The following is a 72,089-nucleotide window of genomic DNA, read 5'->3' as shown; positions in this document are numbered from 1 at the left end:
GTGAAAATAACTTTACATTAATGTTTAAGACCTATAGACTTTAGACTAAGGACATATTTCGATACAACTTTGTTGACAAGTTGATTTATAAGAGTTTATATGCAATTTGGTAAGTTTTAGGGAATAAAAATAAATTGGTTCTAGGAATAGTCAATTAATTCAATATATGGATGCTTTTGGAATAAAGTTAATTATTGCTATCCCTTTTGTGTCTCAAATATCAATTGGTAACAATGATTGCATTTTCTTCCCACTTTAAACTAATTAGTGCAATGTTTGTTATACTTTGAAAAATCCAACTCAATTGATTATTTGAAGAATACAATCTTTGAAGCAGCCAATAATAATCAAGAAAGAGCTAAGCATTTTCTTCCCACTTTAAACAACTTAGTACAATTGCTTTATCTTTGGTGATAATAAAGTGTAGTCCTTACATAAACATTCAGGTGTTATCAGACTATTCTGTTGAACACTTAATTTATTGAAAGCTTAATATTGAAAAAGTTTTAAGGTTTGATCACTGCATTTTATTTTTTACATCTTAGGATATAGTTTGACTTAGATAATATATAGTCTAGGCTACATTTTTATGTAAAATGCATTCGTATTTCAAGAGTGACTTTAAAATATTAATGCATTATGATGTAAGTAGAAATATTTGTATTTTAAATAAGTACAAGCATAATCCTAAAATTCAAATATTTCAAGAGTGGCTTTTAAATATCGACACATTCCAAGAGTCACTTTTAAATACCAAGAATGTATTGGCATTCTTTTAAATAAGTAAAATGGGATGATTATTTGAACTTTAAATACCAAGAGTGACAATTGTCCTACTTTCTTATATAAATAAAATTATTTAAATTTTAAATAAGTACCAGTATAATCCTATACCCTGTCTCTTATGTAATTTAAAATTTCTAAGTAAAAGAATATGATTTAAAATTATTTGAATTTTATAAATATTATATTGATGATTCCAAAAGTATGAAATTTAGATAATTTTATCAATAATAATGATTTAAAAAATGATCCTAAATTCTTATTGTAATTGTTGTAGATAAGCAATTGCTTTTAATATTGAATAAATCTATTAGTATTCCTTTACTTGGAAATGAATCAAGATATGATTGTTATTTCATAACTCCTAATTTTTTTAATTGGTATTTCATGTACTGATTTTGTCAAATAAATTCGGTACTGTAGCTTACTATGTAATTGCAGTTAAATCTATTGACAGGCAAGTGTCAATTGCAATTTTGAAAAGAGTTAAGAAATACTTCAACAAGATATGGTAAATGGAAGGCTGCAACTGCTATCAATAATAGCTTGAATAAAAAATTTAGGTATTTATTACTCTATTTTTTTCTCATAAGTTTATTCTTCTACTTATTGGGAACCTGCTTAGCTCTTTCTTAATTATTGTTGGCATTAAATTGGATTCTATGTTGATTATTATTAAATATATTTGTTAATGTTATTATTGGGCTAGATTCTTTGTTGATCATTATTGAATTTTATTGATGAATATTTTTATTCCGATGTTGTGATTGTTACATCACTATTTGTAATGATGTTTAATTGTTAATTTAAGATTTTATTTTTTTTGTTGCTCTTAACCTTTTTTGGCTTTTTGCTGTTAACAAGGAAGTTTCATTTTTTATTCACAAATAGCTTGTATTGGAATGGGTTTATTAGATGAATAACTAGATGGACTGTCTCTAAATGATGTTTGTGGTTAGATATTTTAATATGTTCTAGGTAGAGGTGGAAGAAAAAAGATACAAAACTATTTTATTTTTGTGTTAAAACAGTCGAGGTAGAATTCATCAAGGAATTTATGAGTTTCGATTGTTGATAAGTAAAGAGTTATTAAAAGTGGAAGAAGATTAAGAGCTAATGTCATATTAACTTTGACCGCTCTTCTTTTTGCTTGGTTATAATCTCCCATAATTGTTTGTTGTCATCTTTTTGCTCGAAACTTAAGAGGGCTCATCTTTATTTGTCAATGAAAAATACACACAATAAGAATGCGCTAACATACAAATACTAATGTATAATAATAATCTAAAATAAAGAATAAAATTTATGTCTTTTCAAAGCAAACCAAGCTACAATTGTAGTATTTGTCTCAACTTGCTTCTTTGTTTTGGCATGCTCCTTAATGCAAGTAAATATCAGGATTTGACCAGAACCTAATCTTACAATATTGTACACAAAAGGTTAACCTGCTCTATGATCAATTTCCTTAAGTAGGTTTTAGGGTGTTGTGGAGCTTTTGCTTTAAGTCATAACCATTTATAACTATCAAACCTTTAAAAGATGCCTATCCCAGATTATACTTAAATAGCTATATCTATTTGTAAATGGAAAGAAAATTTCATATTTTATTAATTATATCTTCAATTTCTTTTTTTGCTTACATATCTAAGATTCGATTTTTATCTTTTACTTGATTGTGAACATTTCTAAATCAAGCCTATATGTGATTTAAATGTGTATTTTTTTTTTTGTTTACAACACTTGCCTATTTATTTTTATGATTTTAATTATACACATTATATCTTTTCCTTTTTTCTTTTTTTTTAGTTTTAGCTTTTGTAAACATTATTATCTGCAAATAACAAAAAATAAAATAAAATAAAATTACAGCAAAATGCAAACATATTGTTGGTGTTATGTTCAATATTGATAATTTCTAGTTGTATCCTTTTGTTATTAGCATTTCTTTGTTCAACTTTGTTTTTCTAATGGTATTCTTTACCTTGATTTGTCTCGTCAAATATACCATTCTCAGTATTTTGCTTTCTAGGTTTATTTATGCTAATGTTAGGATAACATTGTCTTTATCTTTTTTTAATGCTTCAACCAGAGTTGATGATTTTCTTTTCTCAAGCTCAATAATTAGTGGATGTGTTGCTTTTAGTCTAGACTAGTTTTTAGCACATGCATGACACGTGTAATTCTTATCTCTAAAAATTTATTTCAACAAATAATTTTTTTGATACTATGATGATGATGATGATGATGATGATGATGATGATGATGATGATGATGATAATAATAATAATAATAATAATAATAAATACTAAAAATTTAATTTTGATTTTGGTATAATATAAGTAATTTTTTTTATAACTTTTGATATAATTTTAATTTTGATAGCCTTTGATAAAATCTTGGTAACTTTCAATACAATTTTAATAACTTATGATATAATGTTGGTAACTATTGATATAATTTTGGTCATTTTTTTATAAAATTTTAGCAACCTTTTGATGTCATTTTAGTAATCTTTGGATAACTTATAATATATTTTTAATAGTTGTTGATAAAATTTGTATCATCATATTTAACAATGGATTCTTATAGAAAAATACAGGTTTAGTTGTAGTATAAGATAAATTTTTGTATACAATATCATTATTTTTTCATTCAAATTTAAAATTTTTTTCACTAAATTTTTTTATTAAATAGATTTATGGTAGGTTTATTTTGGTCTCTTAAGATAAAATTTCTAACTCCATTTCTGCTAGTAACCAAGATTTAATTTTTGACAATTTCAGTATAAAAAATTTATCAATGATTGACAATTAAGTTATCATTGATTTACTATTATTTTATCTGTGATTTACTACTAAGTTATCAATAATATATTGCTAAATTATCGATGATTTATTACTAAATTAACATTGATTTACTACTAATTTATGAATAATTTACTACTAAGTTATGACTAATTTATTACTAAATTATTGATGATTTACTACTAAATTATTGATGATTTGTTATAAAGTTATAACTGATTTACTATAAAGTTGTCAATGATGAACTAATTTGCTACTAAATTATCAATTATTTACAACTAAATTATGAGTGATTTACTATTAAGTTATCAATAATTTACATTTAAATTATCAATGATTTACTATTATATTATTATGCATTTATTATTATGTTATTATTGATTTACTGCTATGTTTTTTATTATTTGCTATAAAATTATAAAAAATTTATTACAAAATCAACCATAATTCATTATCAAGTGATTATTGATTTATCTTAAATTATCTATAATTTACTACTAAGTTTTCATTGATTAACTATTAATCTATAATTTACTTTTAAGTTTTCATTGATTAACTATTAACCTATTAATAGTTAACTATTACTTAGTATTTGATTATTTACTATAAAATCATCACAAATTTATTATAAAATTAACCATGATTTATTGTACAATTATCATTGATTTTATATTAAATTATCCATAATTTATAGTTAAGTTTTCAATAATTAACTATTAACCTATTAATGATTAACTATTACTAAGTTATATCGATTTACTTTTAAGTTTCTAATGATTAATTATTAAATTATCATTGATTTACTATTAAGTTATTTATGATTTACTACTAAATTTATCAATTATTAAATTGAAACTGACTTACTATTAAGTGTTCATTGATTTATTATTAAGTTATCATTTATTTATTATTAAGTTATCACTTATTTTTTAATAACCTATCATCGATTTACTAATATTTTATTACGCATTTACAACTATGAAAATGAAATTTAAAAATTTATTAATAATATACGTGATAATTTTCTTTTTATATAATAAAATTATTATTTTATTCAAATTTATAATTTTCACAAAATTTTAATTAAAAATGTTCATGGTAATTTTATCCTAATCCCTGGAATGAAAGTTTTGATTTTGCCTTTGCAAATACACAAAGTTTAATTCCTTATAACTTTAAGTATAATAAAAGCTATCAGTGAATGTCAATTAAGTTATCAATTATTTATTATTAATTATCAATGATATACTACTAATTTATAAATGATTTGCTATTAAGCTATTAATGATTTACCAATTACTGTTGATGATTTATCACTAAATTAATCATTGCTAATGATTTATCATTAAGTTATTGATGATTTATTATAAAGTTATAATTGATTTACTGCTAATTTATTAATGATTTACTAAAAAGCTATCAATAATTAATTAATTTATTACTAAATTATCACTGATTTATAATTAAGTTATTAGTAATTTACTATTACATTATCAGGGATTTACTATTAAGCTATCAATTTACTATTAAATTATTAATGATTTATTATTATATTTATATATATTATTATGTTATTATTGATTTACTACTTAATTTTTAATTACTTATCACAAAATTATTACTAATTTATCACTAAATTATTTATGATCCACTACTAAATTATTATTGTTTTATATTAAATTATATATGATTTATTATTAAGTTATAATTGATTAATTACTATGTTGTCGATGATTTATTACTAAATTATACTGATTTATTTTGAAATTTTCAATGAATAACTATTAAATTATTAATTATTTACTACTAATTTATAATTGATTTACTTTTAAATTATTTATTATTTACTACTATTAATTACTATTAAACTAAAACAGATTTACTATTAATTTATTGTTAATTTATTATTAAATTATCATTGATTTATTATTAAATTATTAATAATTAACTATTAAGTAGTCAATTATTTTTTGCTAAGTTATCCTTGATTTAGTATTATGCTGTTATTCATTTATAATTATATTATAATTAATTTACCATTTAAGTATTATGCATTTATTATTGTATTGTTACTGATTTATTAAAAAGTTATCAAGTATTGACTACTAAATTATTATTCATTTACTATTAAGTTATTACTAATTTATTTGTAAGTTATCTATGATTATTACTAAGTTATACTGATTATATTTAAGTTTGCAATGATTAATTACTAAATTATTAATTATTCACTACTATGTTATCATTGATTTATATATATCCAAAAAGAAAATAATTACAATGTGTGTTAAATGATATAATTTGTAAGGTAGAAAAAGAAATAAGAAAAAGTTCAAGGTAAATTGACTTAAAAAGTATGAGTAAATGCTTTTTAATTTACTATCACTAATTTAATATGTAATAGTAAGTTAAAATCATAACTTTTTATACTAATGCAACTATTAAAACTAAATTAAATAAATATATACAATATACATTACGTTAACATTTTTAGTGTATTATTTAATTTTTTACTTCATAATAAAATATTATATATTAAGATAAGTTTTATTAATGATTTGATTGAATTATTAGTATATATGTTTTATATCTATTAGCGAAATACAATTGCATATAAAAAATTAAAAATTTTGAAGTGTTTTTTCATCAATGGAAGCAACAAACTTTGCCTTATGTTTCTATATTTAAGTATATAATTTTGGGTAAAAATTTTGTTATACATGTGATAAAAGTAATGAGAACAAATTTACTAAATAAAATTTATAAAAATTAAATAGACCAAAATTTTAAAAAAATATTTAAATTCATAATAATTGCCTACGCATTCTCTATAAAAATTTTTTGCTACTAAACAAAAAGATGGTATATTTTTAATTATTACTTTTTTATTATTACCATTATTCAAAATGACGTTTTTGATATTTTAGTGCCAATCAACTTTTTCATTTGGAAAAAGTAAAAAATATTGTAAAGGGTCATAATAATTCAAATAATGTTTAACTTTATGCTATCTTCCTATATAAGTATGAACCATGATATCTCTTTAAAAAAAATTGAATTATTTCTCTCAACTCATATAACAGTAACTTAATTAACAAATAAACAATTATAAACTCGTTGATCTAGATTAACATTTATATAATATGAATTTCAAAATCCTTAAAAAGAAGGTTTGTCCTTTAATATCTACAAGACTTGGATATAAGGATTTTCTTTTACAACTATTATTAGTATTTCCATTATTTTTGCACTCAAAATTTCATTGCCTTATGTTCTCTTTTTTTTAAAAAAAAAAATTATTATCGGAGTTATAAAAGTATAGTTAAAATAATATGGATTAATCAATTCAAACTTGAAACAACTCAAAACTTAAATTGAGTATAAATAAATTTCTCATTTTAAATTTAAATTTTATTAAAAATAATATAATACACATAATTATAAAAATGAACTAACTTGACTCAGTTTCAATTAATTTGAAAAGTCAACAACTAAATTAGAATTATTTAAAACCTAACATGATTGAACATAACTAAAATCAGAATTAAAATAGTAACTTTATTAAAATCTAATATTTTTTATTCATTTTCCATAACAATTTAAAAGTTTCTTATTTAAGCTTTTTTTTCTCTTTCATCTTTAATTTTTTTAATTATCTTTGTGGTTTAATTATTTAATTAATTTTAAAAGTATTTCTAAAATAAAATTATAATTATAAGTAATTGAGTATACCTTTTTTATTTTGATTTAGGATGATTTCAATCCAACTATTTAAATTAAAAAATGCACTAATTATTGAGTCAAAGTTACTTAGTTGTATAAGTAAATAATTAAATACACTATGAATGATTATTGCTTTTAGTACAGCTTGCAAGTGCATAAATCAAATAATAACAATGAAAGTATTCCAGTATCATTTTTCAAGGGATTATAGATTATAATATTGGGTTGCTCTCAATTACCAAAAGGGAGATCTTAGATTCCTATATCTAAACAGATAAAACTTGGGTTTAATTACAAAAGTAAAGAAAAGAAAGACTGAAAATAATGTATGTTAATATCTCACTTAACCAACTGATACTTAGTAAGCTAGAGACAAGAGGCAAAAACTAGATCTAAAATAACAAGATAAAAATTTGAAAAATAAAGAAAACTTGAAAAGGCTAAATGCTTTGAGAGATCTTGAAACAAAGACTGCATAAAGTAAACTTGTAAATCATCAAAGAAAGTAGTAGTCAAAATTTGTAAAGAGTAAAAGAGATTGGAAATCAAACTTGTAAAATAAAAAGTATGCTTGTCAAAACAAAGAAAGGAAAAACAAGATTGAAATTTGAAATTATAAAAGGCAAGATATTGGAAAAATATTTCTTATATTGAAATAAAAGAATTTAAAAAACAAAAACTTTGTTATTAACAAATCTGTCACCTAAGCCAATAACAAAACTAAAGAAATAGAAAGAAATAGAAACTAACTAAAAAAAAAAAAGAAAAGTAAGGAATGAAATGATGGAATGAATGGCTTTCTTATTTATAGAGTGGGATTTAGCCAAAGGGGTAGGATATACAAGATGTGTTTTCAAATTCGAACTCTAGGTGATAAGGTTCATCTTTATCTTCTAAAAAGGTATGATTTAATGGGACTTCTCTTGTTTGAACGTGCTTGGCTAAATAGGGTCTTGAAGGTGCAATCCTAGCTTTTGATCAATGCTTGATTTAATCTTGATAAGTCTCTTCTCTTGAATTCGGTAAGATGGATTTCAAGACCAAAAATTTGAATTTCATCCAACTCTTGAAAAGATAAAGTCCTCCACCAAGCAAACTCTTTAAAGCTAAGTCAAAATGTCATGATCTTTTTGAATCTTTTCTTGGTTGAATATGTCTAGCCTTTATTTTAATAAAAATTGCATAAAGGCTTTCTTAAATAGAATTTTGGCCAACTAGGATAATGATCGGATAGTCCATGATCTTCCAAACTAAGCTTTCTCTTTGTATTGCCAAATAGATAGAGTTCCTTTTTAAATAAAACACCTTTGGCTGATCATGCTAGAGTCCATGATAGCTTGAAATTCTTCAAATTCACATGTGTGCTTGAATCCCTTTTAAAAGTGACCTAGCCAAATGTAAAGTTCTTATGCAAACACATTCATGACTAAGCAAAGGAAACACTCTAGGATTAGATCTCTTTTGGCCAAACATGTTGGAGTCCAAATTAGCTTGAAACTTGCATGCAATCCTCTTTAGGTTATAGGTGACCAAATGTAATGCATCATGGAAGAGTCCTTATGCAAGTAGAACTCTATCTTGGTTGCACGGATAAAGGAATGTAGATCAAGGTGGTTTGGCTATGAGTTACAAGATTGGGCTGAAAATGCTACTTACATGCTTGCATGTATGGCTTGTATAAAAATGAGCTTAAAATCCCTAAAATCATGAAAACAACATAAAAAGGACCAAAACTCATCCAAAATTTAAAATTTAGCATTATTTTTAGCATGTAAAAACATTATATAATTTGGTGCTATCATATCCCCACACTTAAATCTTTGCTTGTTTTTAAGCAAAACCTCAAATCAACAAAACTAAAGATCAATAAAATAGACACAAGGTCAAAAATTACATACAATTTCTATTATGCACTATTGCATAATACAAAGCTAACTATGATATAGAGTTACAAGAAATTCTTTCAAAAAATAAGCTCTCAATATTTTATACTCATTATACATTTACAGCCACTAAATCTTTAATTCATGCATATAACTCAAGTAAAATAAATTCAAAATACTTTATCACATTTCAATTCAAAGATAGAATAGACTTCGTATGTTCACTTTTCCTATCCTTTTCCATAAATGTTAAACTTACATATTTGATTCAAGATCTAAAGTTCTTTTAGGCTTGTAATATAAAGCTTAGGTTAAGGTAGGAAAAAGAAAATTATAGGCTTAAAAACCCTAAGCTTACTTTCTTTGAATTTCTTGGACTTAGAATAATTACGAGCTATTTTTGAAACTTTGACTTATGAGGCATCACTTTATTCTTTGTATTTATAGCATTTTTTTTTTGGAAAAAATATATTATAGCCATATTTTGCTTTTGTTAGGCTTTGCCTTCATTTTTGCCATTTTTTTTCATTCATTCCTTGGGTCTCCCTTTCTTTCAGATACATAGAAATGTCCATAATACAGAAATAAATACAATTGGATTAGGTAAAACCCAAAAAAAAAGGATAATAATCAAATAAAAGCCTTATTGGCTTATTATGTAGCTAAACAAAAAAAAAAGAAAAAAAGAAAACTATATTAGGCTTAAAATATAGGTACTAGGGATGTATCATAACAGGATGGCTTAAAAAAGACTCAAACGGTACAAAAAAATTACCTAGATCATCTCTTGAGTCAAATCTAGTCTAAGATTTCATCTTAAGAGTTGAGTAGGTGAATTCTAAAGCACTTATTCATATCTTTAAATCTCATGTAAATCACAACTTACAAACTTCTACAAAAATCATAGCATTTCATATAAAGAGAATAGAAACATATGCATAATAATCAAATCCAAAGAAAGACATGCTTAAGAATTCTTTTCAAGTTTCACTACATTCATAATAAAACCTGATATCATACTTTAGTGATTCTTGAAAAATATGTACAAATGTAACTAAGTGAGCATCATAATGAGATTTAGTATGTCAATTTGGTTTGAAAGCACAAATGGGATCATAATTTAAAAAAAAAAAACATTTAAGTTCAAAAAGCATCTTCCTCTCCCCCTTTCATATTTAAATCAAATATATATCAAACAACAAGTGAAAAAAAATACTTCCCAAATTTACTTCAAGGCTAAATGTCCATAAGGCATCATCATTGCTTCACTTCATCCTTATAAAAAGAAAAAACTCAAAAACACTAAAACATACTTGTCCTAGAAAATTAAGAAAACAAAAAACATAATTATTAAAGTAAAACTTGGATTGCCATCCCAGTAACGCCAATTTTGCTCAAGCTTGGCCATCCCTAAATTTATGGTTCATTTTGTCCTTTTAGGAATGAGCTTATTTTGTTGCCTCCATCTTTGCGGAATGACATAAACAAACTTAGTCTTGGAGGTGTACCAGCTCTTCTAGTAGGAATAACATACATAAAACTTGAATTTCTTATAGGGTTGATGTGATTGGAGCTAATGGTTGCCAAATGGTTTTGAATCATAAGGTTAAGAGGTCTATCTATTAGGTCAGACTCCTTAAGGTCTTCTTTTTTTTTCACCTTGATTGTATTTACATCATCTTTATCTCTAATTACATCATACCCTTTAGTTACAAAGTACAACTTTTTATTTTTGAATCAAAGGGTAAAGCTAGAGTTGTAAACTTCTATTAATGCTCTAGTAATCAATAGGAAAAGTATTCCTAACAATAATGGAATCTTATCATCATCCATGTTTAAAACAGCAAAATCCACAAGAAAAACATATTTACCAACTTTTATAAGTACATTTTTTTAATTTTTCTTATGGCAACATGGCAAATTGGTTAGAAAACTTAAAGTTGTACTTTGCAGGCTTAAGTTCTCTATATTCTAACCACAAAAAAATATTCATAGGCATTAGATTTATACTAGAACCAAGATTACAAAGAGCATCATAAAATTTTAAATGTTTAATTTTATAAGGAATAGTAAAACTCCCTAGATCCTTTTACTTTATAGGTATGAGTTGTTGAAGTTCAGGGCTACATTCTTTCAAAAATGTGACTTTCTTTAACTCTTTAAGCAGCTCCTTTAGAATAGGCTTTGGTTGCACTTTCTTTTAGACTTATTCCTCTTTTTTTTTTTTATGGATATTCTTATTGGACAACCCTTTATTGAATTGTTTCTTCTTGCTCAAGTTGAATGTTTTCTAATAATACTCTCTTTACTTACAGTAGCATTTATCCTTCTTTAATAAACTTTTTAATGTACCTTTCAGGATCTTTTTCATTTGTCATTTTAGCAAATTTTTCCTTATGGTCTTCTTCAATATTTTTAGGGGCCTCTAATACCATGAAATCAAAACCTTCTAGAATTTCTCTTCTAAGTCTCAAGAGTTTTTCATCTTTTAATATGTCTTCCTTGCCCAAAAAATCTATTTCAAGTTGCTTTACAAAACTTGAGAGATTTACCACTATAGGTTTACCTATAAAATCATCCTCCTCATCAAAATCCTTCATCCCATCATTTACCAAAGAATAGACAACATTACATCATTTCTTACCTTATCTTTTAAGGTTGGATTCAGTGTTGCAGGCAAGGTACCTATAGGGTAGTTGGCTATGGCTTGGGCTAATTGACCTATTTGAATTTTTAGGTTCTTGATAGATGTAGCTTGGCTTTGAATGTTGGCATTGTTGGCTTGCATCAGTTGGTTAATATATCTTCAAAACTAGGTTTTTTTTTTTAAGGATGTGCTATAAATTGATGGATTAAGGCAATTGTTGTTGTTTTGGTTATTGGTGGGTTAGTGGTTTGATTGGTTCCAAGAAAATTTTGGGTGGTTTTACTATCCAGGATTATAGGTATTGTTATAAGGATTGTTGTTTGGCTTAGATTACTGGATGTATTAGACATGTTCTATTTTAAATTGGTATTTTTCACTAAAATGGGGACTTTCACTTATATCACATGACACAAAAGGGTTTTGTATAGCATTCACATGGTTTAATTAGAGTTAGTTTCTTAAAGCTTCAATCTTTTTAGTGAAGGTGGCTAATTAAGAATTGATGGAGGTGATAGTATCTATTTCAAATAAACAAACAAATTTTTTACTTTTTTTTCTCTCCGTCCTTCATTGGTAGTTGTTAGTAACTATCTCTTCAATTAGCTCATTTGCTTCTTCAGGAGTCTTGCTCATTATTACCCCTCCAATAGCTAAGTCTAAGGTGATTCTTATAAGTGGTGTAAGACCATTGTAAAATATCTAAATTTGGAACCACTAGGGTAATCCATGGTGTGGGTATTTCTTTTACAGCTTTTTAAATCATCTCTATCCATCATATAATGTTTCACCATCTACTTGCAGACATGTGATGATTTCATTCCTTAGCTTTGAAATTTTAGCTGGTGGGAAAAATTTTGCTAGAAACTTTTGAATCAAATCATCCCATGTGGCGATTGAATCAGGTGGTAATGATGACAACCAACTTTTCACCTTGTCTCTGAGAAAAAAAAAATCTTAGTCTAATAGTTTCATTAGAAACACCATTATAGTAAAAAATATCGTATAATTCAAGAAAGTTAGAAAGGTGAATATTAAGATCATTGCTTGATAACCCTCCAAACTATACAGAAGTTTAGACCATTTGTATAATTGAAGGCTTGATATCAAAGTTGTTGGTTTGAATAGCCAGCCTTCTAATGGATGGTTGAAAACCATCTGCATTGGAAACTGCATAGTCCTTTAAAGTTATTTACCTTTTATTGTTTGGATTAACCATGGCTGTGGGTGCTAGTGGTGCTAATTATTATTTTCTTCTTCTTCTAAATGTTCTTTCAATTTCTTAATCAACTAAAGCTGAGTCAATATTTTTAGATCTATGCATGCAAATAAAAAAAATTAAAGAAAAGCAAAAGAAAAGTAAATGAATAAAAGAAAAGAGTTTAGATTATAAGAGCTTAAGAAATTTTTATTGATATTGAAAACACTACTATAATCCTTGGCAATAATGCCAAAAACTTAATTGATGCTCTTAGTATAGCTTGCAAATGCACAGATCAAGTAATAATAATGGAAGTATTCCAATATCGTCTCCTAAAGGATTATAGATTGTAATGTTGAGTTGTTTTCAATTATCAAAGGCAAGATTTTAGATTCCTATATCTAAACAAATAAAACTTGGATTTCATTGCAAAAGTAAAGAAAAGAAAGATTAAAAACAATGTAGGCTTAAATCTCACTTAACCAACTATCACTTGGTAAGCTAGAGATAAGAGCCAAAAACTAGATCCAAAAGAACAAGAATGAAAACTTGAAAAATAAAGAAAACTTGATAAGGTCGAATGTTTGGAGAGATCTTGAAACAAAGATTGCATAAAGTAAACTTGTAAATCATCAAAGAGAATAGTAGCTGAAACTTGTAAAGAGTAAAAGAGATTAGAAATCAAACTTGTAAAATAAAAAGTATGCTTGTTAAAATAAAGGAAAAACTAGATTGAAACTTGAAACAATAAAAGGCAAGAACTTGGAAAATATTTCTTGTATTGAAATAAAAGAATTTAAAGAATAAAAGCTTTGTTATTGGCAAATTTGTCACCTAGGCCAATAACTAAACTAAAGAAATAAAAAGAACTGGAAACTAAAAACTAAAATAGAGAAAAAAAATAAGCAATGGGATGATGGAATGGGGCGAATGCCCTCCTTATTTATAAAGTGAGATTTGGTTAAGTGGGTAGGATTTACAAGATATGCTTTTAAATTCAAACTCTAGGCAATAAGCTCATCTTTATCTTTTAAAGAAGCATAATCGAATGGGACTTCTCTTGCTTGAGTGTGCTTAGCTGAATATGGTCTTGAAAGTAAAATTTTGGCCTTTGATCAATGTTTGATTAAATCTTGATAGGTCTCCTCTCTTTGATTTAGCTAAGATGGATTTCAAGAGCAAAAATTTGAATTTCATCCAACTCTTGAGGATATAAATTCCTTCACCAAGCAAACTCTTTAAAGCTAAGTCAAAGTGTCATGATCCCATTGATTCTCTTATTGACCAAATGTATCTAGCCTTTATTTTATCTTCTAATGAGGCATAATCGAATGAGACTTCTCTTGCTTGAGTGTGCTTAGCTGAATAGGTCTTGAAGGTGAAATTTTGGCCTTTGATTAATGTTTGATTAAATCTTGATAGGTCTCCTCTCTTTGATTTAGCTAATATGGATTTCAAGAGCAAAAATTTGAATTTCATCTAACTTTTGAAAAGATAAATTCCTCCACCAAGCAAACTCTTTAAAGCTAAGTCAAAGTGTCATGATCCCATCGATTCTCTTATTGACCAAATGTATCTAGCCTCTATTTTAGTGAAAATTGCATGAAAGCTTCTTGAATGGAGTCTTAGCTGAATAGGATAATTATAAGAAAGTCTATGATCTTGCAAATTAAGCTTCCTCTTTGCATAGTCAAATGGATAAATTTTTTTTTTTAAATAAAACAGCTTTGGTCGATCATACTAGAGTTCATGATAGCTTGAAATTCTTCAAATGTCATGTGTGCTTGCATCCCTTTTAGAAGTAAGCTAGCCGAATGTAGAGTTATTATGCAAACACAATTCTTTCATGGCTAAAGCAAAGGAAGCACTTTAAGATTAGATCTTTTTTGGCCAAACATGTTGGAGCCCAAATGAGCTTGAAACTTCCATGCAATCCTCCTTAGGTTATAGGTGACTGAATGTAATGCATCATGGGAGAGTCTTTGTACAAATAGAACTCTATCTTGGCCATAGATAAAGAATATTGATCAGGGTGGTTTGGCTATAAGCTCAAAGATTGGGTCGAAAATGCTCTTTGCATGCTTGGTTTGCATGAAAATGAGCTTGAAAATCCCTAAAATCATGAAAAACAACATAAAAAGTAACGGATATCATCCAAATTTTAAAATTTAGCACTATTTTTAGCATATAAAAACACTATATAATTTGGTGCTTTCAATGAATAGAAGTAGATGATAAAACTCAACTAAATCTAATTGGTTGTTGATCCCAAGTCTATAATCCAACTCAACATTATGAAAAGTCAAAATTCAAAATGATTGTAGTACTAAATACACAATTAATAAAAATTTATCAAATAAATTTTGCTAATAAATGCTTTTAAATCACTTTTAAGTTTAGTTAAATTATAATTTTATAATAATATTTTTTATATTAAATGTAATAATGATAATTAATTTGATGAATTTCAATTCTTTGAAACAAATATTACATAATATGGCAACCTTAAAAATTTTGATACAATTGTAGATATTCTTCAACTGACATAAAGAAGAAAATGACAGAGCATATAATAATTTTAAAAATAAAGAAGTTTCATATTAATCCTAAAAAAAATTGAAAACCAATATATTTGTATTTTTTTTATTGAACATCTTATAGCACTAACATTTTTTGTCATATGAAAAAAATGGAGTTATGCATAACCAATCAATCTTTTATCTCATGTTTCTACTTAGGATAATTTTACATTAATGCTTCCATCAATTGAATATAATTGTATGTTCTATAATTTGAAAGCTTAATTTTTTTATTTAAAAATTTTTATTATACATAAATTTTATAGTATAAAAAAATTAAAATATATAATTTTAAAAAATAAAATAAAATCAATTCCTAACCTTGGTACTTGTCATGGTTTATTTAGAAAATTTTAATTCTAAAAATAACAAACTTGTTATGTAATACCTATACAATTTATAATGATTTCATTTTCATCATTAACAACATAAATTTTCATGAATAAATGTAATTTTTGCAAATTCAAAAGATAGTTTCAATGAATTTTATCATTCATTAAAAGAATTCACAAAAAACAATTAATTTTACTTCACTTGATATTTTTAACTTAAAATAATTCATGTTAAGTTGTTCAACCACCTAGATGACCAAAAAAAGTGAGTAATTTAATATAATTGAAAAAGATTAAATAATCTTGAAATATAAGTTGATCATATATAAGCATATTAAATTAAATCAATTATTGTTTTAATTAAGGTGAACAATTCTTATGACAATTTGATGGGATACAATCTTGAGCTACTAGTAGCTCCACCATCTCTTGAATTATTTAATTCTATAAGTGAAAAGTCTAATTAAAGTGTTCACTAAATCACATAGTACTAATTATTAGTGAAGAAGATACAATTGATTTGCATTTAATTTAATATTAGTTTTTGTTCATGAGAATAACAAATATAGAATTATAAAGGAAAAAATACAAAAGAAAAATTAATTATAAAGGTCATACTAAAGTGTAAGAATGATATATTAAAAAATTATTTCAGAAGGTTAAAAAGATTTAATTATGTTATCATTGATCAAATAATCAAATCATAAAACATATAAATAATAAAAAATCATTATCATACATATATAGTTAATAAAAATTAAATCATTTAAATTAAAATTTATAAAAAATTACTAATAGTATTTTAATCAATTACTTTTGATATTTTTAGAATTAAATTTTTATTAAGAATTTAATCAATCACTTTTAGCACTTTTTTAGTTTAATTATAAAAAAAAAAGTCTAATAATAAAAAAATTAATTTAAATTAAAATTTATAAAAACAAAATTACTAAAGATATTTTAATCAATCATTTTTAAAATTAAAATTTTTAAATTTTTAAAAATTTAATTTTTCATTAACTCTAATTTTAATTATAGTTGATTTAAATTAAATTTAAATAAATTGATAAAAATTGATAAATTTGTTAATTTAAAATTTTATAAAAATATTTAAGTCAATCACTATTAATTTTCTTGAAATTCATACTTTTATACATAAATGATATATATGTAAATGGTTTGCCTATCCAACAATTTAAAATTAATGTCATTGCCAACCTGGGGCTTACTTTATTAGTTATATGCTAACAACTATTACAATTTTCTGACATAATTCTGGTTTAATATAAAATCTAAACTCAAACATTTAGATGTAGTTTTTATTGGGCTTCTTTATCGCATTCAAATAAATTGTAACCTTTCAGTTACGGGATGCCAATTGAGTAAATGTCAAAATAGTAAACAAAACATTACAATTTCTTGAACAGCTTTAAAGCTGTTGTTATTTCTTTTCCTTGGTATGCTGCTGCATTTTTTGTTTGTAAGGACCATAAGATAACAATTACTGAATTAAACACCCTGCCTTCACATTTGTACCTTCACTTGAACAGGAACATCATGGCATTTTCTCAAAACTCAGATTAAAAAAAAAAAAAACTCTGGAATGCCCTCTTTTAGCCATTGCTGATCAATGGGATCAGTGGATAATTTTTCAGAGGTCCTTTATTGACAAAGAAAAGAAAAGGAAACTACATTTCGCACATCCCTTCACACTAAAGAGACCGCTGATAGCCTTTTAACTATATGAATGCAGAAAGATAACAAAAAAAAAAACATTATAGAGGCCTCATACAATGAACATTGTTTTATAACAATGCAACTAAAAGCAAAGGACCATAGTTCAAATGCTATCAGCATAGTATAGAGTATCCCGATTAAACAAAAAAAAAAAAAAAAAAATTCAAAGACAACCTTATTAAGACATTATTCGTGAAATGAAGTAAATCTTGAAAGTGAAAGGACCTTCATTTTCTTGCCCAGCAATATATATAGTTCATGTACGTGTTCATTTAGTTAGTAGATAGAAAATATACATGGTACACTTTTAAACCTTACCGATGTCGATCTAAATTGTACCTAAATACATAGTTCAAATGCTATCAATAAAAACCTTTTAATCCATCTACATGGGGCACGCCTAGTGAGTTGATGTTGCTAAAAAGTTTCAAGGCTCGTCGAACAATTTCCAAGATCCACTGAGCCTAGTTCCTTGTCAATTCACATGGTATGGATTCTACGTCGAGTGACGACCATCAGCCCTGTCTTTTGTTGTCTGCTCTTCTTGAATATCTTCATAATCCTCGTCATCACCCCTCCTGCCAGCTTGTTCCTTCCAATATGCAACCAATTTTTTCAGTCCAGCCACCTCTTTTGAGCAAATGTTTTTGCTTGGATCATTCACAATGGACCTAACTCTTGATGCATATCTAAAGTAGCAAGAAAAGGTTACAAACATTGTATTATAGACATAGAAACACAAATATTAACAACTACAGGTGATTTACCAAAGAATTGGAATAGCTGGCACAAATCCTTACATTATCTACTACCCATATACATGCAAATTAAAATTTGACCCTCCAAGCATAAGAAAAAGGTATATATGTATGTTGGCCAGAAATGTGTTTGCAAAATTCATTCTGAGCATCTAGGAAGAAAAGCATACATTTCCACAATACGTCGATAGTGTATTTTATCTCAAACAGCAATAACAACAATTCTATCCAAAACTACTGCATACTGTCTCTAAGTTTGACTCATGCAATTGTACGTTAGTTACTTTAATATCATAAAAACACTTGAAAACAGAAGACTTTAATATAGACAAGTTTTATAGAAAGCATACGTTAGAGAGTTGTATGTCTCATCCAAATTTGATTCGGCTGGAGACACGTTAACGAACATGAGTGTTTTGGCATTACCACCAAGTGAATCGCTCATTAACATTGTTAGCTTGTGATTCCTGTAAGGAATATGTTGGCTGCCAGAAGATAAAGCACTAATGACATCCCCAAGTGCTGAAAGTGACTTGTTGATACTCTGTGCTTCTTTAAGTTTGTCACCAACAGAACCAGACTTCTTCACCCTCTCAGAACCAGCAAGGTCCACAAAACTTAGCTGCACATTGAGATCATTAGATTGTCCTATATCTACAATCATGCAAGTGCAAGGTTTTCTTCTTTTCTGTCCTTTTTTTCTTTATTTTGAAAAAAAAAAAAAGAGTTGTTATAGATTTTAATTTCTAAAAACTTGAACAACTGCACAAGGTACTCAATATTTCATATGATTCAAATATGTACAAACTCATTATATACTTAAAAATGATTATACCTTTCCCCTTGCAACAGACTGTGTTTGAAGATTGGTACTCTCAATGACAATTGAAAGTATTAGATGAGATCTTGAACTTTCTTCATTCATCAGTGTCCCAGATATGTGTCTTCGTTCTGATCCTCTTTGAATAACGGTTTTTAACTCCTCAAAAGTTGAAATAGACATAACTGTAGCATTTTCTACAGCCACCATGCCCTGAAAATCACAAATTAAAAGTAAATGAAAAATACACAAACAAACATCATATTTACCACACAACTAAACTAAATTAAACTAGAGACAAAAAAACCATAGAATATTATATGCCAAAACAATTGCATAAGATATATAAATCCTTCAATAAGCAATACCACTAAAGTTACAGCCCACAATCTATCCACTTTAAGCAATCGTACCTTTGAATCTTTCTTTATATCAAGTTTTGGACGCTTAGCATTCTTTGGTAATAACAAGTCTACAAGCGTATCCTGGTATAGCTCCACCATATATGCCTGTCATATCATGATGAATGTTAATAGTTAGGAGATGGGATACAAAATTTTATTTTCAAAACTTGTTAGCAGGATCATTGTCTATTTAGGGCAAATGGAAAAGATCTTGCCTTGAAAAGAATTATGAGAGCAACCTGACAGTTTTTAACTATCTCAATTAAATATAATGTCATGATTCAGATATAGTCATTCAACATCATAAAAGCAAGTAAAAAGGCATATGAATTACATATTTAATGCCCAAAATATTTGGAAAAAAAGAAAATTGTTAGGAAAATACAATCCTCAAAATAAATTACCTTCAATGAAAATGAGAATTTGTTGCTATCTCGCCTCAAAATTTTGAAAAGTTCCGCAATAGCTCGAGGTGTCAATCCAGGATTGCTATCTGATCCATATATAGTAAATGTCTTTCCGGAGCCAGTTTGACCATAAGCAAATATGCAAACGTTGTACCCATCTACAGCTGATTGCACCAAGTACTGCATCATAAAATCCATAAAAGGGAAAAGGTTAAGGGCATACAGTAACTTGAAAAAAAAACTACAAAATTCAAATGTCATATACAAAGTAAATTTAAAATAAACCAGTCAGTAGCTTACCCTCGTATCCCCAAAAACATCTTCTTGGGTGGCATTCTCATCAAAGACACAATCATACATGTGTTGTTTTGCTTTATCATCCTTCCATGGATGTTCAACAGTGAATTCATCCAAGCCCATGAGAACTTTTCTTTCCTTTTGAACCATCTCTTTCTCATTTAAAGGTCTCACACGACAAAAAACTCTAATCTTGCCTTTCATGTCTGAAGTTTAAACAAAGGTTTAGTAATTTAAAAGATAAAAAAAAAAAAAAAAAAAGTCAAGCTATGTGAAATATTATGACATGTACAATATACTAAAACAGCTTCAACATGATATTTCCAAATTTCCAAAAATAAATTGAAAATTTTGTCTAGTTCATTCCAACCTTCTATAGTATTAAAATAGCGCTTTCTTAAAACTTGTTCTTCCTTGTAAAGCGCTTCTAACTCAGCAAGTTGAGCCCCTTGCATCTTCAAGATAGCAGCAGTTTGCTCATTCTTTCTATCAATATCCTGAAAGCACAACAAAACATAATACGTAAAAATGGATTCAGCTAATGAATTTTGTGCAATAAGGATACAAACATTAAATTTCATTCTAGGATTATTGCGAACTTATATCAAACTCCCATTCATAGAGGACATACTTTAAGATAAAAAAGAAAACTACCTCTTTCATTTCCCTCAATTCCTCTAATTCCTTTAAATTATTCTGCAGTGCAGATAAATCTGCATTCCTAATTGCAAGGGTTGACTCTGTAACAGCCAACTCTTTCGTAACATCTTCCACCTTCTTTTCAAGTTCAGACACTTGAAACTTTAAAGCTTTGCATTCTTGTTCAAAACTCTGCTTCAGAATTTTCACCTATATTTTCAGTACCACTCAATAGTCAATTCATCAATCACATTAACATGTAAAATCAACTTGCACAAATATAATTCCAATCTTGCAACACTACCTCTTCATCTTTCTTAGTTTCTAGTGCAGCAATCCTCTGTTCTAAAATGACCTTCTCATTCATTAATCTTTTTGTCTTTTCCTCAGCCATATGCAACTCCTCAGTATAAAGCTTCAACTCATCTTGGAGCTTCTGTAATGACTGTACAACAAACCATAGTGCAAAGGGTTCATCAATTACAAACCAAGTAAACAACTATATTATTATCATATATAAAATTGAGGGATGAGAAAGAGAGTTATTTACTACCATCGTACTTCTCTTTACAAAGTCCTACCTCATTTACTGTTCCAGCCATGTCCCCTTTGCCATTGTTCTCTAAAGCTAGATTACTTAACTTCACCAACCTAACTTCCATCGCCTTCTTCTCTAATAGAGCAGCCTACAATATTCAAATGTAAAAGCAGGAAAAGTACAAGGGAAATGTATATAAATACCAACTTTAAAAGATTAAATATACTTACCTGAAGTGCAGTATCCTTTTCTTCACATAATGATCTAATTCTATCACGGTCAAACATAACCTCCATTAAGTCTTCCTTTTCTTTCCTCAAGGCATTTTTAAGACACTCCAATTCTTCTTGAGTTTTTGACTCTTGCTTCTGCTTCTCATGCAATTCTCCCAACAACTAGATTCAAGTACATAACCCATTAATTTCAAATGAAGTTTCCAAGACAAAGACAGATGTAATAAGCACTTCGGGAAGTGAAAAGGGAAATCTGGATTAGACGTCAATCACTAAATCTCCTTTTAAGCTTACTTGATTGTTGTGTTTTTGAGATTCTTCAACAGCTTTTGATAAATCCTGCACGCGTTTCTCATACACTTCTAGACTAGGAGGCTTAAAATTGGTAGAGACATCTCCATTTACAGAGCCATTAGCAACAGACCGAGCTTTTGAGTAACGACGTAACATGACATCATTTATATGCGTTTGAAGAGCTACACAAATTTCTTCCCCCTGCATAAAATGGAATGATTCAATTGAAGAAAAAATACAAGATGGTAGAGAGATGTTAAAGTTCCACAATGATGTAAGTAAAAAATAAAAGACTAATGAGTTTCAGCACTTCATTCTCCACTTTTTTATAGGGTCCTGAGCTACAAAATGAGAGATACTCATCTTCAATCTCATCACCCAACCCCTTAAGTTTGAACCTAAGATCTCCAAGTTTAACGTCTCAAGATTTAACAATTAAAGTTCCTCTTGAAGACTTGCACCACATACTCTTGGTCTATAAGCTGGAATATGAATTGCATTTTTCTAAAAACAGATATGGGCAGGAAGATAGAAAGAGAGATGTATAAACCTGTTTAGTTTCAAACTGAAAAATGTGAAGAACACCGGCAACTCGCATCTTGAAAAAGACAGCAGTATTGCTGCTGCCAAACTGCATTATGTCTCTTAATTCAGCTGAATGTAAATACTCCTTTGGAACAGGACGGAAAAAGTGAACCTACATAAATGACCACTTAAATTAATGTTTACCAATTGAAAAGTGAAAAGTAACAACAGAAACCTTGACCCCACACAGTTTTGAAATTCTGACAACAAAAAAAATGTTAAAACTGACCCCACGCTTGTTGATGCCCAAAATTATCCGTCCAGGAAGAAGTCCAATTGGATCATCAATTTTGCGTACACTGAAGAAAATTGAACTCCCATAAGGAAGTGTCCTCAATATCCGTAGAAATTGTTGTCTTGCATCATCTTTTGTCAAATGTTCCTTGATGATTGCCAGAACAATTATAATCAGAAAAAAAAAAAAAAAAAACTTTACCAAATCAAAATGGATTTGGAAAATTAAATCAGTCATGAATAAGGAATTTAATAATTGAGGTTCTGACCATTGAATGGTAACGAGAAAGAATATCCAGCTCCCACTCTCGCCTTGCTCGAGTAATTGCAATTTGTCTAGGAAGGAATCTTTCTAGGAGAGTATTCCAGTCACTAAAATGATATTTACATTATTCAGCAAAATTTCGCATAACTTAAATCCCCTAAATAAAAAACAATTCCCTAATGCTTATGGAACCAAAAACGTAGGAAAGAAAACAATATCATTACATGTATTGGAAGCTCAAATGGCTAAACAAAAAGAAGTCTGCATAACAAAACTTACGTGCACGATTCAGGGCTACCAACAAATCCAATCTCAACCAAGATCTGCAATGCAGACAATTGCGCAGCATCATCTCTTCCAACAGGATAATTGCCCAAAATATAATCATGTTGTAACTGCATTAAGCGTCTAAAGTTTAAAAATACAGCAATTATGTTCAAACTGTTGAAGACAAATTCAAACCAGATTACGTACTTGAAAATAGGAAAGCTGTACGAACATTGGATCTGTTACAGCTTCATCTGACTCCCGAAATAGCTTCTTTTTGAATATGAGCTTACAATGTAATATTTCTCCTTTACTTCGATCCTTAGCTGCCTTGAATTCCGCCAGCATGTCACCAATATATTTATTATCATCTAACCCAATGTATTCCTCTATGCGGCAATAAGTGACAATTAGACAATAGTGTCAGCAAATCTTTAATTCATTATGTAGGAAACAATCAAGAAGTAAAATACATACCATTCACTGGGTCAGGAGACTTGGAACCAGTAACAACTTTACGACATTCAAACAAGCTGAAGCTAGAATAAGCTGACAATTTAATTATACTTGCAAGCTCCTGATGCCAAAAAAAAAAGTCAGTAACAGTAAAAAAACTGTTTGCTGAAATTGAGGGAAAAATATACCCATCAATGACATCCGAGGTCAAGAAACTTTCTTAAATAGCATTCCAAGGAGTAAAACACACAATGTAAGCTTCATGGATTGAAGAATGCAGCCTACCAGAGATGATCATATCATGCAGGAACTTAAATGGCATATAGGAAAAAATTGGTTAAGTGGTAAATCAGTGAGTCTAGTCTAAATTCTAAGTAGCAAAAATGCACAGGAAGCAAGATTTAGTAAGTGACCACCCATCCAACCATGAAGTTTATTATTCATACAACTAACCTTCACCAAACAGATTCAGTTTTTCAATCTGCTAGCACAAATGCAACACAAGACATCACTTCCATGACTGTACAAGGAGAACAACGATGAATTTGTCTTTAACTTGCAAAACAATTATAACAAATTCCTTATTCACTGAAAATAGGAGAAGGTTTTTTTGTCCTTTTTCACTTCCTATCTCAATAAATATTGAATAATAAAATGCATCAATTTGTCCTACTTTAAGTAATGTGTTTGGATTATAACAGCCAACTCTTTGGCCTTTAAACATCATAGAGTTGGCCTTTATACAAAATAAAATTTGAATGAAAAGTTTGATTAATTATTTTCATATAATAAAATTACACCTATACTGATGATACTGATAATAGTACCTCTACAGCATCAGCAACAGTTGTTGCCATGTCATATGTTATTTCTTCAAAAGTTTCATCCAAGAAAAACACGATAGTTGTTAGCTTTCGATTAGTTAAAATAGCTTCAATTTCTTCACGTGCTGGTATAGTATTGCGGGGGCCAGCTTTGACAGAACGCTTCAAAGCATTTAATGTATTTAATGCAAGCGTTTGGACCTCAGAATCAATGCTTGCACTGTGCGCTACATTGTGAACATACTCAGATAGATAGCCACCAATCTCTTTGCTAGGAGGCATGGAGGATGCACATAAATACATCAACTCCCATGCTTTGATCAAGTATTGCCTGTAACATCCAAATCAACGAAGATAAATGGCATCAAGAAACCAAAAGGAAGGCATATCTTAAAGAGGATAAGCATACCTATCAGGATTGTTCCTTGTTTGTTTTGAAATCTGAGCAAATAATTCATCCCGAAGCTCTGCACGCTTCAAAGTTTGCTTATACAGTTTTGCAACAAGCTCAACCCGTTCATCCAAGCTTACTGGACTTACTCGTTCAGATGAATCAACTCCCATGTACTTCAAAATTATATGGAACATTTTCGTAGCTCGGCTCACTAGGTCACTATTGATTTTAAGTAGTGATGTTGGAAGCGGATCCTGTAGATAGTAAATGCTTCTAATTTAGAGGCTCCTGAGTTCAGTCAACAGAAATATTCTGTTGACAAAAAGCATATTATTACCTTTTGGAAACACAACATATCCTCAAATGTGAATTTTTCTCGAACTTGAGAGCCAACAGATTTTTTAGAGAAAAAACTACGTTTTCCAGAAGAATTAATCTGTTTCTGCATCATTCTTAAGAATCCCTCAACCTACACAATTGATTGTAAATCAGAATTTCAAGAAGCATTGATCCAGAAATAATTACAAGTTTGACATGAATTCTGGACATTTTTTAATGCATAACCAAAAGCACCTTTGAGTAATGGCTTTTGTTTTGCACAATATGCTTATAGCCAGAAGATTCAGTTGCCCACCTGAAATCTATCAATCAAGGGTATTGCACCAGCAAGTTCTGCTGGAAGTGCCATGGATAATGTAGTTGGTGTACCGCTATAAATGAGAAACAGACTGAAAACTGTTAGAACTTAGAAGTAGAAAATATTCCTAACAAGCAAAGAATTATGTGTATGTGTGCATTTCCAACAGAACCAAAGTTAACAACAAAGGAAGACCAATTATTCATATTTTTTTTTTGCTAGGAAGGGAATTTAGTTGGGGCAGAGAGAAATAAATACAACATTCAGGGAAATTTAGGGGCGTCCTTGTACATTTATATGTTCAATTGTAGAAGTATTAGATAAATTTGATGTGACAAATATGGAAGATAAAAAGGTCACAAAGCTATCCCCATAAAAGACTTGATTGTAACATATAATTTGGATTAAAATACTAAAGAGGTACACCCGAGGGGCACTTACGGAGGTGCAAAGTTGGAGCCATCACTGTCATAATCGTCCCCATTTGAAACAGAAGCAGCGCTGTGTAACTGAGCTTCTTCATGCTCATTACTAGAGCTAAAAGAAGGCCTACTTCTTCTCATACTTTGGGCCATTGATGGCAGCGTGTCAATGGTCATTTAACGGGAATCTGCCCGATGGAAACCAAGGATGCTCTAATCCTTCCTTTGTGCTCCTCAATTATATAAGGACTACAGCAAAAAGTTTATTTCTGAGTAGAGATTACACTACTCAAGAGTCTAGGACAACAATAATACTTACCCAAATCAACTACATTCTACTGTAAAACAGGAAAGTGGGTAAAAAAATAAAAAAGAAAAAGCGAAGATCCACTCATAAGAACTGCATATAAATGGGGTGATAATAGGCGGAATCTGCAAACTCCTACTGCACCAATGGCATTGAGCTCTCCTAATATAGCTGAAATCCGACAGTGAACTCGTGGATCGATCTCACAATCTCATTAAGGGATTGAAAAAAAAAAAAAAAAGCTGATTGATTACAAAAATCAGAATCCTAAAATTGATAAAATGGGTGCATTACGGGGAGTGGAAAGAACGGGGTTACCTGCCGATATCATTGCAACCCAATGAGCAGAAAACAGATCGACAGATCTACTGGTGAGCTGGGCGTAGAGTAAAGAAGGCAGACTGGAAAATGAAGAACCTAGAAGAGAAAAAAGACAAGGGTGAGAGTCACGAGACTCTTATAAATGGACCATATAATGCATAAATTAAATTACTTAAATGCTTGCTTCCTATCTTTCAATCGGCCTCAGATCCCCGGACATCCAGTTTGAAAGGGTGTGGAAACAAATCAATTTTTATCTTGCGCATATCAAAGCTATAATTGATTTGATATGGACAAGATTTTAAAAATGCACTGTTGGTCTGTTCAAACCCATCAGTCTGACCTAAATCTATTTTTTTATCACGTTTTTTATTTTTAAGTCCAAAGATATATTTCTTTTATCATATCTTTATATATAATTTATTTCACAATTAATTTAATATCATTGAAATATTTTGGTAATAAAAAATATAGTAAAAATACTAATAGATGTCAAGGTATACAATAAAATATAAATATTTAAATAAAATGAAATGTATATCTATTTACATAACAAATATGTTTATGGTATAAATTATATTTATGGATAATTACTTTGAATTTATTTAATTTCATAAATTTAATTTAATTTAATTTTATTGTCAAAATTGTCATTATTAACAAATTATGTTTATTAGTATATGTTAAGATATGAAAAAATAAATATTTTTATTTAAATAAAAAAATTTTAATCTCACAACAACCTGCAAACAAAATTTTTTTTTAAATTACACTTTAAAATACTTGTTATATTTTATTATTTATAATATTATATTTAATTAAAATACTTTTCCGTAAATATTCATCATCTGAAAATTTCGGAATTACTCTGGCAGGTCAGTCCAAGAGTGCCGCCACGAAGGCGGGAAGGTGCGTTGCAGGAGCAGGCCCAGCGACGGGCCCTTAAAGCAACATTCTACTTTAGCATAGATTTGGACTTTACACCTTACATAGAGAGCTAAAGGGGGTCCTACTTTTGGATTTTAACGTTTAAGCAACCTTACCTCTGTCGTCCATTTCCAATTGTTTGCTTTACTTAATTTACTTTATCCTACCTTTCTAACTTTCTACCGTTTTCTCCCAATTCGCGGAATAGGTGTTCGTTGTTGGCAACCATTAATCATCACCTCCATATCAAATTTGGCAACTCCTTGAATTCAGGGTACACTGATAATGTAAAAGGATCTCTTGGTAAGTTCTACATGATTGGTAATTGAGAGAATAGGTTAAATTTATATAATTATTTTTTAAAAAATAATATTTAATAAATTTAAATTTTCAACTCCAATATTTACTATTTATAATTTTATGTTGCGATTTAAAAAAAAAAATGAAGGCATAACTTGTATAAGCTATTGAGAAAGTGATTTTAAAAGAATTGAAGAATACTATTCGTTGGGGATGTTTACGCTATGGATAAAATATAACATTTTCAAAGTCATCATCAGAATTTTATATTATATCAAATTTTATATTTATATTTAATAATTATTTTAAATTTATTTTTATCTTCATTTCTATTAGTCTTTAATGGATATAAGGATATCTCACACCTATAGCTTTTAAAAAAATAAAAACTAAAATTTACTTTTTTAATTTTTTAATTTTGTATATTTAAATTATTTTTTATAAATATATATTAATATATTTTTTAATAAAATATGTTAATTTTAATTCATTTAAAATAATAATTTATATTATTTAATAAAAATTTTTATTTACTAAATACATATAAATAAATATATATGATACAAATATGAAATAAATATTATATTACTCATTTTTATTTTTGTAATCAATAAAAATTTAAAATCATAATATTTTTTTTCCATCCTCGTATTTAAATATAATATTTATTTTCGTTTACATTTTTATTATAATAAAAAATCAAATTTCTCATTATGCATAAATTTGATATTTCTACTCTTCTTAGTCTCGGATGGCTGGACGCACACGACAAAGAGAACGTAGCGTAGACATGAGCTTGGCAGCTGGCACATGGCGTGGGTGAGAAGGACAAAAGCAGGACAGGTGCAAGTAATGAAGGAAGCCTCCTCGATCATGACAAACAGACAAGCTTCCTTCGTCTTCCACTCGTGCCACATAAAGATCAAAAGGGTGCATACAAAACTGAACAATTCATGGGATTGCAAAATACTAGCCGGCCATTCCTTGCCGGCTCTTCATTTTCCCTTTAGAGGAAAAAAATAATTTTAAATTTAAAACAATGTCCACAAACCGGCCCCTTTTGTTAACCCCGAAAAAAATATAAACGTTATAAAATTTAAAACTTTTCCTGGTGAGAACTGCAAAAATTTTTTAGCTATAGAAGAGTTTCTAAGCTTCTACCAACGTCTTTTTTAAGTTATCCAAATAAATAATTTTTTTAAAATTTAATGATTTCATAAGAAATTAATCTTTTTCTCGATCTCAATGCCACTTTGAATGGCTACATCACTTGATATATATTTTATCAAATATAACAAAAGAGCAATATGAAAAACCAACAAAAGATTGAGTCGAAATAAAAGAGTTTTTGGCATTTATGACAAACATGAAAAGGTTGGGAGTGATCCCCCCATCATGAACAAAAAAACCAAAAACAAAAGTTAGAGATGCACGGAATTAGGAGTAACAAACAGTAATACATAATTTCTATCCGCTTGTTTTTTCATCCCCATTTAAATTTAATATTCAATTTATAAAAAAAAAAAAAAAACAATTAAGTTTAGTTTAAATAACCTATTTTAAGAAACTTTTACCAAAACTTCGCAACCCCTCCAAAGCAGTTTGTATTTGCCCTGAAATAGTTGAGTAGAGGCATCTCTGCGCTGCTTCATCCAATCCATAAGGGGAAATAATAGGCCATCCTCTAGAAGTAAATGATAGATCACGAGACATTGAAATTGCCAACTGCCTCATTTTAGGAATATCAAATTCTAGAGGTTCACCAATGATAATTTTGATGTTCTTATTGCATAATGGAAAAGGAGGCCTTCTGCCAAGATAAAACTTCTCTGGCATCACCTGTTCATTATATAATTGGAGACAGCAAGGTACTAACCAAAATCAACAAATAGGCCAATTAGAGTAAATCAAATAGAATTTGAGTAATACATGCTCATTATATTTTCATTAATTTTAACGTGCAATGTGAGTTTGACAGAGCCACTACAAGAAAATGATAAGTATACATAATTCTCCTCCTCATTGGTCTAAATGTAAGACATCATCCACAATTCTCCAGCTTATTGGTCTAAATGTAAGACACCATGAACAACCGTTTTCTACTGACATGCAGCCAATATTGAATACAACAATTAAACAGGATTGTATAAGTCAAATGACTTTAGCACAGTCACTAACCACGCTTCTCCACTTTACTGACTTTGGCATCTGAACTGGCTTAGTCAGTGTGCCTGTAGCACAGGGATTATTTGATAATACTTAATCACCACTAGGATTTCAACTGTCAGAACAAGTTAATTATTGTCTTAAGTAATGCGATTACTCAAAAAAAGTCAACAGTAGTCAAGTATATCCATGTATGTAACTTTCAGCCAACAATTCTAGAACCCATGCCACAGGCTCAATGACTAACCACAGGATCAATAGGTAAAATGAGGCGTAGGCATGAAAGTGAATGAGAAAAAACATGGTTTATTTAAATTGGTATCCATTGCTCACCTAAGTTTCAATCACACCCTTTAATTAGAATTTCTTACAAAATTTTGAGAAGGCTGATCCTTGAAGGGAATGTGATAAGTTGGAATCAGAGTAATTTTGCAGTAAAATTTCATTTCGCTGACAACAATAGTCATCTAATACTGTTACTATGAATCTTACAATCCATGCTATGTATTGCATCAAAATAAAACCCAAACAAGGAAAATAATTTCCTAAGAGGCTTTATAGTCAAACTGGCATCAGTAGATCAGATATCACAGTCAGTGCATTCATGCAAATGTTCACAATCAATATCCAAATAATGTCCCTCAATAGATTAGGAAAAAGAAATATTTTTTGAGTAAAAAGAGTCTATGAGAAAGAAAGAAATGTCTACAGAACAAAATTAAATCTAGGAGCTTCAAAAACAAAATTCACTCAGATGAAACTCAATCTGGAAAATGAAGAGAAGGGGCAAATGATAAAAGATATCTAACCTGTTCAAAACCACAATGAACCATAGGAAGAACAATTGGAGTCACATGGGCACGAACAATTAGACTAGCAGTCCCCCATTTTAGTCGTCTTATAGGAGCATCTTCTTGGGATACTTTACCTTCAGGAAATGTATGTAGCTGCCAGTTGAAGATAAGACAAAATTAGGAAGCTTAAAGCCATGAAGTATGCATATTTGTGAAAAGAAATCTCACTACAGCAACACAAAACTAAATTAAAAGCTTTTAAACCATTCTATTAAAAAGTTTAGTGCATTCATTAATGACACTACAAAAGCTCAACCAATTCTCAATCTCTTAGGAGTTCGCCATTCTTAGACATGGTTGAATTCATGAGGGATAACCTAGTGAAGTCAAATAAGGAGTTTAGCTCACCTCCTAAAAATCCAACACTTCACAACATCATCCAAGTTCCAACCACAAATGCAATCCAAAACTTCAACCACAATATCTAAGCTTTCTAATATACTACATTCAATCACCAAGGGCTGCTCATTTTTCAGATGTTTAGATCAGAAATAATATTTTATATCATCCAAAAGGCCCTACTACCCTGATACTAGCTCAGCATTATAACCAAAAATCTAACAGCTTACTAGCACTCATAACATTTCAACTACTTCTCCTTTGGTTAAAACTCCAATGGATGTCCTGCGCCAAGAGATAGACAAGAAAAAAAAAATGGGTGGCAGGTCAAAATTGATTGCCAGAAAATGCAAGGTACTTCCTTGACAACTGGTTAGTAGAGCTACCACATCAAAAAACCAAAACCAACATTCTAAAGGCTACTGCAATGAAAGACAAAACTATGTCCCCTATTGTAGAGCTTGACAGAGGGAGTGAAGTAGTGGAAGAAGAATTATTAAATTAACACGAATGAAACTGACTACACCACTGTCCTCAGCAGCAAACCGAACAGTAGAAACTATAAAGATAGGCTCCATGACTGACTAGGCATCAATGTTAACCTGATCAACTTGTTCGTGATAACAGAGACAACAAGACATTATGAAAAATGTAGTAACTATGGCTCAGAAAAATCCAACAATCTCATGAAAAAGCTCTGGACAAAAGTTCGAAATATCCAATAGTATAAATACAGATAAATACCCAAGCTCCATTGTTTAAGCACTGAAGAGCTTCATTCATGTGTTCCTGATAAATTCCAGCACCCCTTGTAATAGGTATGCATTTGCCTGCACAATTTACCATTTCAAAGAAAAAGCCTTACTTTAAAACTATTTGGTCTTTTACAAAACAAATCAAGCTGACAGAAGATTTCTTCATAGGGATAAAGAAGGTTTTAGTTAGTATTAATGTTATACGAGAAGCAGAGCTCTAGTTAACGATGAAAATTCACAATTCAAAAGGCATTTCTTACAAAACCTAATGCTAGTAATTTTTATATGTGAAAAGCATGATTGTTAAACCTTGATCAATAAGGGCAGAATACTTTGAACTGTTTAAGCGGGGTCTAGAACTAGTTATACTTTGAGTAAGATTAGACCCATCAAAGAACAATCAAACCCAGATATTTTGACCAAAGCCCGTAAAAACCAACCAGCCAAACTAGGTTTCACCCACTATGAACTCTTTGCTTGATTAAAGTTCAATAAACTACTTCAACTAGAGTTGCTACCTCACTAACTTATGAGGTAATTACACAAATGGTGCATCGAGAAAAGGTAAATGTTCAATATGGCATATGGACTATATAACTGTTCAATGTGCCACTTTAACTATAAAATATTTTGTCAGTTTTCTCAGTCAAAAGAGGCTGTTAGCTTATGCTGGTAATGCTAAGGTATCTTTCGACCCTAAACACTAAATGTTCAAATTAAATAAGACGGATGGTTATATGTGGATCCAAGCATAATTGTTAAGTCAATTCAAAGCTACTGATATGATAAATTAAATATTTTTTTCTTAGAGAGATAGAGAAGTAGAAGGTGGCAGTAGATGTGGGAAAGAGAAATGGCATACCAAGTCTAAAAAAATAAGTGAGGAGAGGATTTTTAAAACAAATGTCTTCTGCAGCAAGTACCCAGCGAGCCAATTTGGCATCCAAGGATGGGAAACCCTTGAATCCCCAAATAAGTGGATCATCCAAGCTGCAAAGCATCATAATTTGATTGCTAACATCGAGAAAGTATAATCCCATATAATTCATTTGTAATTATTGAAGAATCAAGTAAAGGAAAAAGGATTTAAGGGTGTACCCACGTAGACATGTGATTGCTAACAGTAACAAGTGGTATGCCAGGGGGTCGAGAGCGGACAAGACGAATGAGGGTATGAGCATTATGAACGGAGGTGGTGTTGAGAAGAGTGGCTGCCGCCTTGGCGAATGCCCCCACCGCCAAGAACACCATCTTCCTCGGTATTCCTCCCATGTGCTTTTCCCTTCCTGCCCATTCCATTTTCCAACCCATTTCTTTCCGCCCCACTCAGCCTGCGTGGTCCAAGCCGTTAGGTCCCCTAGTTTTTGATATTTAGGGTTTATAGTGAAATTAAAATAAATGGTGATAAATACGTTTAATTGAAGTGAAATGGAGTAATACAAATTAAAAATTATTAAAATCATTTTATGTCTAATAATTTTGTTATATATCTATGATCATTTATTTTATTATTTATTGACTTATTTATACATTTATTGATATAATTATACATTTAATTTTTATATTTATATTTATTTATGTCAAAATTATTAATATTGTACTAAACAACTTTTTATTTTTTAAAATATAATATATGCTGGTATCAATAGTTTCGACACATTATTTTAAATTTTTTGATTTAGGATAAATATATTTATAAATATACATGAACTTATATATTATAATTTTATTAATAATTTATAAAACAAATATGCAATATTTTTAAAAATCAATTAAATCAGTTTAAAAATATAAAAAATAATATCATAAAATTTTCATAATATTTTTAATTACTCAATCTGATTATATGATATTTAAATAAGTCATTTTATACAAAAATTAAGATAAAAATTAAAGATATGAAAAAAATTAACTTTAATTTCATGATTATTAAACATTAGAAAGAGAGTATAATTACTTTCTTTAAAGAAATTGAAATGCTTACAAATTTTTGTTTGAAAAAATAAAATATAAAAAAAAAAGTTATAATAAAAAAATTTAAAAAATTTAACCTTTAAGAGTTATTTTATCTATTAATTTTATTTTTATTAAATTAAAAATAATCAAATAACAAAAGACAAATTAAAATTATAAAATTATTTTATTTTCATGTACCGGTCAAAATAAGCCAATTAACCGAAATTCTTCAAAATAAGTCAAAATCAACTAAAACAATTGATACCAAATTTGATACAAAAATTATCATTAGATATATTATATTTTGATATAATTAAAATGTATGACCGGTTCAATCGGTACCAAATGAAATTAACAACCATAATTTATATATTTAGAACATTGTAATTATTACGACATGGGAGGAGTGGGAAGTCTTGGTTTTTCCTTGAAGTTCCTCCCAAGGTTTTTGTTCTCCTTAAAACCTTTGGGTAGTTAGTTTTCTGTTTAATTTTCGATTGTTTTGAAAAGTTGTGGCAGGTTTTTTCATAGTTCTAACGATTAGAAGCAGCATTGTATGGCGAATGAGTTGGATGATCTATGGAAGCATCACTCATTTATGGAAGAAAAGTTAAGACTTTGTTTAGCCAGAAGAAAAATTCTAGAGGGGGCAAGTGATAATGAAAATAGATGGATGATAGGAAAACTTCTAAGGACAAGATCCTTCAACAAAGAAGCCATAATGAGCACATTGAAAGTTACTTGGAAGACTGCCAAGGAGGTTGAGATCATGGTTCAGGAGGATCACATTTTTCTATTCAAGTTCAAGTAAGAAGTGGATAAAAACAGGGTGCTGGTCAGGGCCCCATGGTCGTTCGATAAGAACCTGTTATTAATGAAGGATTATAAGGCGAATCTATGTCCTGCAGACTACAATTTCCACAAAAGCCACTTTCTAGATTCGTATTCATGGACTTCCTTTGGGGATGAGAACTCAAGAAATAGCAATATGTCTGGGAGAAAAAATAGGTGAGTTACATGAAGTAAACGCAGGACTAGAGGGAGGGGTTGGTCTAGATTTATGAGATTTTGGGTCACCATTGATATTCGGAAGCTATTATGAAGGGCAATTTTAATTAAGGGGAAAGAAGGACAGGACATCCTAGGCAGATTGGGGTACGAACGTATGCCAAATTTTTTTCTACATTTGTGGTAAAATTGGCCATTTTGACACGGAATGTGATAAGGAGCCCAAAACTGATAAGGGTGGCAAAACAAACACGCAGTATGGGGATAGGATGCGAGCATCCTCATTGAAAGGAAAACCAACTAGGGGAAAAAGATCATCTTTTTCGGTAAGGAATCCAGCTAGAACGAAGAGGGAAAGTAAACCGGGAAATGGTTCAGCGGGTGTGAACAATGGGGCAAGGATGGCAAGTTCTGTAACCGTTGGGGTCTCCGAGAATCAGGAGGAAATTATGGTAACAGATCCTTCGTTTGAAAATGTATCTGATAGCGGAAAGATATGGATAAGAGATAGAGGCAGTACAAGGTACAGGTGCCAGGCCATGCAAAATCACGTGATTCATGTCGGTGACCTACTGAACCAAAATCAAGTCTATGAGGGGGGCCCAACTGGGAGGATAATTTAAATAGTGAAAGGCAAGAAGCTGCAAGGAAATACGGGCCTAGAAGGATAGATTGGAAGGGAAGCCTAGAAGAAAGCCCACCGCACTCACGTGAAACAGAAAAAATGACTACAGGAATGGGGACCGTAGAAGAGGTAAGAGGAGCATCACAATCTTATATAAGCAAATGGCATGAAACAACGTTTAAAGGAGGGAAGGTAGCAGAAAATGGCAGCACAGAAACAAAGGCACACAAGGGTTGAAGACAAAATGAAAAAAGCTTGCTCGGTGCCCTTTAAAGGGAGAACCTAGCATTGGTATAATATTAGACAAAAAGAGGGGACACGAAGAAGATATAGTAGAAGATACGATGAAGGCTGAATTTCAAGGGAAGAGACACAAGATGGAGGAGGATGTAAGTCATCACATTACAAATCAAACGGTAAAGACTAGCTTCCAGTCCCATTGAGAGCAATGAAAATCTTGGCTTGGAGCTGTCGTGGGCTTGGGAACCCACAGACAGTTCGAGCTCTTCACAGTTCACACAATGGTGAAGAAGGAAGGCCCCAAAATTGTTTTTCTTAGTGAGACTTTAAAAAAGACACAAGACCTAGATAGAATCAGAAGAAAATGCAATATGAAAGCAATTTTTGGAGTAAATGCCATTGTTCATAGTGGAGGTTTAGGAATGATGTGGAAGGATGGGGTGGATCTCAAGCTGTTAAGCTTATCCAAATACCATATTGATATGGAAGTTTTAAACAGGGAGGTAATGACTGGAGAGTAACTGGCTTTTATGGAGAATTAAAGACAAATGAGAGACATCTTGCATGGAAGATACTGGAAAACCTTGCTAACCAATCGGAAAGACCTTGGATTTGTTTAAAGGATTTCAATAAGTTGCTTTGGGGTATGAAAAAAAGGGAGGCAATATTAGACCGCAGTGGCAAATTGAGGCATTTCAGCAGGTTTTAGAGGATGCAGAACTTGAGGATCTAGGCTTTTAGGGAATATGGTATACATGGGAACGAGGGTCCGAGGCTTACTCACTGATCAGAGAGCGACTTGATAGAGCTACAGGTAATTTGAAATAGGTAGAGTCGTTTCCCAAATACACGATGAGAAATATTGTTTTTTCTATCTCAGATCACAACCCAATTTGTGTTGATACAAATAATGGCAAAAGCATCAGGGGGAGTAGGAAGAAAAGGCCAAAATTCTACTTTGAAGCCACATAGGTGAAGGAAAGTAGGGCCAGTGACGTGGTAGGAAGTGCATGGAATGCATGGGTTCAAAAAGGGATTATGGCAAAAATTCAACATGTAAGCCAAACTTTGGGGAGGCAGTACTACTCGGCACGTGGAAGCACTCAACAAATGGTGGCAGATTTACAGCATGAGTATGAAGTGCTAAAAACTATGGACCCCACTGATGGACTACTAAGAAGCATAGGCATGGTTGAGGCTGAGCTAAACAAGGCAATGGAGAAGGACGAGATTTATTGGGCTTTAGAGTGAATTGGTTGCAAGAATGAGACAAAAATACCTCCTTTTTTCATGCGCAAGTATCCAGTAGAAGCAAGAATAACTTCATTCAGGGACTGGAAGATGAAGGAAGGGAGTAGACCGAAGATGAAGACAAGGTAAGGACTATTGCAGTTCAATATTTTCAATCATTATTTCCACTCAAGAACTGCCTATTTTAAAGACATTTTGAAGGAAGTGGAAACCAAAGTTACACCTGAAATGAATAACCAACTTCTAACAGAATTTAAGCCAAGGAAATTCATGAAACACTTACACAAATGCATCCTACTAAAGTGCTAGGCTTGGATGGTAAGCTTACTCTTTTCTTTCAAAATATTGGAATGTAACGGTATACTTGGTTTTTTCTTTCAAAAATACTGGAATGTAATCGGCCATGACGTTACAAAATTCTATTTATCTATTTTAAATGCGAGTACTACTCTAGAGGATGTAAATAGTATTGATTAATATAGTTCTTATCCCTAAAATTAAGCATTCTTGGAAAACCACTAGCTTTCACCCCATAAGTCTTTGTAATGTGATTTATTAACTCATAGCTAAAGTGTTTGTAAATCGCTTCAAACTCATCCTACCATACTGTGTTAGCGAAAACTAGAGTGCTTTTGTGCCTAGTAAGTTGATAACTAATAATGTTTTGATTGCTTATGAGATGATTCACACTTTTAAGAGTAGGCAAGTAGGTAGGGAAGGGTATGTAGCTTTAAAATTAGACATGAGTAAGGCTTATAACAGAGTCAAATTGCCTTTCCTGGAGGCTATGATGCTTAAACTGGGGTTCCATAACAAGTGGATGTCCTTCTTAATGAAGTGTGTTACTTCTATTTCTTATTCTATAGTGCTCAATGGTGATGTAACTGACAGATTTCTTCCTAAACGAGGGTTACGACAGGGAGACCCATTGTCACCCTACCTGTTTTTGTTATACATTGAAGGCTTTTCAGCTCTCCTTACCAAGTTTCATAGAGAACGCTTGATAAGTAGAATCAGTGCATCAGAAATGGACCTAGAATCACTTACCTCTTTTTTGTAAATGACAGTCTGCTTTTCATAAAAGCAAACTAGCCTGAATACGGAAGGGTGAGACATATACTACAAAGATACGAAGATGGTTAAAGCCAACAAATGGATTTGGAGAAGTCACTCATTTTTTTTAGCAAAAATGTTATGGACGAATGCAGAGAGGGAGTAAAATAGATGCCAGCGGTTCGGGAAGCACTTGACCCAGATAAGTATCTTGGATTGCCTACTACTATAGGAAGGAATAGAAAAAAGGAGTTTAGGTACATAATTAACAGACTTCAAGCAAAAATTGTGCATTGGAGTAGCCGTACCTTATCCTCATGAGGGAAGGAAATATTTATTAAATCAATCTTGCAAGCGGTACCAACCTATGCTATGAGTTGATTCTTACTGCCAAAGGTTGTCTGCCAGGAATTAAATAGTATCAAAGGTTGTCTGCCAGGAATTAAATAGCATTATCAGCAAATTTTGGTGAAGTTCAAAGAAGGACAGAAAAAGACTACATTGGCTCAGCTGGGAAAAGATGTGTATGAGTAAAAGAGAAGAGGGTATAGGTTTCAGGAACTTTGAACTGTTTAACAAAGCACTTTAGCTAAACAATGTTAGAGGCTATTAAAGAACACAAACTCCCTGGTTTATAGGGTGCTGAGTGACAAATATTCCCGAATGGAAATCTTATAGAAGTCACAATAGGCCGAAACCCATCCATGACATTGAGAAGTCTGTGGACGGTAAGAGACGCACTACAAGCAAGGTTATACTAAAGGGTGGGAAATGCGGATCATATACGGATCTGAAAGGATTGTTGGCTATCACACAACAAGGTGCTCCACTTTGAGAGAAACACACAAATAAGCCTCAACGAAAGTGCAAAGGTGGCTAAGCTCATACGACTTCAACTACAAGAATGGAACATAAATGATACGGGCCTTATGTACAGACGAAGAACAAGAAGCTATCATGGGGCTGCCGTTAAGCCATGAAAGCCATGCAGACGCTCTCTTTTAGAGTTTAAAAATAAACAACCTTTTCTCAGTGAGGAGCACATGCCACTGGATGGTTAATGATCAGAGGAAGAATACTAGGGACGCTGGTGTTGTGGCACAACCAGAACGAGAAAGGAGATAAAGTAGTTTCTGGATAAAACTGTGGAATCTTAAAATTCCAAGCAAAATCAAAATATTCAGTTAGAGGCTTAATAAAGGTTTTCTGCCAATGTATACTCAATTAGGGAGAAGGGGGATTGAAGCTAATATTGCATGCCTAAGTTGCGGACAGCAGGAAGAGACCATCGTGCACACCTTATGGAATTGCAAAAGTATTAAAGATGTATAGAGCTCACAGGATATGGGAACTAAATGGAGTGAGGTTGATCAAAATGCCGAAAAGGTTTGGTTGACAGATATAGCTCAACAACTAGACAATGACAACTTCAAATGGGGACTGGTCTTATGCTGGCCAACATGGCATCATAGGAATTAAGTAGTGAAAGGAGAGGACCACAGAACACCAGCTCTTGTGGGACAATTTGTGAGGAGTTACCTTCATGATTACAAACAAGCTATCCAGGATGCAAGAACAATGACAATCGAACCAGCCGTAAAGTGGAAACTGCCACCTCATTGCCGGGTAAAAATCAACTTTGATGGAGCTCTTAATCGAGAAACAAAAATTGGTGGGATTGGAATTGTTGCTAAGGATGATAAGGGATATTTCCTAGGGCCATTGTTGTAAAAGTGGATCAAGTTCTTGACCCAGTCATCATCGAAGCCTTAGCTACGGCGAAGCCAGTGAAGCATGCAAAAACCCTTATCTTGGGAGAAATATGTCTTGAAAGGGATGTCATAAGAGTGATTAATGGAAGTAAGGTGGGTGTCAAGGATCTGTCTTATGTTGGGAAAATCTTGTCTGAAGTAAGGAAAGTGGGAAATTCATTTAAGTTCTTCGCAGCAGACCATGTGAAGAGAGATGCAAACAGAATAGCTGATTTTCTAGCTAAATATGCTCTTAATGTAAGTTCAGATGAGAGATGGGTAGGGGAATGCCCCTCCATTATTCAAAGTTTGGTTGTATCTGACTATCTTTATTTGAGTAAATACTACCGATTTTCTGTTTAAAAAAAAAAAAAAAAACATTGTAATTATTTATTTACGAAGAAAAATCAACTTACACTAGTATAAAAGTAAAAGTTTTATATATTTTTTAATCATTAATTTCAATAACTTTAAGAGATGAGAGAGAGACAAGTGAAAAAAAAAAAAGATTTAATCTCATTTCTTAGGTTTATTATTTAATTATATAAATCTATTCATCACTCTAAATAAATAATCGAAATTCTTAAATAAAAATAACAAAATATCAAAAATAATAAATAATAGAAAAGTAAAAAAGAAATAGAGGGGAAATGAGAGATAAGAGATGCGGTTCAAGCCATAATTTTTTATTAAATCTTTAGGTCATGTTTGGTACACAAAATTTTGATAGGATATGATAAAATTAAATATTGTTATCTTACTTTGTATTTGATATATACAAAATTAGGATAGGATAATTTATTTATTTGTTAAATTATCTTTTCTTAAAATTTATACAATTTAAATTATTGATATAATTTTTAAAGATATGTTGAACATGTAAATTTAATTCTAAAAATTAAAAATAATCCTCTTTATTTGATAAAAATTGAATAATCCTATGCTAAAAAAATATTAATCTTTTTTATAATTTTTATCTTTCTCTTTAAATACAAATCAAACATAATATAAAATAATTATTATTTTATCTTATCAATAATTCTATACATTAAATATGATTTTAAAGCTTCACTCACAAATTTTGGGTTAAAGGATAATGAGAATGGCTCCACTGTATCACACCATTGTTATCATTTAAGTGCAGTTAGAACCCTCCAACCATTTTTCTATAAATTTCCTCATGTTTTCATTTGTCAATTATTAGTTTTCCTAATTAAAAAATAAACTCCTTCACCGTAACGAATAAGGTACTTGAAAAAGTTAAGAAGAAAAGACACCCTTACTTCTAGACTAGGATTAATTAGGAAAAAAATGGATCTTAGAAATTTAATTAGTAGACTAACGTAGGGCAAGAGATTGGGTAAAGTTTTTTTTTATTATTATTAAAAATAATTAAATAAATTTTAAAATTTAAAACGATAAATTAAAACATCTTTTTACATAAATGAGGTGTACAAAATTTTAAAAATAATAAATTTTGATTTTTTAAGATATAATTTTACATATTTTACATAAATAAAATTTAAAATTTATTTAATTATTTTTAATAATAAAAAAAAAAAAACTTTACCTAATCTCTTGCCCTACGTTAGTCTACTAATTAAATTTCTAAGATCCATTTTTTTCCTAATTAATCCTAGTCTAGAAGTAAGGGTGTCTTTTCTTTTTAACTTTTTCAAGTACCTTATTCGTTACGGTGAAGGAGTTTATTTTTTAATTAGGAAAATGACTCTTTTTTACATATTCTACATATATAAATAAGTAATAAGTTTGGGTTGAATTTGAATTTGAATTTATGATACTATCCATTAAAACTTAAATGAATTTGGGTATCAAATATTTTAAAAATATTATTCAAATCTTATCTGAATGCAATACAAATAATAAACCTATTATCTAAATCTAATAATTATTTATCTATAAATATCTAAATTCAACATATTCATATCAAATTATATCAAACATCTTATTATTTATTATCTATTACCATCCTTATCAAGTAAATATTCGTGGTGTCAAACAAACATCCAAATGAAACCATATCCTCGCATACTCCGTAGTAGTACTCTATATTAAAAGAATTGGTTTTTCTTACTCATGCCATGCACGAAATTTTTTATTATATATTATTTATAATTTAAAATTTTAATTTATATTAATTTTTATGTTTAAATTAGGTTACAATTAATAGTCCTTGAAATATTTAGATAAATATAAAGTTTTAAATTTTAAAAAATTAAATAATTGATTAAATAAAATTATTTAAAACTATTTTATATGTAAGTTGTTCCCTAAACGTCTATATAAATAAACTTTATCAAATTTATATATATATATATATATTATAATATAATATTATACATGATTTCTAATGGTTTAAAGATTTACAACTGTCCACAATTTTTTAATTTTTGTTGGGCTTTGTGCGTGAGACGTGTGGCATGTTAACTTTAGCCCTTTTTTTGTCACACGGGCTTACTTTTGGCATCCAAAACAAGTTCATGTGACTTTTCTTCAGGAATATGTAATTACTTCTATAAAGAATTTGATTTAAGATGGCAAGACAATTTCTAGAATTTTAAAAAATAAATCTATAATTTAAAATGGTAACACAATAAACAATTAAAAAAGATCTACCATCTAAAAAATTAAAAAAGTTTTCCTTGAATTTAGATATCAAAGACCATAAAAAACATGTTATGAGAAAATGATGAATTTAGGATGCCAAAAAAAAAAAAAGAAAAGGGAAAAAACAAAAAATTGGTGGAGGATAAGACCTAATGTGAATCTGTTTTGCAAATATGCATCAAATGTAATAATTAGATTTTTTAAAATTAGTTTATAGTTTGTATATTTAATTTTTTTTACATGTACTAAATTTATTAAATTACTTTAAAAAGTAAATAATTAATCAAATTAATTAAATATTATTATTTTAATCTTAAAATTAATATTTTAAAAATTATTATCTTTACTTTATTATTATTATTATTATTTATAAAATTATTCAATTTAAAATTAATTTTATAAGTGTTTAAAAAAATTTCACGTGTAATGAGACATCACTCTAGTAATTATTTAATTTAAGGTTGATCTTTAGAAATTACTCCTATTTTCAATTTTTTTTTAATTTTTTTCTCACCCTTATTGGGAGGTTACCCCTTACCAAGTTGAGGTTATCCAGTTATCAATTGGAAACTAACTTGTAGTCCAAAATTTTTTTTTGGGAAAGTTAGAATTAATAGTTAAATGAAGAATAATACTATTTTCCTACAATATATATGATTATATGTAGATAATAATAAATACTAAAAATTTAATAAACACCTACTTCTTTTGAATAATTACAGTTTGACAATTAGGTAAAAATATAAAAGTTGGATCTATACTTTTTTTATAATAGTATGTGTTAAGCATCTCACCTAAAATTAATTGGCTGTAAGTGGATATGTTTAATTTGAATATAAGATTATAAAAAATTATATATTTATTAAATGTAAGATAATATTACTTTAGTAGACTTCCATCACATGTAAATAAAGATGAAAGAAGTCTATCACTTGATAAATTTAAAAAGGATAAAAGAAGAAAATCTTAAATTTGATATCATATTAAGCATCCAACCAAAACTAATTAACTGTAAGTGTTGAGGTATAACTTAAATATAAAATTATAGGAAATTATATATATATATATTAGATGTGAGATAATACTATTTTAACAGTATGAACCTAAATTTTTTTGTGAGAAAATTTTTTAAAAAAATTTATGCTATAATTTATATTTAATGTACTACAATATATATATATTTGTCAATTAATCATATGTACTTTTATATATATTTTTTAAATTATAAGTGCAAGTTACAATTGTAATAAGGTATTATATCCATATCACTGAATAATCAAACAAACAAAATCAATCAACAAACTAGAAATAACTAGACAAGTCTAATACAAAGACAAAGTTGAACCAAATCCACATTCAATGAAACTTAAATTTAAAATCTTAGAATAAATTCATAGTAAGTTATGCATGATACCAAACTCATGTAAATAAATTTGATTGTTGATATCAAAACTATGTTTTTATTTATATATCTATATAGTATAAATGAGAGTATGAGACTAGTCTTTCATTTTTTTTATTTGTTGCATTTTTTTCTTTTTGTGAATGATTAATTTTTCTTAAAACTTACAATCATAGTCAATTATTATATTTATATAATCAATTAAATAATCAAATATTATATCATAATCAAGTTAAAATTATTGAATAATCAATTAACAAATTAGAACAAGATTAGATACCCAAACTTACATATGGTGAAACCTAAACTTAAGATCTTAGAGTTATATGACTCTTTGCCACTAAGCCAAGACTTCAAGAATGGTTGACTTTTTATTAACTTTTTTAGACCTAATGATTCGTGTATTCGTGTCATATAAAATACTAAAATTCGTATAATCATATCGTGTTTTATATAAAAATTACATATCATAATTCGTATTAACATGAAAACCTAAAATACATTTTTTTTGTTAACCAATAATAAACCCATATATAGTTATTTGCAAAAATTTTAAATTATGTCACTTTTATATATTTTTTTTATCATATTTATGTCGTATCACCATTTTTATATTTTAAATTTTACAAGACTAACCAATCATAAGCCAAAATAAAATTATCTACCAATTATCAATTCTGTATAGAAACAAAAAAATAATAAAATTGAGAATTATAAGATCCAATATACAAGTTACACCAATGGATTGTTTGGTTCGTGAAATCTTAAATTCTGAAAAGGAAAGTGATTCTTGATGAAGTGTGAATTCTTGATAAAAGGTGATTCTTCTTACCAATGAGAATGTTATATTCCTATGTTTGGTTCGAAGGAATCTTAGATTATGTAATAAAAGTTTTTTATTATAATGTTCTTCATTACATATAAATTACATGCAACCAATATTTCAACTACCAATTTTGTTATTAAAATTAAAACTGTGACAACCACTAAAAAACCAAAATAAAAAAAGTTTTCATTTTTATAATGTTAAAAATAATTGGTTTATTTTTATGAAAACTACATTATTTAAAGTGAAAATGTGGCCTTTAATTTTAAAAAAATTATTATACAAAGGCTACGTTTTATAAAATAAAAATGTGATCTTTAATTGAAAAAAAATTAAACATACAAAGACTACGTATTTTAAAGTGAAAATATGATTTTTAATTGAAAAACTTTAATTGAAAAAAATTAAATATACAAAGACAATGTACTTTAAAATGAAAACCTAGTCTTTAATTAAAAAAAAAATCATATAATGATTACAATTTTTAAAGTGAAAATGTGATCTTTAATTAAAAAAAATTAAATATACAAAAATTACGTTTTTTTAAATAAAAATATAATCTTTAATTAAAAAAATTATACATTTACATTTATACATACACAAACATAATTTTTTATTAAAAAACGACATTTCTATTGAAAAGGACGTAATCTTTTAACAAAAAATATAAAATACGTTTATTTAAATATAAATACAATCATTTGTAGAACTCAAAGTTAGTCTACAAACACTTTGTTTATTAAACAAACACTACTTTTGTTGGAAAGAACGTAGTCTTTATCCTACTTGCGTGGAAAAAAATGATGACATAGGCATTGATATAGACACAAAGAATTGATATAGGCACAGAAAATGATGACATAGGCATTGATACATTGCCCTACTTGCTTGGAAAACAAGTCTCTCCTGATCCTCGTAGTTTTTAAAGATAACGTTTCTTTTGTTATAAACGTAGCAACAATATTAAAGATTACACATTTTACATAAAAAAATAGTTAAAACATTTAATTGAATGTAACTTTATTATGTTATTTTTAATTATTATAATTATGTTTTGAAACTAAAAAAATATGATTTTTGATAAATTATTAACCATGTTTTTAAACTAAAAAAATGTGATCTTTATTAGCAAATACTATATTTTTAAGTATTGTAAATATTATTTTATAATATTATATCAATTACTATATTTTTCACATAAAAAACATTATTGATATGAAAATATTTATTTTATTTTGTATTATTTTAATTGATCTACTATGTTTTTATATAAAAAAAATATAATGCTTTCTAAAATTTTAAAAAAACATAAAATTATAGTTATTTAATGCGTTTGTATTTTAAAAACGTTATTTTTATTATATGTAATATATTACATATTCGATCATGTGTTAGATGTCCAATTTGTGGCTAGGACTACACCTTTACCTAACCGTATGGCTATGATGCCCATTTCTGTGTCAAAATAGGTCTTCATTTATCATGTAATTATGTCAATTTATAATGATAAAATAGATTAAAAAAATTTATTATTGAGACAAAATATGAGATAAAATTAATTTTTTCCTAGAATCTCAAAAAACTATAAGGAAAGGTGAGTTTCTAATTCCAAAATATTTGAAAATGATTGAGAATCTTAGAATACCCCCAGAAATTAGATATAGTGAACCAAATGTGAGAATCAAATTATGAAAAACAAGATTTCAAAGAAAAAATTAGATTATCCTAAACTAAACGCCTCATAGGATAATACTCATATTATTGTCAGGGAAATTATTTGTATTAGTTCAGTATGATTTTTTTTTGTTAAAGAATTAGTTCAATATGTTAAGCTTTGAGAGAAGAAAAAAAAAAAAAAAATATATATATATATATATATTTGTTCGGTTGACGAATACATGAAGTTTTTTACATTAATTTTTATAAGGTGTCAAATAACTTCAAATATTGACCAAAAGAAAAACACCAATAAATTATGTGTTTCATTTTTGTAAATGATGGCAAAAAATTTTGGTTTTTTTATTTGATATTAAAAATTATTTTTTAAAAAATTAGTTTTTGATTAATTTTGATAGAAAATAAAATTAACTAAAATTTTGAGTGAAATAAAATGAAACTCAGATATAAAACTAAAATTATATGACATAAATAATTTTATTTTATAAGTTGTAAAAGTTTTAAATTTAATATTTTTGGTATTTAAATATTTTGTTGAATTATTTTATTTAGTTAGTTTCAAATATGAGAAATGTAATCAGAGACAAAAAATAGTGTTCTCATACTATAATTTTATTAAAAAAGAATCCCCAAATATATAAAAAAATTTATATGTACAAAGAATCTTACAAAATCAATACGCAATCATCTAAACATAAAAATAAATAAAATACTAGAAATATAAATCCCAACAAATCAGAAAATTGATCATAATTTGATACATAATTTATCAACACTTCCTTTTAAGTTGGAGAATAAATATTTATTATTCTCAGCTTGTCAACGAAAGTCTCATAGCTTGTCAACGAGAGTCTCAAAGCTTGGTTTATGTAGCCCTTTTGTTAAGATATCTGCTATTTGTTACTTTGTAAGGACATAGGTCATACAGATCACTCCCATATCAATATTCTCTTTGATAAAATGCCTATAAACTTCCACATGCTTTGCTCGATCATAATGCACTAGATTATGAGCAATACTTATAACATCTTGTTATCATAAAATAGTTTCATAGGATATTTAGCTTTTATTTTCAATTCTTTCAAAAGTCTTTTCAACTTGATAAGTTCACATGTTCTTTGTGCAAGAGCCCTAAATTCTATTTCTGCACTACTTCAAGCAACAACAAACTATTTCTTACTCCTTTATATGACAAGATTATCCTAAACCTTTATACAATACCTAGAGGTGGATCTTTTATCTTTGATTGATCTTTTTCAATCTGCATTTAAAAATACATCCATATTTTTTTGTTCATTCTTCTCAAACAACAAACCCTTTCCAAGTGTGACCTTCAAATACCTTAAGATTCGATACATCCTTTCAAGATGCTTTTTAAGTGGAGAGTGCATTACTAACTTATTACACTAACAATAAAGGCAATATCAGGTTTTGTATGAGACAAGTAGATCACTTTTCCAACCAATCATTGATATCTTTCCCTATCTATTGAAATTTCTCATTTTTTTCCAAGCTTTACATTAGAATCTAATGGTATATCAGCTGATTTATAGCCAAGCATACCAGTTCCCTTCAAGAAATCAACCATATACTTCTTTTAGGAAACAATAATACCATTCTTTCTCCTTGCAGCTTTCATCTCTAAAAGTATTTTAGTTATCCAAGATTCTTAAGTTTCATATCATCACCTATTATATAATATCATCATAAATAACTAAAATAGTCCTTTTATCGTGTTTTGAATGTTTAAAAAAATAATGTGATTAGTATGTCTTTGATTAAATCAATGTCTTCTTATTAACTTCATAAAGCGATCAAACCAGACCTGTTGTGACTATTTTAAACCATAGAGAATTTTTTTTTTAGTTTGCATACTTTCTTAACATTGTTTTCCCCTTCAAACCCATGAGGTAAATCTATATAAACTTTTTCAACCAACTCTCCATTAAAAAAGGTATTTTGACATCCATTTGGTATAATGGTCAATCAAGATTAGTAGCTAGTAAAAACAGTACCTGTATAGTATTTAATTTAGTAACAGGAGCAAATATTTTAGTGTAGTCAACTTTAAAAGTTTGAGTAAACCCCTTTGCAACTAGGCAGCCTTGTGTCTCTCTATTCCACCATCTGAATTGTACTTAATAGTAAACACCCACTTACATCCAACTAGTATTTTTCCTATAGGCAACTCCATAACATCCCAAGTCATGTTTATTTCCGGTGTTTTTATCTCTTTAAGTACTATAACTTTTCATTTTGGAATTTTTAGACCTTCTTCAATATTTTATAGGATTTTAGCTACCCCATTCTTTTCTATTAGTGTACAAAATGTTGTAAACAAACGGCTATAAGATAGATAATTGGATAGTAAGTGTTGAATGCACAATCTTACACCTTTTTTGAATGCTATAGGTATGTTTAGATCATCATGTAAAGTGTTTCACTGGTAATGGTGCTGTAGACCCGACATTTATTTATTCAGGATTTACTTGTAGATTAGATTCTTGACAATACAATTCGGGCACAGAAGTCTGTACTTCCTGAGGTAATGGTTTACATCGTGAATAAACACTAAGCTTTGTTTTTTGTTAAAGACTAAGCATAGATGAATCTTTCTCTATTTTCAATTTAATTTCTGTTAGTGACACCATAAGAATAGCTGATGTCACTAGAAAAGGAACAAAAAAAATTCCAAAATCTATCTTTACCTATTGTCTCCCTTTGAAAAGTTGGTTTTGGGTAATGGTTGATTTTCAAAGAAAATGACATCTAATGAGACAAAAATTTATTTTGTGAATGGATGATAGCACTTATACCCTTTTTAAGTTGGAGAGTACCCAATAAATATACATTTTATAGCTTTAGGTTCTAGTTTCCCATAAGGTGGACTTTTGTTGTGAATAAAATATTTACAACCAAAACTTTTTGGGATAAAGAAATAAATAACCTAGTTTGTGAATATGACTCAAGTAACATGTTCAATGGTGTTTTGAAATTAAGAACTCTACTTGAAAGTCTATTTATTAGGTATGAGACTGTTAAAATAGCGACTCCAAAAAAAAAAAAATAATAAAACTTAGGAACATTATTAGTAAATATAATAGCACAAGCTACTTTTAATAACTGACAGTTTTTACGTTTTGCAACTCCATTTTATTGAGAGGTATTAGCACAAAAACTTTGATGAAAAATTCAATTTTTTGTTATAAGCATTCTATTTTGTCTGAAATTTTTTTGAAATTAAATAGGCTTCGATTGTGTAATTAAACTTTAATATGAAGAATTAATTTTGGACCAAAAAGTTAAAAGCCCAAAAATTTTAATTTTGATTTTGATTGTAAATGTAATCTTGATTTTAATTTTGAATTTTGTTTTTTAATGTTAATGTTAATTTTAATTTCAATTTTATTTTTAAATTAAAGTCAATTGTTGAAAAAAAAGGTAAAAAAACCAAAAAGGAAAATGTAGGAATTGACATATCATCTTTAGATTTAGCTTGGATTATGAAACTTAACGATGGAGATTCTTAGATCCTAATCTTCATGCAAAAATGAAAAATTACAAAAAAAATCAAATTTCCTAAATTCTCCTAGATTTGGTTTTCAAATAAAAAGGGATTCAATCTTTATAAACAAACCTAGTAGTTAGCATATAAGGGGGCCTCAACAGTAATTCACAATCTATACAGTGGTAATTGACAGCAATTGATGATCACAAAAGGTAGTCATTAAGTACTCGGCAAAGCAAGATCAAGTAGAAAGCAATTCAAGCAATTCACAAGCATCCATAATAACGCATTACTAGCCTACAATCAAGAGCAATTCACGCAATTCATCAGCAATCAATAGTAGTCCAAAATCAAAGATAAGAAGCAAAATAAAGAAACAGTTATGAGGGCAAAAACGAAAGGGCATTCAAAAAAAGTTCTGGTGATAAGGATTTTCTTAGAGGATCAAATAGAGCACAGGCAACTGGGATTAACAGCAAGATCCAATACAAACAATCGAGTCAACCCAAAACTAATACCACAATCAACAATTCGACATCACCAAGTATAATCATAAATCCTAAAACTAGGAGTAGCAAAACCAAGCCCTAACCAAAAGAAAAAAAATCCTAAACTAAAACAAAAATCCTAACCCACAAAATCTAGATCCAGCAATAACTCAAAGACCCAATAATCTAGTAAACTCAAGAATAAGCGAGTAGAATCAAAGAGCTTCAACAAGCAAAAACAGAGCCAACTATCAACATCGAAGCTCACAATGCAATCATCAAGCAAAATACAGAATATAAGCAATTATACAGTAGAATAAGAGTTGCAACAAAATTTAAAAGTGTTCTTTGATTTTGGGTTTTAGCTTGAACTTCTTTTTGGAGTAAGAGTTGGGTTTCAGGCAACGAAGAAAAGGAAAGGGGTGGAATCTTTTGATTTCTCATATGGTGGCAAAAAAAGTAATCAAAGTTATGGTCTTTGAACCTTGACCATAGGTTTTTACAAGATTCTTTAAAAATCTAGTGAGAAGGAAAAGAAAAGGGTAATGGCATAGACGATGGTGACCGACGACAGTAGCAATAGGAGAACATGGGATTTTGGGCTACATGGTGATTGACCAATTTCTAGGATTTTGATTCTAAGGTTTTCTTGAAGTGAATTTTAAGATGAAGTCAAGAAAAAGGTGAGGAATTTAGAGGTTTTCCTTTTAGAGATTGGAAGTGGCGAGTGACAGTAAAATGCCATCAGATTTTAGAAAGCCTGTCGATTGCTGTGGTTCTTAGGTGGGCTGAATAATCTGGAGAGAAGGTAGAAAATAAGGCACAGTAGAGAAAGAAACATAATGGTGTAAAATGAAAGGAAAAGCTAACAGGAAGGTCTTTGTTCTAGTGGTCAAACGGTGCCATTTGGAAAAGTAATAATCAAGCTCAAGTAGAGGTGACCCGACCCATCGGTATTTATAGTTTTTCTTTCTTATTTCATTATTTTGCTTATTATTTATTTGTTGTTTTAATTTTTTTTCTCTTTATATTAATTCAGTGTTTGATTTTTGCATCATGGTATGATTTTTTCGCATGATTTATCTTAAATATTATTATTACATGTATTGATTTTAATATTATTGTATGAATATATAATTGCTTAATATTTTGTATGATATTTTTGCATGAATAGTTTGGTATGATTTTACAAGATTTTATCTTTATTTGCATGAATAATTATAATATATTATTTGCATGATAATTTATTTAATTGCATGATTATATTTTAATTTCATATTTATTTGTATGATTATATATTTAATTGCATGATATATTATTTATTTGTATAATTAATATTTATTTGTATGATTATTTATATTTTTGCATGATAATTAATATATTGTGTGATATGTTGTATTCATGCATGACAATATATCTACATGATGTTATTGCATGATAATTTTTATATGATAATTTTTGCATGGTATGATTTCATATTTACGGTATGATATTGATATGATATTTCTAATTAATGTATGATTATATGGTTGCTTGATATTTTGTTAGAATTTTTGTATCACCATGTTTTATAAATAAATAAAAGGATTGGAATTAATTTATTTGCATGATAAAAACCAATTTTGATAAAGCTTAATCGAATAACACATAATTAATTTGGTACCAATTTCAGGCATAAAGGAGTGCTAATATTTTCTCTGCATGTAATTGACTATCGAACTTTAGTTCTGATGATGTAGACCAGAACCTATTCCTTTTAGGGACTCTTAGTTTATACTTAGGATAACCTTAAAAAGGATAGATTCATAGAGGTGGCCAATCATATCTAGGTAAAAAAGATTGGTTGTGACTCCATGATTTTTTATGTCTAATAGGTAGGTTGTCCCAACCTAAACATTATGACAGTTTGGTGGCTTTATTAGGGACATTGAGAGTCAAGCCATTAATTAGTTATGTGTTATCTTAAGCCTTGCTTTGATGGGTTTTACTATGCAATGATTTTCCATGTTTATTAGCCTATTTGTTTATTTTAGGTTATGGTTTTTTTATACTAATCTATTTGTTTGTTTTGTAGATTTTAATTTTTCTATGTGCACCAATTTATTTAATTATTTGGCATGTCCTTTTACATACACCACTCTTGCATTCATGCATAAGCTCTAAACCCAGGTTTTATCTTTTATTAAGAGGGAGCAAGTACCTACACTATCGTGAGGTGATAACCTATGTGTGAGCTAGTGAAAACTCTCACTCAAATTGAACTATTTTCATTTGGGCTTATAATGGTAGGCGAAGATTAGAGTGCCTTACTAGTCTATAATGGACAATAATGTAGGGAACAATTTGGAAAACTTTAGATTGTCAAACTTTTGAACCCAACATGTAAATAAAACTTAAGGATCTAAACGTAAGTTAGAGCCATGCCTTACCATTTGTTAGAAAATCGTAAATAAGACATATGATGGGACATTTATTCTGCTTGTAAATTTATTCTTATATATATATATTATATGCATACTAGCCTTTTATATTGTTTCTTGTATATATCATTTTTACTAACTCTTTTTTTTTTGCTGTATATGCATGTATCCTTTTTATGGCATTCATGCATACATGCATTTATTTATGCATAAGCTAAAAATAAGATGGTTTCTTGAATATCTCTCTAAATATGCACCATAATTATCGTAAATAAAGGTTTAAGGATAGTTTAATCTCTATATTAAGCTAGAATTATGATGAAAGAACAAGCTTTATACTTTCAAAATATGAAAAAGGCATAACAAGAGATGAATGGGCAATTAAAAGATATGACTTAATTGTTGAAGAATCTAAACAAAGGGAAAACAATAGTTGAAAAGATTGATGATCCAATATACCCACCTAGTTTTGGCCCTTATTCTAAACAGACATTTCAAGAGGTCCAACATCATATGCCATTCGTAGCAATCTACCTCTACATACATGCTAACTATTGCTCTTACTCCTATGGCTCCTATTCTAGATCTAACTCAAGTTCCTAATCCGGATGATCTAAAGGAACAAGAAAAACTAAAGATAAACATAGTAAAAACCAATGAAGGCTTTGGATCTCAACAGAAAATAAATTTTATTGAAGAAAGGCTTTATGTTATTAAAAAGATGGATTTTATGGTTCAATGGATACTACTCAGCTGTGCTTGGTTTCTAATAGTGTCATTCTACCAAAGTTTAAGGTGCTTGAATTCAAAAAGTATGATAGAACCAAAATGCCCTATAATGCATGTCACTATATACTGTTGATGGCCGTACATGCATACGATGAAAAATTGCTCATCCATGTTTTTCATTATAGCCTCATTAGATCTGCTTCAAGGTGGTATGTTCAATTGGATAGATTCGTATCTATGGTTGAAAGGAACTAGCTAGGGCATTTATCACACAATGCAAGCACATTATAGATTTTGCTCTAGATAATTTGTCTTTACAAAGCATGAAAAAAAAGAAACTGAAAGCTTTATGAATATGCCTAGAGGTGGAATGATGCTGTTACCTAAGTTCAACCACTGCTTACTAACAAGGAGACCTCAGTTTTATTTGTCAATGCTTTCAAAGTCTCATATTATGAAAGGATAATTGGAAATACAGCTAAAAATTTTGTTGATATGATGATTTTTGGAGAGATGGTAGAGAATACAATCAAGAATGGAAAACTTAAGAGAAGTGATACAAATGATGCAAAGAAAGATGATTCACCAAAGAAGAAGGAATGAGATGCTCAAGTTATGATTTATGAGGGGTAACAGGCTAGTGGCTTCACCCCATGTTAGCCTTATCTGATGTACCCACCTTATTATCCTTTTATAAACAACCTCTCTCAAAATCTTTATCCTTGTCAACTTGTGTAATAGTTAGGCTTTCATCCTCATATAATTGTCCATGCCCCTATCATTCAATTTGCTACCGAATCAGGGAGCAAGTGAAAAAGATCAAAGAATAATCAAGAAAGAATTCTAATCCTAATTTTTGACCTCTTGCCTTTACTAATAAAGCATCAATTTCTCACCCTTGTGCCTTTGGAAACAACCCTAAATCTATCAATAAAAAGCTATGATCCAAATGGCAGATGTGATTATCATATGGGGGCAATTGGATACTTAATTGGAAGATGTAAGTAATTGAAAAAAAAGATTGAAGAACTCATCAATAATGACACCTTGATTGTAGAGCTTATGGAGCAATGGAAATCCACTTTACAATAGTTTTTCTTTTGGATATGAAGTATCAAACAATTTGTGGAAAGATTTTAGAATTTTAAATTTTTTATCTAGGTTTTCCTTTGACATATACATAAGTTTTTGCCTAAGTTTTGCTTTTAATTTTGTCTGTATATGAATTCTTGTATTACATATGAAAATAATCTTAAAGGAATTGATAATTAGTGTAAAAAATGAACACACCTAATTTTAACTAGTTCATATTCTAATTCAGTTAAGAATCACATCATTTTAAAGCTTGACTTTTCAAGTTTCACAAACTTGATTTTCACTTAACAAAAAGGGATTTCCAAGTCAATAATCTTCATTAATGCTATGAGCCACAAAATTTGCAAATTCTTTGTAAGCCAATATATAAGGCAATTTTTAAAAATTCTAGATTTTGATAATTTGTTAAGTGTCAAGACTATTCTAAACACGTTACTACCCTTATTTTTTTCACAAAGCCTAACCTCTTCAATTTTTTCCTCTGGACATAATTACTGAAAAGGCCATATTCTTTCATTATCTTTGTTTGACATTTTAAACTTTTTTATTCTTTCTCTCTTCATTACCCTAAAATTTTCCTTTGCTTACATCATGGGGAAAATTTATCAAAAAAACTAAATTATCAAAATTTCCCTTTATCTTGTCCTTTAGATGGTGTTGATTTTATCTTTTGGTGTAAGTTACGAAAATGAAGAATGTTACATTGGGATTTAATTTAATGTAGTAAGATAATATACTTTGAGCTGAAGTTACAAAAAAAAAGTGCAAGAGAAAAATGACAAAAAAAGAATTAATTGTAACATCATGCATATGAGATATTCAAATAAGTCCAAAATAAAAAAAAAATCCCTTTTTGAGAATTTCTTTTAAATAAAGGTATCTATATTTGATAGGATAAATGATCATCTTTCATATTCCTTTCATAAAAAAGAAAAACCATTTGTGGTCTTTTAAGCCTATTGAATTTTTTTTAAAAAAACCTCAACAAAGAATCACCATTCACACTACGGGGCAAGTACAAAAGGGAATTTTTTTAAGAAAGCACTAAATCCAAAGGATAAGAAGGAATGCCTACAATCAAGAGGCAAGTTTCAAAAATTTGAACTCAATTTGTTAAGAAGCAAAAACATGATAGAAAAAAGAAAAAATGAAAAAAATGAAAAGAAAAAAGAAAAATAAAAATAAAAATAATGTGGAAAAAAAATGTCATTGAGAAAGGAAATGATCTTTGATTTGATTACCTTTAAATGTATTTTTGGGCCTATTTATCTTTTTTTTTAAGAATCGCAGACCTTAGCTTACATTATGTCATTTGAAAAGTCTATTTTGATCAAATATAAATATCTAATTAAAGAGCTTTTTTTTAGGAAATCACTATCACTTTTTGATTTTGGGTGAATTTTGAGTTTTCAATTGCATGATGGATTAGTTAAAAAAAAAAGGAAAAAAATTTTGAATAAAACTCGAGGGTGAAAACCAAAAAAGCAATTTAATGCAAGAATGAAAGTAACTTAAGTAATGTTATTAGAGGAAGTGATTTTGAAAGAACTAATGAACAATAAAAATCTTTGAGAAATTCTAGAAGATAAACCCTAAGTTGAAGATTTATTTCAAAATTTGAGCTTTTTTTTTCCCAAAAGTTTTGAACCTATAACAACATGTCTTAACATTTGTTAAAATACCACATATTAAGAAATTAAGAAAGTGAAAAATGGATTGTGCTTTAAAAAATGATTTTTCATTGGTGAGCCTAAATGAAGAAATATTGATATGCTTTTTCCTATCATGTGGCAAAATCTCCTTTAAGACCTTGATATGTCAAACTATTTCATTCCTTTAAATAGACCAAGTTGTGATTCATTTTCATCATTCTATGTAGTAATCACTAATTTCTAAGAGATTCAATCACATGTTTTCAAAAGAATATGCATTTTTTGGATCATGAAATAGTTATATGAGGTAATTTTTTTTGTTGTAATGAACATATTACGGAATTTATTGTGAAGACATTCATATTTGAATTAACATGAATTAGTGTGGATAAAAGATATGTGATTATGATAGGAATGAGTTTTTGGAACAAGGAGAATGGTAAAGGTAAAAGGTTTGAAGAAGATCCATGGATGAAAGGAATCGCTTTAAAAAGTGGAATGCTTTGAGTTAAAAGAAAGTGGTGAAGGATTGTTTATGAAAAAGTAGTTGAGAAAAATTGTAAGCCAATTCTAAAACTTAATGAAAGAAATTGGAAAAAAGCTTGAGGACCTATTTACAATAATTAAAGGTGTATGACATTGGCTTTTATTTGTATTACATGCATGACATTCATCTTATCCATTACATATTCGATTTTGAGTTTGGATTTTGATTTTAAAAGGTTGAGAATTTGAAAATACAAGATTTTGACCCTCGATTGAGGAGAATTTTTTACGTATGAGATTTCAATTTTCGATTGAAGAAAAATTTTCATGACAAAAGTGATAAGTTTTTGGTTAAGAAAAATTTTCAAAATGAGATTTGTAAAAGTATTTAGCCTTGTTTAGATGATGAAACCTTTTCCAAGATAAAATGTTTTTTATTTCAAAAGAAATGATTTTTAAAGTTTCAAAACCTATATTAAGAATGAGCTTTTTGAAAGGTAAGAAATGATTTGTAAAACTTTCGGGCATAATCTTCAAGATCTCTAAGCGTAATCTTCAAGACCTTCAGGCATGATTTGTAAAACCTTCGAACGTAATCTTTACGACCTCTGGGCATGATTCGTAAGACCTTCAAGTATGATTTATAAGACTTTTGGGTGTAATCTTTAAGACCTCCAGGCATGATTTATAAGATATTTAGGCGTAACCCTCAAGACCTCCAAGCATGATTTGTAAGACCTCTTGGTGTAATCTTCAAGACCTCTGAATATGATTTATAAGACCTCCGAGCATAATCTCTAGACCTTTGGGCATGATTTGTAAGACCTCCAGATGTAATCTTCAAGACCTTCGGACAGAATTTATAAGACTTTTGGGCTTAATTTCTAAGACCTTTAGGCATGATTTATAAAACCTCCGAACATCATCTTAGGAAAAACTAAAGTTTGAATTTTGAGGTTGAATTTGGAGTTTTGTGGCATACATTGCATTTAATTTTAATTTTAGACTAAAATTCTAGGAGTTTTCATGAAAATTTTAGACTTGACATTTTTTGATTAAAAGTGTTGAAGATGTTTGACATGTCAAGACTAGCTGGCACATGGTAAGATTTAAGTCTAACTAGGTTGGCACATGAAAATAAAAAATGTTATTTTTTTTTTTAAATTTCAATGTCTCTGTTAAGGAAGAGCTTTTTCAAAGATAAGAATGATCTTCAAAACCTCCAGGCATGATTTGTAAGATTTTCAAACATAATTTCAAAGACCTCTGGACATGATTTGTAAGACTTCCGAACATAATCCTCAAGACCTCTCTAGACATGTTCTCTAAAACTCATGGCATGATCTTTGAAACTTTTTTTAGATTTAATCATTTAAAGTTTCAAGCTTGAGTTGTGCGAGAGTTTTCATTTAAAGTTTCAAGCCTCAATTGTGGGGGAGTTTTTGGGATTTTTTTTTATTTGCTTGACTCAAACAAAATAGATGTCTTTTTTCTTTGTACAATTCCTATTTCATAAAAAAATGCATAAAGAAGAGCAACTGTACATAGTCTATTTTGTTTGAGAATTTTTTCAAAATTAAATGGGCTTCAATTGTGTAATTGGGCCTTAATACAAAAAAATAATTTTGGCCAAAAAGTTAAAAGCCCAAAAATTTTAATTGTAATTGTTTTTAAAATTAATTTTAATTTTAATTTTGATTTTAATTTTATTTTTTATTTTATTTTTGAGTCAAAGTCAATTGTTAAAAAAAAAAGTAAAAAAACCAAAAAAGGAAAATGTGAACAATTGACAGATCATCTTTGGATTCAGCTTAGATTATGAAACTTAATGATGGAGATTCTTAGATCCCAATCTTCATACAAAAAGGAAAGATTACAAAGAAAATCAAATTTCACAAAACCTCCTAAATTCAGTTTCTAAACGAAAAAGGATTTAATCCCTATAAATATACCTAGTAGTTAGCATACAAAGGGGGGCTTCAACAGCAATTCATGATCTATACAATGGCAATTGACAACAATTCATGATCACAAGAGGTAGTCATCAAGCAATTGACAAAGTAAGATCAAGTAGAAAGCAATTATAAAGTAGAATAAGTGTTCCAAGGAAATTGAAAATTGTTGTGATTTTGGATTTCAACTTTAACTTGTTTTTGAGAATTTGTAAGAGTTGGGTTTTGGATAAGGAATAAGAGGAAAAGGGTAGAATCTTTTGATTTCTCAAACGATGGCAAAAAAGGTAGTCAAAGTTGTGGTTTTCAAACTTTGATCGTGGGTTTTTGTAAGATTCTTTGAAAATCTAGTGAGAAAGAAAGGAAAAGGGCAATAGGATAGATGGTGGTGACAAGTGGCGATAGCAGCGAGAGCACGTCGATTCTAGGCTACATGGTGATTAACTGATTTTTGAGATTTTGATTCTAAGGTTTTCTTGAAAATAATTTTAAGACGAGGAGAAGAAAAAAAAAAGGAATTTGTAGGTTTTCTTTTCGGAGATTGGAAGTGGCGAATGACGGTAAAATGCCACTAGATTCTAGAAAGGCTGCTAATTGCTTTGGTTCTTAACTAGGTTGAATAATCTAGGGAAAAGGCTAAAATAGGACATAATAGAGAGAGAAACAAAATGGTGCAAAATGAAAGGAAAATTTGATAGGAAGATGTTTATTCTAGTGGTGAAACGGTGCCATTTGGAAGAGTAATAATCAAGCTCGTGTGCAAGTGATCCAACCTATTGGTATTTATAGTTTTTCTTTCTTATTTTGTTAGTTTGCTTATTATTTATTTGTTGTTTTAATTCTGTTTTTCTCTTTATATTAATTCAATGCTTGATTTTTGCATTATGGTATGATTTATTCGCATGATTTATCTTGCATATTATTATTCCATGTTTTGATTTTAATATTATTGCATGGAAATATAATTGCTTAATATTTTGTATGATATTTTTGCATGAATATTTTGGTTTGATTTTGGCAACATTTTATCTTTATTTGCATGAATAATTATAATATATTTATTTGCATGATTATATATTTAATTTCATATTTGTTTGCTTGATTATACATTTAATTACATGATATATTGTTTATTTGCTTGATTAATATTTATTTGCATGATTATTTATATTATTGTTATTTGTGTGACATTTTATATTATTGCTTGATAATATATCTACATGATATTATTGAATGATAATTTTTGTATGATAATTTTTACATGGTATGATTTAGTATTTACGACATGATATTGATATGATATTTCTGATTATTATATGATTGCGTGATTGCTTGATATTTTGATATAAATTTTTTATCACCATGTTTTGTAAATAAATAAATGATTGGAATTAACTTATTGGCATGATAAAAACCATTTTTGTAAAGCTTAATAAGATAACACATAATTAATTTGGTACAAATTTTAGGAGTAAAGGTGTGCTAATACCTTCCCTACACGTAATCGACTTCTGAACCTTAGTTTTGATGAGTAAACCAGAACCTATTCCTTTTAGGGGCTTTTAATTTATACTTAAGATAATCTTAAAAAGGATAGATTCATATAGGTGACCAATCACACCTAAGTAAAAAAAGATTGGTGGTGATTTCATATTTTTTGTATCTAATGGGTAGATTCTTCCAACCTAAATGTTATGACATCTATTAGATAATCACCAAGAATTGCATTAAACTATTCCCTTCTATTGTCTATACAAAAAATTTGAATTTGAGCTTAAAATTGAGTTTGGACCATTTTGTGGAATTAATGAAAAATTGTTTTAGCATTAGACTTGTCTTTTGACAAGTAAAACGAACAAGCTCATGTGTGATCATCTATAAAGGTTATAAACCACCTAGTTTTAGTTATACTATTTTCTCATGAAGGTCCTAAAATATCATTATGAACTAAAGAAAATGGTTTAGAAAATCTATATGGATGACTTGGATAAGGAACATGAGTGTGTTTGGCAAGTTGATAAGTTTCACAGCAAAAGAAATGAACATTTTTATTCTTAAAAAGAGAAGGGAACAAAGTTTTTAGATATGAAAAATTGGGATGTCCTAACCTATTACGCCATAACTTCAATTCATTAGAAATATAAATAGATTCACCACTTAGAGCCAAAGCTTGTTTATTTACTTATTGAGCATCTTCATGATAGTACAATCCTTAATGCTCTTTAGCATTGCCAATCATCCTCCCCAAGAGTAAATCCTGAAACTCACAATATGAAGGATAAAACTTAGCCACACAGTTTAAGTCACTTGTTAACTTATTAATAGATACTAGGTTATATGCTAAATTAAGAACATTTAAGACTGAAAAATGTGTCATATTAGAAACCTTAATGTCTCACTTTCCAACAATAAAGGATAATGATTCATCAGCAATACGAGTTTTAAGATTTCTTGGACATAGATTGTATGTTAAAAATAGTTCATGACAATTAATCATATGGTCGGATGCCTCAAAATCTATTATTTAAGAGTTCTTAGAACATATTTTACACCCAAAGCAAATAGGTGATTACCTTTTTATGCAGTTGTGCACATTGGAGTAGGTGTAGTCATTTAGGTATTGTTGAAGAAGTGTTTGAAGCTGCTAAAGTTGCTATTTACTAAAACTTGAACCTTCAACCTTGTTTTATTCCATTTTTTACTAAAGGTTGGTTAGGTTGTTATAGTATTCAGTCATAGAATTATCCCTTTGTAGACACTCTATTTTATCCGGAGTTCTTTGTCAATCTAGATTAATCTAAGCTTGATTGTAGGGATTTTTATTCATTTTTATTTTAGATTTTTTTTTTATTTTTGTATTTATCATTTTTATTTTTTTATGATCTATCTATTGTTTAATTTCTTTTTCTTTCTCCATTATCTGATTAATTTAAAAAAAAAAGCTAAAAAAATGAGATTAGGATTGGTGCTAATTTTTAGCTTTGAGTGATAATCAGAATTGCACTAAAACTCAATCACATTGTTTTATAAATAATGGCAATTTATAGCAAGAAGGACGACAAGAGCAACAACGGAACAAGAGTATAGAGATTAGGGAAAGATCATAGAAAAAAAAAAAGAAAAAGCTTCTTAGACACTAGTTTGAGGGTGATAGTGAAACAAAAAAAGAAGAAGGGCAAACTGATTTAATATGACGGTCCAAATTTTGAGTCGAATGTTACTCATCGACAGCGAGTGGAGAGAGCCTGTTCTCAAGAAGCGAATTTCAACTATTTATCCTGTAATTGAGCAGAACATCGATCATATTCCAGCAGCTACAGCTGAAGATGTGGAGCTTGCAGTGGCTGCTGCTTAGATAGCTCTTTCTAGAAATAAAGGCAAAGATTGAGCTTCAGCTTTTGGCACTGTTCGTGCCAAGTATTTACGGGCCATCGTTTCCAAGATAATAGAGAAAAAATCTGAATTAGCAAAGCTTGAAGCAGTTGATGGTGGGAAACCACTTGATGAAGCAACTGGGGACATTGATGATGTTGCTGGATGTTTTGAGTACTATACGTACCTTGCTGAAGGTTTAGATGTGAAGTAAATATCTCTCTTCCTATTGAGACATTTAAGAGTTATGTGCTTAAAGAACCACTTGGGGTTGTTGGATTGATCACTCTCTAGAATTATCCATTCTTGATGGTCGCATGGAAAGTAGCTCTTGCTTTGGCTACAAGTTGTGCTACAATACTGAAACCTTTCGAGTTGGTATCTATCACTGCTTGGAGTGGGCAGACGTGTGTAGGGAGGTTGGTTTTCCACCAGGTGTCCTGAACATTCTGATTGGATTGAGCCTAAAAACTACGATTCTTTTGGCATCTCATCCCAATGTTGACAAAATTGCCTTTACCAAAAGCACTGCAACATGGAACATGATAATGGAAGCAGCAGCTCAAATGGTCAAGCCTGTATCTTTAGAACTCGACAGAAAAAGCCCAATCATTTTGTTTAAGGATGTTGAACTTGACAAGGCTGCTGAATGGACTGCATTTGGTTACTTTTGGACAAACGGACAGATCTGCAGTACAACATCTCATCTTATTGCACATGAAAGCATTGCAAAAGAATTTCTAAACAGGCTTGTGAAGTGGACTAAAAACATCAAGATTTTAGATCCTGTAGAAGAAGGTTGTAGGCTTGGCCCCGTTATTAGCGCAGGGCAGTATGAGAAAGTATTAAAATTTATCTTAATTATTGTGAACGAGGGTGCTACCATTTTGTGTGGTGGAGTTCGCCTTGAGATTTTGGTGACTTTTATCGATCTTTGTCTCAAGCCGCACCTCTGAGCAGCGCCCAATTTCTAGTCGAGCCATTTTAACCGTCGAGCCCAACCGCATCAAAGTTTTTTTTTTGTCATTTTTTTGCTTATTTATTTATTTATTAAATTGAAATTATTTATTTATTTAAGTAAGCATTCTTCAATTTTTTTTAATGATTATTTTAAAATAATTTTTTTTTAAAAAATATTTTTGAAAAAGAAATTGAAAATATCAATTTTCTTTGAAAATAAAATTCAAAAAAATATATTTTTAAGGAAAAGTTGAAAGTATCAATTTTTCTTGGAAATAAGTTTTTCAAAAAAAAATATTTTTGAGGAAAAATTGAAAGTATCAATTTTCCTTGAAAATAAGCTTTTTAAAAAATATTTTTTGAGAAAAGTTGAAAGTATCAATTTTCCTTAAAAATAAGTTTTCAAAAATGAATTTTTGAGGAAAAATTGAAAATATCTATTTTCCTTAAAAATAATTTTTCAAAAATGGATTTTTGAGGAAAAGTTGAAAGTATCAATTTTCCTTGAAATTAAAGTTTCTAAAAAATATTTTGGAGAAAAGTTGAAAGTATCAATTTTTCCTGCACAAAAGCAATCATTTTTTTTCTTTTTATTTTCTTGAATTTTCTTTAATGTTAAATAATTCGACGATGGAGCCTCTGCAAGTGAGACAGTAATTTTTTTGCATACTCTTGAGGTGAGGAGATTTTCTCAATTTTTTGCTAAAAGTATTAGAGTCAATTAAGAATAATTTTCAATAGTTAATTACTTGGTAAATTTATGAGGCTTATTGGATAACACAAAATTAAGTTGGTACCATCTTTTGGTGGGCATTATGAGGGTGCTATAACCTTCTTCACACGTAACCAAACTCTCGAACTCTGTTTTGATTAGTGGACCCGAACCTATTCTTTTAGGGACCCTTAAAGTTAGGTGTTCCTTAAAAGGATAGATTCCTTAGGTGGCCAATCGCACCTAGATAAAAAAAGATTGGTGGTGACTCCTTCAAGTCAATGTCTAGCGATAGATCCTCAGATCTAGATGTTATGACAGCTTGGTGACTCCACTGGGGATGTTCAAGAGTCAGGCCAGCAAATAAATTTGTGTTATCCAAAAGCCTAATAAAATTGAACTTTTGTATATATTTTTTATTCATTCATATTTATTTACTTTGTTAATTCTGTCATTCATATGTAAGTGCATAACATGAGCTCTATACCCGAGCTCCATCCCTCTAGGAGGGAGTAAAGTACCTACTGCTTTTGAGAGGTTTAATGCCTTCGCAGTGGCTAGCGAAATACTCCCACTCAAATTGAACCTTTTCCATTTGTAGCTTGTAATAGGTGAGGATTGAGATGCCTTACTAGTCTGTGATGGACAATGATGTAAGGAGCAATTTGAGAACCTTTAGACTTTAGCCTTGAACTACATATAATTGAACCTTAAAAGTGCCTAACCCTAAGATAGAGCCCTTTCTACCCAATGATAGATATACCCTGAAACTAGGACACAAAAAGGGTGTTTATCTAATCATTTTGATTGTTTGACTTTGTGCATCATTTTCATTATCATATGTAACATTATGCATCGACATCACTTTCATTTCATCTATGAAACTAACTATGTTGTTTGTCTGATTTTATGCATTTGCATTATTTTCATGATCATGTTTTAACACAATCATTTGTATCCATTTCATATTAGATTTCATTCGTGCATCAACGTATCATACATAAAGCATAGCATAGCATTTCTAATCATAATTTTGGTGCTAAAAGTTCAAGGATAGCTCTACCAAGCAACTCTACTCACCAATACAATACAAGAGCTCGAGCCAGACAAATGGAACAAGAAAATTTCAATCGTCTCGAGAGATTAAAAAAAGCTCAGCAGAAGTTAGAAGGGAGTGGAATAAGATTTTAGAGGCTTTGAACAAGTTAAACAAGGGGAAGGCAATAAAAGAGAATGCTAGCCAACAAGATCATCCCCCACAATAGGAGGATGACCCACCGTACCCTCATGGTTTCGAGCCACATCAAGTTCAACCTGTATAAGGTCCACCACCACAGCAGTTCACCTATCTTGTAGGGTACACATATCTTAGAATACCATGAGCTTCAAATTAAGGACAATATCGAAGTTACATAAATTTTGTCTTTACTGAATAGGCAGTAGAACCAATATCAGTCCCTAATTTGGATGATCTAAAAGAAAAAAAAAAGAAAAAAAATTGAGGCCCAAAGAGAAGAGCTTGTAGAAGCCTCAAAAGCTTAACAAAAGATAAACTTGTTAGAGGAAAGGCTACGAGTAGTGGAAAGAGTGGGTTTTTATGGTTCTGTCTATGCTGCCAGACTTTGTTTAGTCCCGAATATGGTTATCCCTCTGAATTTTAAAGTACTAGAGTTTGAGAAAAATGATGGTACAAAATACTTGAAAACTCACATTACTATGTACTATCGAAAAATGGCTACCCATACCAATAATGAAAAGCTATTAATGCATGTGTTTCAAGACAGCCTAACAGGCTCTGCTGCAAGGTGGTATGTCCAATTGGATAGGACCCATATTCGTTCTTGGAGTGATATGGCTCATGCTTTCATTAGTCAATACTGACATATAATAGACTTAGCCCCTGATTGTATTTCTTTACAGAATATGGAGAAAAAAGCAACTGAATCATTCAAAGAATATGCCCAATAGTGAAAGGATATTGCTTCTCAAGTGCAACTTCTTTTGACTGAAAAGGAAACCATCGTATTGTTTGTCAATACTTTGAAATCCCTCTATTATGAAAAGATGATAGGGAATGCCACAAAAAATTTTGCTGACATGGTGATCTCAGATGAAATCATTGAGAATGCTATTAAAAATGACAAGCTGAAAGGAGGAGAAACTAAGAAGGCACCCAAAAAGAAAGAGACTGAAGCTTAAGCCGTAGGTTTTGATAGATAGTTCAGGAGATATTAACCCTATCCACCTCAAGGTTACTCTCCATACTATCCAGCTGTAAAAAAAGCTTCATCTTATCCATACCAACCAACCTCATAACCACCTAATTCATCCATATACCAGCCTATTTTTATCCCTCAAGCCCTTACATACAGCCTTAACATTCAACCTCTCATAATACCCCAAGCTCATCTAACCCAATAAATAGTTTACGAGAGTAACAAATTACCAGAGAAAAACTCGTATTCGATCCAATCCTTATGACTTATACGGAGTTATATCGAGAGCTCTATAACAGCCACTTGAATGCCCCAAGCCGTCTAGAGCCACTCAAGCCACCTTATTATAAGTGGTATGATCCTACAGCTTACTGTGAATATCACTATAGAATTACTGACCATTTCATTAAAAATTACACTGCTCTAAGGTATAAGGTGCAACAATTAATCAAGGATGAAATGATAAGTTTTGATCAAAGAAGAGCAACAACACTTAATGTTAGTGACAATCCATTACCAAATCATAATATTAATGCTCTAAGTGAAAATCAAGAACATGCTAATTCAAAACGGCTTGAAGAGTCACAATGAATCAAGGGGGCGAGATAAAAATCCTTCATTTGATTGCACAGAGGAATGATTTTAAAGAAGGGTGTTAAAACTGGTTGAATGCTACTTGCCATTCTAAGAGTTCTTTTAAAGTAATGTTAGGATTTCTTTTTTGCAATATGATTTCACTTGTTATCATTTTAATAAAGGCAAGTTAATGCATTTCATTACATTTTCTCTTTCACTCGACCATTATTTCATGCTCTGTTACCTTTCATAACTTTACATTCTCATTCTCAAATTTCAGATGATGAATATTTAGACAATGATAACAATAATTTTGGGATTTAATTTTGAGAACTCATCCACATTAATATGAAGAGATAATTTGAGCAAAAAATAAGCTATTACCAGAGGTGAAATAGATATATCTTGAAGATGTGCAATCTTTTATATAGGTTCATGAGCTTTGTTCAATAGATGATGTTCAAGAAAAGTATTCACAATTGAAATGAAAAATGGCCATCTTTTTTTTACCATTCGAAAAATCATTCATTACTACCCCTTTGAGCCTATTATGATTTTTTTTAAAGAACCCCAATCAAGGATCACCCTCTACATTAGGGGACAACTTTTGAAAAAAAATATCACAAAAGGTCTCAAAGATGGAAAGAAAAAAAAATAAAAAAAAAATAAATGTCACATATGATTTGGGGTAAAGTAATGAGATCCTTTGTGTAAGGAAAGAAAAAGTAGTGAAATGATATAGTGGGTAAAATGCCAAGTTGCATCAAATATCCTTTGGTCTTGAACCTTTTTAATACATGTTTGGAGCCTATTATATCTATTTCTTTTATGACCCCTCACCTTAACCTATATTATAACCTTGAAAAGTTCATTTAGATCAAGTGTGAATGCTCAACTTGAATGATCATATGTTGGGCAAAGGCATGCTCATGATGAAACAATGGAATCATGTTACATTACTTTTAAGTTTGATGTGTGAAAGATATTAACAATGGATGAAAAATAAAAAAATAGACAAAAAAAAGAAAAAATAAAAAAATGAAAAAATAAAAAAAAGATTCAAATTGAAAAGGGTGATTTGGGTAGAAAAAGATCTAGGTCAAATGGTTCACATGGATGGAAGATCAAAGACATCTGAAGATCTTTCAAAGACTGAGAAAAAGTTCGCCAAGCTCAAAATGACTTCAACAGTAAATGGAATGAGTTTTTAAAAAAGAATCCTAGATTAATGTTCAAAATTGTTTGAATATTCATCATTTGGACACACCATTCATCCCAATGACATGTATCTAATTTATTTCTTTTTCCATTTATTTTGTACGAAAATAAATCTTCATTGATTATCTTTATCTTGTGTTCTCTTATTGTTACATCCCTAGAATAAATTAAGAAAATGTATGAATGTATTATATTTGTCAAGAATTAAAATGATGATGAATGAATGACAATGTGCATAAAAAGGTCTTGCATTCTTTTAAAGAGAAATCTAAGATGATGGTGGTAACAAAATGAAAAAATGGTAGAAACCTAAAATAGATGATTTGAAAGGACATATGATGTGAGCAAATGGGGAATATAATGATGGATTGGACAATAAAATGAAGATATGACAAATCTTGAAAAGTGGTGTAATCAAGTGATGAATATGAGGATGTATTGATCGATATAACCTATAAGTTATGATTAAGTGATGAAAATGATATGGGGTAATAGATGAAACTGGTGCTGAGAAGCTTATAAACGATGACCAAATGATAGATGGTAAAATTTGTTTTGAAATGGCTAGTCTTGAAAAGCTTATGAATGATGACCAAGTGACAGAGGATGAAATTTATTTTAAAATAGTTAGTATTGATAAACCTGGCATGTGAGGTAATAGGTAAAATTTGTTGGTGCTGAGAAACCTCCGGATGGTGATCAAGTAATGGAAACAATGATGATCAGTTGATGAAGCTTGTTCCAAAATGTTGAAAAGCTAAATAAAGGGAGAATGTGAGATGGTAGGGTCTTGAGGATCATATTTCACAATTATTTAAGATTTCATGACATTATTGACATTCGCATTACATGCAACATGTTGGCATCGTTACTTAAATAGTACATTCACATAATTTGATGTTTGGACATGCATGGCATTTATAAGAATCTAAGTTGTTGCATTTGCATCATTAAGAAGGCATGTGCATCTTTGATCAGGACATTCATTCATGTAAAATTTTGGGTCATTTGGAAAGAAGTTATGAACCTTTTGATGAAAATTTTTGAATTTCAAATGAGAATCTTTGAATTTTAAAGAAAAATCTTGGCGTTTTAAATTTTAAATGAGAATTTTTTAGATATGAAATTTGAGGTTTATTGAATGAGAAGCTTTGAAATTTTGGATGTGAATCTTCAAAATTCAAATAAGAATCTTTAGAATGTAGATGCGAGTCTTATAATTTGTGACTACGAATCTTAAGATCTTGCAAATTTGAATTCTTATGAAACTGAAATTTTGAGAATCAAATTTCAGTGAATTCCTGTGAAGCTGAAAGGTTCTTGCGAATCTAAATTTTTGATTTGCAAACTCAAATTATAAATCTTTGAGTTTCCATCATATACGATTTATGACTCCTTCGAAAATGATTTTCAAAAAGCTATTTATTTTTCCAAAAGTTCAGTTGCCTCTATTTAGATGATCAATTTATTTTTTAAAAGTTTAGTTGCCTCTGTTTAGAGAAGCGTTTATTTTTCTAAAGTCGTGGTTGCCTCTGATTAGAAGAGCTTTATTTATTTATTTTTCTGAAGTTGTTGAGCCTCTGTTTAGAGGAGCATTTATTTTTCTAAAATCGTGGTTGCCTCTAATTAGAGGAGCTTTATTTATTTATTTTTTTGAAGTTGTTGAGCCTCTGTTTAGAAGAGCAATTTATTTTTCCAAAGTCGTTAAGCCTCTACTTAGAAAAGCCTTTATTTATTTTCTAAAGTCATTAAGCCTCTGTTTAGAGGAGCAATTTATTTTTCCAAAGTCGTTGAGCCTTTGTTTAGAGGAGCAATTTTATTTTTTCAAAGTCGTTGAGCCTCTGTTTAGAGGAGCAATTTATTTTTCCAAAGTCGTTGAGCCCTTGCTTAGAGGAGCCTTTGTTTATTTTTTCAAAGTTGTTGAGTCTCTGTCGTTGAGCCTCTACTTATAGGAGCTTTGATCAAAATTTTAACAAAAAAAAAGGAAAAAAAGCAAAAAAAAGTCAAGTTGAGTCTTAAATGGGTGTCTAAGTCTTTGCACAATTCTTGTTTCACAGAAAATATGCAAAGAGGGCCAGTTATAGACACCCTATTTTATCCGAGATTCTTTGTCAATCGGGATTAATCTAAGCTTGATTGTAGGGATTTTTATTCATTTTTATTTTAGATTTTTTTTATTTTTGTATTTATCATTTTTATTTTTTTATGGTCTATCTATTGTTTAATTTCTTTTTCTTTCTCCATTATCTGATTAATTTTTTTAAAAAAAAAAAGCCAAAAAATGAAATTAAGATTGGTGCTAATTTTTAGCTTTGGGTGATAATCAGAATTGCACTAAAACTCAATCACAATGTTTTATAAATGATGGTAATTTATAGCAAGACGGACGGTAAGAGCAACAGGGGAACAAAAGTACAGAGATTAGGGAAATATCATACAAAAAAAAAGAAAAAGCTTCTTAGACACTGGTTTAAGGGTGAGAGTGAAACAAAAAAAAAAGAAAGGCAAACTGATTTATTATGGTGGTCCAAATTCTGAGTCGAATGTTACTTATTGACAGCGAGTGGAGAGAGCCTGTTCTCAAGAAGTGAATTTTAATTATCTATCCTGTAATTCAATAAAACATCGGTCATATTCCAGTAGCTACAGCTGAAGATGCGGAGCTTGCGGTGGCTGCTGCTTAGAGAGCTCTTTCTAGAAACAAAGGCAAAGATTGGGCTTCAACTTCTGGCACTGTTCGTGCTAAGTATTTAAGGGCCATCGTTTTTAAGATAATAGAGAAAAAATTTAAATTAGCAAAGCTTGAAGTAGTTGATGGCGGGAAACCACTTGATGAAGCAACTTGGGACATTGATGATATTACTAGATGTTTTGAGTACTATACGTACCTTGCTAAAGGTTTAAATGCGAAGTAAAAGGTTGTTATCTCTCTTCCTATTGAGACATTTAAGAGTTATGTGCTTAAGGAACCACTTAGGGTTGTTGGATTGATTACTCTAAGAAATTATTCACTGTTGATGGCCGCATGAAAAGTAGCTCTTACTTTGGTTGCAGGTTGTGCTACAATACTGAAGCCTTTCGAGTTAGTATCTATCACCTGTTTGGAGCTGACAGACGTGTGTAGAGAGGTTGGTTATCCTTCAGGTGTCCTAAACATTCTGACTGGATCGGGCCTGAAAGCTGTGATTCCTTTAGCATCCCATCCCAATGTTGACAAGATTGCCTTTACCAGAAGCACTGCAACATGGAGCATGATAATGGAAGCAGCAGCTCAAATGGTCAAGCCTGTATCTTTAGAACTCGATAGGAAAAGCCCAATCATTTTGTTTGAGGATGTTAACCTTGACAAGGCTGCTGAATGGACTGCATTTGGTTGCTTTTGGACAAACGGATAGATCTGCAGTATAGCATCTCGTTTTATTGCACATGAAAGCATTACCAAAGAATTTTTGGATAGGCTTGTGAAGTGGACTAAAAACATCAAGATTTCAGATCCTGTAGAAGAAGGTTGTAGGCTTGGCCCTATTGTTAGCGCATGGTAGTATAAGAAAGTATTGAAATTTATCTTAATTACTGTGAATGAGGGTGCTACCATTTTGCGTGGTGGAGTTCGCCTTGAGATTTCGGTGACTTTTATCGATTTTTGTCTCAAGTTGCACCTCTAAGCAGCGTCCAATTTCTAGTCGAGCCATTTTAACCGCTGAGCCCAGCCGCGTCAAGGTTTTTTTTATCTTTTTTTTTGCTTATTTATTTATTGATTAAATTAAAATTATTTATTTATTTAAGTAAGCATTCGTCAATTTTTTTTAATGATTCTTTTAAAATAATTTTTTAAAAAAAAACTATTTTTGAAGGAAAGTTGAAAGTATCAATTTCCTTTGAAAGTAAAAATTTAAAAAAAAAATTTTTGAAAAAAAAATTGAAATATCAATTTTCCTTGAAAATAAGTTTTTCAAAAAAAAATATTTTTGAGGAAAAGTTGAAAGTATCAATTTTCCTTAAAAATAAGTTTTCAAAAATGGATTTTTGAGGAAAAGTTGAAAGTATCAATTTTCCTCGAAATTAAAGTTTCTAAAAAATATTTTGGGAAAAAGTTAAAAGTATCAATTTTTCCTACACAAAAGCAATCATTTTTTTCTTTTTATTTTCTTAAATTTTC

The 72,089-nt window shown here is 29.6% G+C and overlaps 2 protein-coding genes, 1 long non-coding RNA gene and 2 pseudogenes across 9 annotated transcripts; 3 read left to right on the top strand and 2 right to left on the bottom strand.

The window, feature by feature from the left end:
- Nucleotides 1-17,884: 17,884 nt before the first annotated feature.
- On the bottom strand, nt 17,885-27,152 carry ZWI (kinesin-like calmodulin-binding protein (ZWICHEL)). Of its 5 annotated transcripts, none has more exons than XM_022883837.2 (25): nt 26,961-27,152; nt 26,786-26,884; nt 26,180-26,409; nt 25,736-25,811; nt 25,439-25,570; nt 25,117-25,355; nt 24,711-25,038; nt 23,905-24,004; nt 23,635-23,816; nt 23,440-23,555; nt 23,165-23,267; nt 22,891-23,043; nt 22,627-22,773; nt 22,077-22,277; nt 21,780-21,944; nt 21,593-21,697; nt 21,316-21,456; nt 21,027-21,221; nt 20,743-20,869; nt 20,376-20,578; nt 20,073-20,255; nt 19,678-19,773; nt 19,280-19,477; nt 18,795-19,066; nt 17,885-18,375 (listed from the first exon to the last, which is right to left on the bottom strand). In XM_022883837.2, the coding sequence occupies exons 3-25, from the start codon at nt 26,335-26,337 to the stop codon at nt 18,183-18,185; spliced, it is 3,813 nt and encodes a 1,270-aa protein (XP_022739572.2). In that variant the 5' UTR covers nt 26,338-26,409; nt 26,786-26,884; nt 26,961-27,152; the 3' UTR covers nt 17,885-18,182. The 5 variants fall into 5 exon arrangements, with proteins under 5 accessions (XP_022739572.2, XP_089622933.1, XP_022739573.2 ...); XM_089766807.1 differs by having other exon boundaries at nt 25,675-25,811; nt 26,961-27,110; XM_022883838.2 differs by lacking the exon at nt 26,961-27,152 and having other exon boundaries at nt 26,180-26,677; nt 26,786-26,902.
- A 597-nt stretch (nt 27,153-27,749) lies between these two features.
- Nucleotides 27,750-29,435, top strand: LOC149516421 (uncharacterized). Its single transcript, XR_016345770.1, has 2 exons — nt 27,750-28,018; nt 28,761-29,435. It is a non-coding gene; the product is annotated as an uncharacterized LOC149516421 (long non-coding RNA).
- A 17-nt stretch (nt 29,436-29,452) lies between these two features.
- Nucleotides 29,453-33,604, bottom strand: LOC111292822 (Phospholipid/glycerol acyltransferase family protein). Of its 3 annotated transcripts, none has more exons than XM_022885414.2 (5): nt 33,228-33,604; nt 32,992-33,119; nt 32,119-32,204; nt 30,991-31,128; nt 29,453-29,854 (listed from the first exon to the last, which is right to left on the bottom strand). In XM_022885414.2, exons 1-5 carry the CDS (start codon nt 33,590-33,592, stop codon nt 29,570-29,572), a joined length of 1,002 nt encoding a protein of 333 aa, XP_022741149.2. In that variant the 5' UTR covers nt 33,593-33,604; the 3' UTR covers nt 29,453-29,569. The 3 variants fall into 3 exon arrangements, with proteins under 3 accessions (XP_022741149.2, XP_022741148.2, XP_089622930.1); XM_022885413.2 differs by having other exon boundaries at nt 33,232-33,543; XM_089766804.1 differs by lacking the exon at nt 32,119-32,204 and having other exon boundaries at nt 33,232-33,604.
- Nucleotides 33,605-62,066: 28,462 nt separating this feature from the next.
- LOC111293313 (aminoaldehyde dehydrogenase 2, peroxisomal pseudogene) lies at nt 62,067-63,367 on the top strand (annotated as a pseudogene).
- A 7,082-nt stretch (nt 63,368-70,449) lies between these two features.
- LOC149516420 (aminoaldehyde dehydrogenase 1, peroxisomal pseudogene) lies at nt 70,450-71,756 on the top strand (annotated as a pseudogene).
- The last annotated feature ends 333 nt before the right edge of the window (nt 71,757-72,089 follow it).

This window comes from Durio zibethinus, chromosome 10 (assembly GCF_047325235.1).
Source record: "Durio zibethinus cultivar Kanyao isolate XHJ-2024 chromosome 10, ASM4732523v1, whole genome shotgun sequence".
Lineage (NCBI taxonomy): Eukaryota > Viridiplantae > Streptophyta > Magnoliopsida > Malvales > Malvaceae > Durio > Durio zibethinus.
This window is presented reverse-complemented; position numbering and strand designations above follow the sequence as displayed.

Excerpts from the sequence above, each read along its gene's own strand:
- LOC111292822 (XM_022885414.2), bottom strand. The coding sequence starts at position 33,592 with ATGATTTTAATAATTTTTAATTTGTATTACTCCATTTCACTTCAATTA. Across the intron at positions 33,120-33,227 it reads GCAATCACATGTCTACGTGG|CTTGGATGATCCACTTATTT; the intron begins GTACACCCTTAA and ends GATGCTTTGCAG. Across the intron at positions 29,855-30,990 it reads TTCATTGTGGTTTTGAACAG|GTGATGCCAGAGAAGTTTTA; the intron begins GTTAGATATCTT and ends TATAATGAACAG.
- ZWI (XM_022883837.2), bottom strand. The coding sequence starts at position 26,337 with ATGACCATTGACACGCTGCCATCAATGGCCCAAAGTATGAGAAGAAGT. Across the intron at positions 25,039-25,116 it reads ACAAGGAACAATCCTGATAG|GCAATACTTGATCAAAGCAT; the intron begins GTATGCTTATCC and ends TGGATGTTACAG. Across the intron at positions 21,945-22,076 it reads CTCAAAAACACAACAATCAA|TTGTTGGGAGAATTGCATGA; the intron begins GTAAGCTTAAAA and ends ACTTGAATCTAG.